The sequence below is a fragment of the Oncorhynchus gorbuscha genome, linkage group LG09 (assembly GCF_021184085.1).
Source record: "Oncorhynchus gorbuscha isolate QuinsamMale2020 ecotype Even-year linkage group LG09, OgorEven_v1.0, whole genome shotgun sequence".
NCBI classification, from domain to species: Eukaryota; Metazoa; Chordata; class Actinopteri; order Salmoniformes; family Salmonidae; genus Oncorhynchus; species Oncorhynchus gorbuscha.
The window spans coordinates 74,907,895-74,974,105 of NC_060181.1; the positions used below are offsets into that span (position 1 = coordinate 74,907,895).

A 66,211-nucleotide genomic window follows, 5' to 3' on the forward strand; every position below is an offset into this window, starting at 1 on the left:
CCTGACAGCATACAGTATAGACTCCACGTTGTCAAACTCCCTGACAGCATACAGTATAGACTCCACGTTGTCAAACTCCCTGACAGCATACAGTATAGACTCCACGTTGTCAAACTCCCTGACAGCATACAGTATAGACTCCACGTTGTCAAACTCCCTGACAGCATACAGTATAGACTCCACGTTGTCAAACTCCCTGACAGCATACAGTATAGACTCCACGTTGTCAAACTCCCTGACAGCATACAGTATAGACTCCACGTTGTCAAACTCCCTGACAGCATACAGTATAGACTCCACGTTGTCAAACTCCCTGACAGCATACAGTATAGACTCCACGTTGTCAAACTCCCTGACAGCATACAGTATAGACTCCACGTTGTCAAACTCCCTGACAGCATACAGTATAGACTCCCGTTGTCAAACTCCCTGACAGCATACAGTATAGACTCCCGTTGTCAAACTCCCTGACAGCATACAGTATAGACTCCACGTTGTCAAACTCCCTGACAGCATACAGTATAGACTCCACGTTGTCAAACTCCCTGACAGCATACAGTATAGACTCCCCGTTGTCAAACTCCCTGACAGCATACAGTATAGACTCCCCGTTGTCAAACTCCCTGACAGCATACAGTATAGACTCCACGTTGTCAACCTCCCTGACAGCATACAGTATAGACTCCAGCAAACTCCCTGACAGCATACAGTATAGACTCCACGTTGTCAAACTCCCTGACAGCATACAGTATAGACTCCCCGTTGTCAAACTCCCTGACAGCATACAGTATAGACTCCCCGTTGTCAAACTCCCTGACAGCATACAGTATAGACTCAAACTCCCTGACAGCATACAGTATAGACTCCCCGTTGTCAAACTCCCTGACAGCATACAGTATAGACTCCCCGTTGTCAAACTCCCTGACAGCATACAGTATAGACTCCACGTTGTCAACCTCCCTGACAGCATACAGTATAGACTCCACGTTGTCAAACTCCCTGACAGCATACAGTATAGACTCCACGTTGTCAAACTCCCTGACAGCATACAGGATAGACTCCACGTTGTCAAACTCCCTGACAGCATACAGTACAATAGAAGGCCACTGCTGATGCCTTGTGTATTAACACTGATTCTCTGAGCTGCCAAATGTTGCTGATCCATGTGAAATTTGAAGGATATGTTTAATTGTTTATAACCATAACGTATCTGAACGTTTAATCAAAAGTACTTTAAAAGTTGTAATAAGAAACACATTCCCAAAATGTAGACGGGAAAAGTAGGTATTAATAGGAGAAAATCTATGTAATCAAAGAGGAATGTATGGGGGAGAGTATATAGAACCTGTAAGAGTTAGACAACTATGCCACATTATAATACAGTTTCCAGAGTCTCTGATGGGGATTGTAAACATATATAGACAGCTCATCTGTCGGACCTTCCTGTATCAATCACTGTATTTATTGTACCTGTACATTCTCATGTTTTCCTTCACAGGCCACCTGTCTGGCCACCTGTCTGGCCACCTGTCGGGCCTTCCTGTATCAATCACTGTATTTATTGTACCTGTACATTCTCATGTTTTCCTTCACAGGCCACCTGTCTGGCCACCTGTCTGGCCACCTGTCGGGCCTTCCTGTATCAATCACTGTATTTATTGTACCTGTACATTCTCATGATTTCCTTCACAGGCCACCTGTCTGGCCACCTGTCTGGCCACCTGTCTGGCCACCTGTCTGCCGCTAGGTGTTATTTAAAGCTGAATGTGTGTCTGCAGAGAAATGACTCCACAGTATCAGATGTACTATCAGGTGTATAGGTCTGTTTTGTTACTGTCATCCTGTGTTGCACAGCAGAAGGCAACCTGTGTTTTACTCCATCCTGTATTTCTCCTGCTTCTTTGTAAAATCTTGTCAAATAAGGTATTTAATGCTAATTGATGTAAGTTATAACAGTGAGTCCACTACTAAACCCCTTCTAGTGACATTGCTAAAAAGCTGACACATTCTAAGCTTGACGTCGAAGCACTATTTGTCATTGTTTAAGCTGTGTGTAACAATAAAGCTTTTTCATGTGCTCTGATATCCTGATTCTGCCTAATTACCTACCTAGTATACAGATTTGTGTGATGTAGTGAATGTTGTCACTTATAGGCTATGCTGGAAACCATTAAAATTGACTTTCTGTAAGACTTGCTTTTGGTCTTGCATACACCTCGTCCAGGTGTTTTGGAATTATTATTATTATTATTATTTTTTATTTTTTTTTTTTTTTTGGGGGGGGGGGCTTTTTCTCAGAACTGCCATTCAAACAAGCAGTCACTTTGCTTGCGTCATTTCAACGGTTGTACCACAAAAACGGATAATTTGTAATTCTAAGAAGAAACAGTGAGATTACTTAACCAATCCAAACTCTTCTGTTCCTGACAAGTGTTTTTCGTACGTGTTTATTCATCCATGCTGCCACACAGACAGACATTGTTGGTACTGTATGTAATTACACATGGTTTCCCTCCCATCCATATGTCTGTAATTAGGCATTAGTGTTACAGCACAATGCTGAGGGCCTGTCAGTGTGCTGTTCTGCCCCAGAGGCCTGAGATGAATGGTAGCTAGTGTCTGTCTGTGTCTTTCTGACAGGAGGGGGAGAAAGATAATTGCAGGCTTATCGCTGTGATACACAAGCTTTGGAATGTGACAGAGAGGCACATCTCTGCCAGTCAGAGAAGCCTGGATTTTCAAGTGGGACAAGGCGCTGCAATGAGGACTTCCATATCTTTATTATAGTCTGTCAGCACCTCATGTTATAGGGTGTGCGCTCTTATTTGATCATGGACATCGGACTCCTCTTCGGGGCCTGAGCGGCGCATGTGCAACCAACTGATTTATTGGAACCACAAAGTTCTGTTGGTCAGCGCCTCACCCTCTCGGCTGGGTATTCTGTTATTTACATTATTGACATCTGACTCTCAGGCTGTGACTGGTGTGGTCTGCCTCTGACGTCAGACAGGCTGGGCTCAGGTCTGGAATTCACCCCTGGGTCGGCTGTGATTCAACAGGCCAGTGACATCACTTCCCTCCCTACACCAACAAACGGCAAGGTTGTGGGGAGAGACCACTGGAGAGGAGGAGGGGGGGGGTTTAAGTCAGGCCTATGGAATCCATTACATACAGGCTCAAGGCTTTGTGTCTGTGAGGGGAACTCCAGCTACATCATCTATCCATCTATTTTTAAATCTATTTTCCTTTATTCTTTTCCAGTAACCCTACTACCCCTCCCCGAATTGGAGTAAACTAATGAACAATAACACTTAGGCTTTTACTTTCAACTTACAACTTACATTTTACGGACACAATGTATTTTACAATAGTTTTGTTTTTACTCCTATCCCTCAACCCCTCCCATCTACAGTGGGGCAAAAAAGTATTTAGTCAGCCACCAATTGTGCAAGTTCTCCCACTTATTTAGATGAGAGGCCTGTAATTTTCATCATAGGTACACTTCAACTATGACAGACAAAATGAGATTTTTTTTGTCATTGTAAATAAGAATTTGTTCTTAACTGACTTACCTAGTTAAATATAGGTTAAAAAATGTTTTAATTAGCCCCACCCTTCAGCTCCACTCAACCTCTCCCATCTCTCTCTTAACACCATCCATATTGGATTTCTATTTGTCATATTTTAACTGAGCTGTGATGTTTTACAAAAGTTCTGAACCTTTCTATTCTCATAGTTTCTACAGATTGTAAATTAAATAACACTTTTAGCAAAAATGTTTGTTATTGATTGATTGATTGACTGACTTTTCAAATCACCCAGTATTGCTATCTGCAGCATTAACTCCAGGTAAATGTTGCAATTCTTAAGCCATTCCTGGAGCTATAACCAAAAACAAACTACATATGGACAGTACCAAAACAAGTTATCTAATGATTGTGTCTTTGCAGCTAAATTTGCAGAGCTGGGATGGTTGTATCCCCAATATAACATATTGGTTGCAAAAGTTTTGTATCAGGAGTCGTTTTTATCAGTTCATAAACCATGTAACATGGAATCGGTACATCGAAAATCTCTTCCCAACTATTTTGCAAAATGTAGCCGTCAATTTTTTTGTTCCTTAAATTTAACTGGTATACTTTTTTATTTGTCATAATTTTCTTTAACCAAGTTTGTTCATTAATGCAGGGCCAACAGACAAGTTCTTTACATTTCCCCCTTCTGCTTGCAATTAGTTGGTTGTAATTTTGGGTAGAGCAGTAATTTCCATATTTTTGGTAGCAGCGTGTGACAACTCCACCAATCCTATTTATGATATCATTTACAAAGATTATACTTTTTATTTATTTGAAAAACTTTTTTTTTAACAGTTCATTTGAGTTTAAACACATTATTTGTTGTATTATTTGTTCTGTCTTTTCTGGTGGATTAAACTGAAATGTATAACTTTATATGGCTATTTTTTTTAAATAGCGATATTTTGGAGATGATTTCATATTCAAATAACCGAGTGAGAGGTTGTAATCTGAATAAAGGGGAAAAGGCCATTCTTGAACATGTGGTGAGACATTCTTACTAATCTGTTAGAGAACCAGTTCGGATTTAAGTACAACTTTTGTATGACTGAAGCTTCTTGTGATAGGTCTAATGCTTTAGTATTTCATTTCTGCCCTCTGAATTCATATTCATTATATAAATAGGCTCATTTAATTTTGTCTGGATTGCCGTTCCAAGAAAAAAATATTTTCAAATGTTTATGTAAAAAACAGATCACTAGGTGTAGACAAGACCATAAGCAAATAGGTTTCCACAAATAGACAGATACAGTGCATTCGGAAAGTATTCAGACCCTTTGACTTTTTCCACATTTTGTTACGTTACAGCCTTATTCTAAAATTGATTAAAAATAAATCTAATCGACACACAATACCCCTGATAACGAAGCAAAAACATATTTTTTTTATATATATATATAAATAAACTGAAACATAAATATTCAGATCCTTTTCAAATTACTTTGTTGAAGCAGCTTTGGCAGCGATTACAGCCTTGAGTCTTCTTGGGTATGACGCTTCAAGCTTGGCACAACTGTATTTGGGGACTTTCTCACATTCTTCCCTGCAGATCCTGTCAAGCTCTGTCAGGTTAGGTGGGGAGCTGCCCAGCCTCTACACAGCTATTTTCAGGTCTCCAGAGATGTTCGGTTGGGTTCAAGTCCGGGCTCTGGTTGGGCCATTTAAGGACATTCAGAGACTTGTCCCGAAGTCACTCCTGCTTTGTCTTGGCTGTGTGCTTAGGGTTATTGTCCTGTTGGAAGGTGAACCTTCGCCCCAGTCTGAGGTCCTGAGTGCTCTGGAGCAAGTTGTATGCTGTAATTGACTTTGTGCCGGGGGGCTATGGTCAGTTTATATCTGGTGCAATTCTCCTGTCTTATCCGGTGTCCTGTGTGAATTTAAGTATCTACCCTCAAATAATTCTCTCCCTCCCCTCCCGGAGGACCTGAGCCCTAGGACCATGCCTCAGGACTACCTGTCCTGATGACTCCTTGCTGTCCACCTGGTCATAATGTTTCTCCAGTTTCAACTGTTCTGCCTGCGGCTATGGAACCCTGACCTGTTCACCGGACGTGCTACCTGTCCCAAACCTGCTGTTTTCAACTTTCTCTACTGCACCTGCTGTTTTGACCTCTGAATGCTTGGCTATGAAAAGCCAAGTGACATTTACTCCTGAGGTGCTGACCAGTTGCACCCTCTACAATGACTGTGATTGTTATTTGACCCTACTGGTCATCTTTGAACGTTTGAACTTTTTGGAGAACAATCTGGCCTTAATTGCCATGTACTGTTATCTCCAACAGGCACGGCCAGAAGAGGGCTAGCCCCCCTCAGAGACGGGTTCCTCTCTAGGTTTCTTCCTAGCCACCCTGCTTCTATATCTGCATTGCTTGCTGTTTGGGGTTTTAGGCTGGGTTTCTGTACAGCACTTTGACATCTGTTAATATAAAAAGGGCTTTATAAATACATTTGATTGATTGATTGTTTTCATCAAGGATCTCCGTACTTTCCTCCATTCATCTTTCCCTCGATCCTGACTAGTCTCTCAGTCCCTGCCTCTGAAAAACATCCCCAAAGCATGATTCTGCCAACACCGTGCTTCACCGTAGGGATGGTGCCAGGTTTCCTCCAGACGTTACGTTTTGATATTCAGGCCAAATAGTTAAATCTTGGTTTCATCAGACCAGAGAATCTTGTTTCTCTTGGTCAGAGTCCTTTTGGCAAACTCCAAGTGGCCTGTCATGTGCCTTTTACTGAGGAGTGGCTTCCGGCTGGTACTCGACCATAAAGGCCTGATTGGTGGAGTGCTGAAGAAATGGTTGTCCTTCTGGACAGTTGTCCCATCTTCACAGATGAACTCTGGAGCTCTGTCATAGTGACCATCGGGTTCTTGGTCACCTCTCTGACCAAGGCCCTTCTCCCCGATTGCTCAGTTTGGCCGGGTGGCCAGCTCCAGGAAGAGTCTTGGTTGTTCCAAACTTGTTCCATTTAAGAATGATGGAGGCCACTGTGTTCTTGAAGACCTTCAGTGTTGCAGAATTCTTTTTGTACCCTTCCCCAGATCTGTGCCTCGACACAATCCTGTTTTGGAGCTCTACGGACAATTCCTTCAACCTCATGGCTTGGTTCTTTCTCTGACATGCACTGTCAACTGTGGGACCTTAATATAGACAGATGTGTGCCTTTCCAAATCATGTCCAATCAACTGAATTTACCACTGGTGGACTCCAGTCAAGTTGTAGAAACATCTCAAAGATGATCAACAGGATGCACCTGAGCTCAATTTCGATTCTCATAGCAAAGGGTCTGAATACTTAAGTAAATAAGGTATGTTTTTTTTAAATTAACTAGCAAACATTTATTAAAACCTGTTTTCGCTTTATCATGATGGGGTATTGTGTGTAGATGACAATTGTTTTTAAAAATCTATTTTAGAATAAGGCTGTAACAAAGTGGAAAAGGTCAAGGAGTCTGAATACTTTCCAAATGCACTGTAGAATAGATCATGGAAGCATAATCTATTCTACACCAGGCCTCTGTTCACCCTCGCTCTGGTCAAGAAAATACCTTCTGTTTTTCTTGTGTGGGTGGAGTTTTTTTGTAATATATGCCATTTAGCGGACGCTTTTATCCAAAGCGACTTACAGTCATGTGTGCATACAATCTACGTATGGGTGGTCCCGGGAATCGAACCCACTACCCTGGCGTTACAAGCGCCATGCTCTACCAACTGAGCTACAGAAGGACCTTGATAAGTCTTGATAAGTCAGTGTGGGTGTTTCGTTAATTAGGGAATTCAGAAAGGCTGGGGAGTTTGTGGGTGACCTGTGTTCTCTACAGAGGGGAAAACATGGCAGATCACATTGGATGCATTTCCTGCAAATCAAATAGATTCATATCCTTTCTGGGTTTAATAAATCTATGAAGGTTTTATGGTTAACAGACCACTTCACTTATGTAACAGCATCATAGCCCTGTTTTGCTGGGGCCACATTTTAAGAACTTATCTTCTTCTTACAGGGTCATCTAAAAGTTTATATGAAAATGATTATTGATGGTGTGATGAATGATGTCGTACATATTTACATGAGTCTCCTTTAATCATGTTGACTTAATGACTGTTGGAGCTGAGATGAAACATCCTAATGAGCGACCCCCGAGTCACCACTCATCTTTCAACACATGAAGTGAACAATGCCCTCAGTGTTAGTAATTGTTTATCAGTAAGAACACTTACCAATTCAAATGTTTTATCTGATTTCAGGAGTGACCACAGAACATTGTTTTAGAGTTGCCTACAGAGTGGATAGTAGTCATGGTAACCAGGAAGTCCTCTGAGTTCAGAGAGTGAGACGGTGAGTGTGTGTGTGTTGTCGCGTTCAAAACAACCTGTAAGACACAAATCCCCGACTTCAGTGCTTTCAAGACAACTAGGAAGTGGGAACAAATGAGCTCCGACTGGGAATAATGGCTTTGAACGGTCATCCAACTCGGAATTCCAAGTTAGGAACTCGGGCATCTTTCTAGAGCTCCGACTTTCCGCCTGAAGATCACTGACTTCATGATTTGAACTTGTTTTTTTACCGAGTTCCCAGTTGTCTTGAAAGCACCATACATGTGTGTTGTTTGTGTTAAGGGCAGTTCCATATGGAAACAAGCAGTGGCTCTCACAGCCCCAACGAAGACCACGACCTGACCCTGGTTACTATGGAAACCACCAACGCCTGGGGAGAGAGATGAAAGAAAACAGAGGGAGATAAGAGGTCTGGTTAGAGGAGCAGCTGACTATGTTAAGAGGAGGGAATGACAGTGTTTATCACCGTATGAACGGATGAGAAAGAAGACCTTTGGCAGAAGGGGAAATATCTCTGTCAAGTGGGCCTGTTAGTGTTTTCCCTTGACCAGTGACTGAAGCGCTTGACCAGTGACTGAAGCCCTTGACCAGTGACTGAAGCCCATGTTTTGACTAGGGTGACTGAAAACAGCAGATGGGGAGGGATAATAATTCAGTTTCACTTAGATCCGCTGAAAAACTAACTGCCTGTTCCTTTCCTCTGATCAACCTACACAGTATGCGCCAATGATGCCAAGCCTGACTCAGCGTCTGTGTGTTTGCGTGTGTGCATCCATGCGTGCTTGGTAAATGTGTGTTTGCGTGTGTGCATCCATGCGTGCTTGGTAAATGTGTGTTTGCGTGTGTGCATCCATGCGTGCTTGGTAAATGTGTGTTTGCGTGTGTGCATCCATGCGTGCTTGGTAAATGTGTGTTTGCGTGTGTGCATCCATGCGTGCTTGGTAAATGTGTGTTTGCGTGTGTGCATCCATGCGTGCTTGGTAAATGTGTGTTTGCGTGTGTGCATCCATGCGTGCTTGGTAAATGTGTGTTTGCGTGTGTGCATCCATGCGTGCTTGGTAAATGTGTGTTTGCGTGTGTGCATCCATGCGTGCTTGGTAAATGTGTGTTTGCGTGTGTGCATCCATGCGTGCTTGGTAAATGTGTGTTTGCGTGTGTGCATCCATGCGTGCTTGGTAAATGTGTGTTTTTGGTTTAAAAAAGGATACCCCTCAACAACTCACCTTTTTTCATGACATCAGGCCACTATCACATTCCCTGCACACACACACACACACACACACACCATATCACATCTCCAGGGTTGTGGTGTTTGAAGTGACCACAGAGAGGAAGGAGAGGTTAGGTGAGGGAGATTGATGTCATTGTTGATCCTGCCCCAGTGTTGTACCTCCCAGATTCTACTGTAGTGGAGCTGGAACTGGCCTGCCAGCAGACATGTCTGAATTAATGTTTCACCAGAGACATGTGGTTTGAAGATGAACGCCACTAAGGAGGTCAACTACAAAAATCCAAAACACACAGAACTGTTATGCCTCCAGTCAGTAACAGCCACTCACATATCTTTCTGTCTCCGTTTTCTCTCTCTTTGTTTCTCTCTCACAGTTCACACAGAGCAGCAGGTGTTCTGTCACTTGCCATAAGCAGTCGTAATATACTATGGCAGGTTATGACAATTGGCCAAACATAGTGACACAGGCAGTAGTTTAGATCGATGTTTGCTGTAGTTACTGTAGCTTATGGGTTCACTATTGTTTGTGTTACAGTCGAAGCACAGTGTGACCAATCCACACAGGCAGGGGAGAGAGGGATGAGGGAGTCGTAAAATGGAGAGATGAAGAGGCAGATGAAAGAAGTGATGTAATGCAGTGGTCCTGGAGAAGCAGAGACCGGCTGTGTTTATGTCATGTTGACCGGCGAATCACAGAAGAGATAATGTTTACCATAAACACACAACTACATCAGTAGAATAATTAGAGGCTGGGCAGCCCTCAGACCCACAGCATTCTTCAGCTGAGATGCATTTCTCTTGGTGTGTGTTCGTGTTTTTTTTGCAGGCAAATGTGTGTGTGTGTTGTAGACATTCAGATTTCTCAACCAGAGGTCAGTAGACTGCTGCCTCCCCTTCACACACACACACATTCACTTTCTCCACACACATACACACCCTGATGGGAGTCATGGTCATGGTGTGATACTGCTCTCTTGAAACGTTTTGTCCCAAGGTAGGAAACCCTACCAGCAGCATTAATACTGAAACATTAGTAATCATAAACAATGTGATTCTGATGCCATGTTTGTATCTCTACCAGGGGACTGTGTTTCAATCCACAACCCACTGTCTGCTCTAATAATGTTTTGCATTCACCACCCCAACTCACCCACTCATAAACCCGCCCACAATCTAAATCTATACTAAACAAAAATGTGAAACAAAACATTTAAATTGTTGGTCCTATGTCTCATGATCTGAAATAAAAAATCCCAGAAATGTTCCATATGCACAAAAAGCTTATTTCTCTCAAATTGTGTGCAGAAATTTGTCTACATCCCTGTTAGTTAGCATTTATCATATTGCTAAATAATCAATCCACCTGACAGATGTGGCATATCAAGAAGCTGATTAAACAGCATGATCATTACAGGTGCACCTTGTGCTGGGGACAATAAAAGAACACTAAAACTTGCAGTTTTGTTACACTACACAATGCCACAGATGTCTCAAGTTGAGGGAGCATTCAATTGGAATGCTGACTACAGGAATGTCCACCAGAGCTGTTGCCAGAGCATTTAATATTAATTTCTCTACGATAAGCCACCTTCAACGTCGTTTGAAGAATTTGGTAGTACGTCCAAGGGGTCTCACAACCGCAGACCATGTGTAACCACGCCAGCCTGGGACCTCCACATCCGACTTCTTCACTTGTGGGATTGTCTGACACCAGCCACCCAGACAGCTGCTGATAACTGTGGGTTTGCACAACCGAAGAATTTACTGCACAAACAGTCACAAACCGTCTCAGGGAAGCTCATCTACATGCTCATCGTCCTCACCATGGTCTTGACCTGACTGCAGTTCGGTGTCGTAACTGACTTCAGTAGCCAAATGCTCAACTTCAGTGGCCACTAGCACGCTGGGAAAGTGTGCTCATCATGGTTAAATCCCGGGTTTCAACTGTACCGGGCAGATGACAGACAGCGTAGCGTGTATGGCGTCGTGTGGGTGAGTGGTTTGCTGATGTCAACACTGAACAGAGTGCCCGGTACATGACATCAATCTCCCTCCCAAAACCTCTGAACCTCTTCTTCCCTCTGTGGTCACTTCAAAACACCACAGCCCTGGAGATATGATACAATGTTAAAAATAAAATACATTTAAATCAATTGTAGCGGTGGGGTTATAGTATGGGCAGGCATAAGCTATGGACAACGAACTGTAACTGACAGTTAGACTTACAGGTTATGTCGTTGTCTTTTGTTTGAATTGTTTATGTGTCCGCTGTGCGGGGGAAATGATAATACAAGCGGAACTACGTAGCTAATACTGTTGTAACGGGGATCCTTATTGTAGCAACACACTTTTGGAGGGAAGGCAATCCTGCGCTGCGTTAGCTAAGTTTTCATGTCATCGGGTGTAGTTCATAAAGGTTGAAGAGTGTATGTTAGGATGAAGTGTGAATTCATGCCAGGAATAATAAGTGTGAAGTTTGATTTCCTCCCTTCTGTAATAAGCAGCCAATGAGGTATTTGTTCCTTTATTCATGTGTTAATCTGAACCTGTTATAACGCCGGTTAAACTGTTATGTATGTAAGCACTTCAGAGTTATACCAAGCTAATAAGTCACTCGTAAGATAAGGTTGTAAGAGTTTGCTTAACTGTATTTTTCATTTACTTTATAGTTCTCACGGAAGGTGATAATTCTGACTAAAACTACAGAATAAAGCCGCCAGTTAAAATCAAGGAACGGTTGTGCTCGTGGTTACTGAAGGGAGCTACAGTGAGAACTCAATGCTCTTCACGAGCAAGAGAGAAAGAAGAATCACATCCAGCTGTAAAACGTCTACAAGATTCCCAAATCCTGGTAGACCCTGTCATCTGCCAGATAAGAGTTTTGCACCTACCTGCAAACTAAGAAGAAAATCTCCACATAAGGAAACATTGTGAGGCAACATAAGGTCAAGACTAACAGGAAAGTCAGACACGCAAGTACAAGTCAAGGTGTTTGAAGGTGGTCCTAGCCTTGTGAACAGCTAATAAGAGACTTTAAGATTACAATTCGTAAGGACTGGAGATAGTTGTCTATTTCATAAAGACTCTGGTATTATGCATTTGCTCTTTCTATCTTAATGTATCACTGGTATGTGTATTACTGAAAAATATTATTTGATACTTACTAAAAATATATATATAGTCACAAACATTAAGGGTCAGCGTACACCTATTAATTATATATTCACCTGTAAGTTAATAGTGTAATTGTTTGGTAAGGTGTTTGTTCAAGCCTTTGTTTGCAAGCATTATACATGTTTATACCACGTACTGAGTTTTAAATTACAGTGAATTAGAGTATAAATTACCTACTCACTTATCCAAACCTTAGCTAGAATTGATTTGACTTGATTTAGAATGTCAGAAAGAGGTAGTTTCACTAAAGGTGTTAGAGATGGGGTGGGTCAAGTTGAGCAGCTGCAGCAACACCTCGCAAACTTCGAGCCTTCATCAGAACAAACAGAACAGCAGGAAGAGGCCCAGACTGGTGTGGAGTCACTTCGGCCAGTGAATGATGATACAAAGGCTGCTAATGAGATAGCACAACAAGAGCCACGAAAAGGTGAGAGGGTCCGCAGGTTAACTGAAAAGGGCAGAGAACTGCGCGACGAAAGGTGGAGACAGCTCGAACATCGTTTCAGGGTCAGCTATGAGAAGTGGAAGGCTCTGGTAAAGGAAGCAAAACTCACTGACAGGCTGTTGCTCTGAAGACCTGCTAGAAGACCTCTTAAACAAGATTAGCCATACCTCTACAGAGCTAAACCTTGTCATGTAAATTTGCGTCAAATCGACATTCCCGACAACGATATACGACGCAGAGTTGATACTTGTGAAGCAGTTACAATGTCTATTATCAAGACTGTAAGGTGTCATTTAAAAGGCAGGGAAGAAGGTCAAAGTAACCAGATAGAGTTGCACTGGAAGGACAGCAATTCCTTGTGCATGTCTGAACTCTCACATAAGTCAAGTCTCAACTATCAGCCCTCAAGTGCTTCCTCCCAGTCTCAAAGCAACTCAAAGGCCAACTCCAGACGCTCAAGCATGTCATCTGTCAAGAGACAAGAGGCTGCGGCGGAAGTTGCTGCTAACCAAGCAGCTTTAGAAGTAATGGTTAAGCAAGAACGCCAACTAGAAGAGCTTCAGCGACTCGAAGATGAAGATAAGAAGAGGACAGCGGAGCAAGAAGCTGAGGCTGTGAAACGCAGCTTAGAAGAAGCTAGGCTGCGAGTCAAGTTAGAGGTAGAAAATGCTGCCAGACGAAGAACACTAGAAGACAAGCGTAGAGATTTAGAGCGCCTAGAAGTGCTCAAGAAACTAAATGCTGCCAAGGTGCGAATGCAAGTGTATGAGCAAGATGAAAACTCAGAGGACGAGAAGAGAGAACTACTCTCTAACTGCAAATCTGTGAAAGAAGTCACGCACAGAAGTGGCTCATTTCACAGTCTCTCACCACAACATGTTGTGACAAGCACACAGCAAGAAGATGGCACCAAGACCATCTTCAGGTTACTAGCGGAATCAATCAGTGAAAGCCGCCTCCCCATACCAGAACCAGTAACATTCAATGGAGAACCACTCTCGTTCACTGACTGGAAGGTCTCTTTTCAGACTCTGATAGACAGGAAGAACATACCAGCAACTGAGAAGATATATTACTTGAGAAAATATATTGGTGGGCCTGCCAAGAAAGCCATCGAAAGTTACTTTATGTTAGGAACAGAGTCAGCCTACTATGCTGCATGGACCATTCTTGAAGAAAGGTACGGAAACTAATTCCTCATCGCCAAGTCCTTCAGAGATAAGCTCAATGCATGGCCTAAGATAGGATCCAAGGACAGTCTTGAACTTAGAGACCTTGTAGACTTTCTTCGCAGCTGTGAGGCTGCTATGTCTCAGAATAAGGGCCTGGAGGTGCTTAATGACTGTAATGAAAACCAAAAGATCCTCGCTAAACTTCCAGATTGGCTAACTTCAAGATGGAATAGAAAGGTCATAGACATCTTAGAAGAAACTGAGATCTTTCCAAGCTTCAGTCAATTTGTGAAGTTTCTCACTAGAGAAGCAAAGATCGCTTGCAATCCTGTGACATCCCTTCATGCTTTGAAACCAAGCGAAGATGGAAAACCTAAGACGCCAAGGATTCAAAGCCCCGGAGCAAGGGTATTAGCAACTAACTCTGATGAGAAAGATACTGTTACTAGTTGTGTCTTCTGTGAGAAGTCAGGTCACAGTCTCCACAAATGCTGGAAGTTCATGGATAAGCCCACCGCAGAGCGACAGAAGTTTGTTCAAGAGAATAAATTGTGCTTTGGCTGTTTAAGGCCTGGGCAGCGCTCAAAAGATTGTGATAACAGGAACACCTGCGACACGTGTCAGAGGAGGCATCCATCCTGCCTGCACGAAGATCGTACTAAAGAAAGGTTATGGGATAGGAAGACCTCACAAGATAAGGGGACAAGAGCGTCAAGTGAGGCCATATCTAACAGAGTCGTAAGGGACATTAACAACACTCACACCTCCACAATCATTCCAGTATGGGTGTCAACCACAAGTGAGCCAGATCGTGAAGTTCTTGTGTATGCACTTCTTGACACCCAGAGCGACACCACTTTTATCCTTGAAGAGACAACAAAGGCTCTCAATACAAGGAAGGAGCCAGTCCAACTGAAACTCTCTACAATGGCTTCAAGGAATACCATTGTGTCCTGCCAGAAGCTGTCTGGTTTGCAGGTTAGAGGGCTTTACTTGGAGAAGAAAATCCCTCTGCCAACGACCTACTCGAGAGAGTTTATTCCTGCAAACAGAGATCATATTCCTACTCCAGAGACTGCAAGAGCATGGTCTCATCTTGAACACATTGCAGAGGAGATTGCTCCTCAACAGAGCTGTGATGTCGGTCTCTGAATTGGCTACAACTGCTCCCAGGCTCTCCTTCCAAGAGAAATTGTGTCTGGTAAGGGAAATCAGCCTTTTGCTCAGAGAACAGATCTTGGCTGGAGCATAGTCGGCTATGGAAATCCATGTATCGACTATGGCGACCCTATTGGAGTGAGTCATCGGGTTATCGTTAGACAGGTCATGCCAAGCCTTCAATCTTCTTCCAACCTCACAAATCAAGTACACTATGTTTGTAGAACACGTGTAAGAGAGGTAATCACAACACTGGACATTATCAAGACGCTTGAATCTGACTTCAACGAGAGAGCTGCAGAAGAGGACCTCATATCTCAAGAGGATATCCGGTTCCTGAAGAAAATGAAAGAGGGCATCAGACTTAAGGACAATGGACATTAACAATGGACATTATGAGATGCCGCTGCCGTTTAAGGAAGAAAGACCCAATCTGCCGAACAATAAAACATGTGCTGTTCACCGACTCAAGTGCCTGGAAAGGAGGCTAAGGAGAGACAAGCAGTACTACAAGGACTACACAGCATTCATGGAAGAGACTATAGCTTGTGGAGATGCTGAGAAGGTCTTGAGCAGATCTTGCAGCGGATGTGTCGTGACAAAATCAACTGGGATGACCCCCTTCCAGATGACCTACGTTCCCAGTGGGAATTCTGGCTCCAAGGTCTACAAAACTTGTCTGAGGTAAGGATCCAACGAAGCTACTTGCCATCAAGTTTCAAGGAGGTGCAGAGTTATGAGCTCCATGACTTCTCTGACGCTAGTACCTCAGGTTATGGAGAGTGCTCATACCTCAGAACAATCAGCACCGCAGGAGAAGTTCATTGCTCCCTAGTTATGGGGAAGTCAAGAGTCGCCCCCTCCAAGGTTACGACCATACCACGACTGGAACTTTCAGCAGCGGTGGTAGCTGTTCGAACAAGTGACATGCTCAAAAAGGAGCTAGATATACAAGGTTTACAGGAATACTTCTGGACAGACTCGAAGGTAGTTCTTGGCTACATCAACAATGAAGCCAGAAGATTCCACGTCTTTGTAGCTAACCGTATTCAACGCATTAAGCAAAGCACAGATCCCGAACAATGGAGATATGTGACCTGCGGATCATGCTTCCAGAGGTCTCACATCAGAACAGCTCATGGCTTCCAACTGGTTCACAGGTCCAGACTTTCTTTGGCATGAAGAACTTCCCAAAGGACAAGTCAAGGGGAAGAGTTCTCAGACAATGATCCAGAGCTGAAATCCCTTGTCCATGATACCCAAGCAAAGGAAGAAAGATCATTACTAGATCACCTTCATAAGTTCTCAGACTGGGCAAGAGTGGTAAAAGCTATTGCCAGGCTCAAACAACATGTCAAGGAAGCCATAGGCTTAAAATTGAGGTCCAGTGAAGCTACAAGCATAGAAGAAAGGAGAGAGGCAGAGCTCACCATTATAAAGATGGTTCAAGAAGCAGCCTTCTCCCATGAGATACACAATCTCAGGCACCAGAAAGACATCAAGACCAAAGATAAAGCAAGCAAGTTGCATAAATTGAGTCCATTTCTGGATGAGCAAGGTATCCTCAGGGTGGGAGGTCGCTTGGCTCATGCAACTCTTCATTCCCATGTGAAGCATCCCGCAATCCTGCTCGTCAAGCACTATCATGAAAGAGTACGACACCAAGGACGTGGAATGACGATCAACGATTCATTGCCATACGTGGTAATGTTCGTCATATCAGATGTGATCAAGGCAGCAACTTCATTGGCGCAAGACGCGAGTTTGTGGACGCCCTGAAAGAAATGGATCAAACACGACTGAAGGAACTTGGATGCGAGTTTATCATGAACACCCCATCTTCAAGTCACATGGGTGGTGTTTGGGAAAGGCAAATCCGCACGATACGAAGTGTCTTAACATCCACTCTTGATCAGTCAGACGGAAGACTCGACACCGCTTCTCTGCGTACCTTTCTCTATGAAGTCATGGCGATTTTAAATAGCAGACCCCTTTCACAGAAATCACCGGTGATTGGTGGGAGTGTAACTGACAGTTAGACTTACAGGTTATGTCGTTGTCTTTTGTTTGAATTGTTTATGTGTCCGCTGTGCGGGGAAATGATAATACAAGCGGAACTACGTAGCTAATACTGTTGTAACGGGGATCCTTATTGTAGCAACACACTTTTGGAGGGAAGGCAATCCTGCGCTGCGTTAGCTAAGTTTTCATGTCATCGGGTGTAGTTCATAAAGGTTGAAGAGTGTATGTTAGGATGAAGTGTGAATTCATGCCAGGAATAATAAGTGTGAAGTTTGATTTCCTCCCTTCTGTAATAAGCAGCCAATGAGGTATTTGTTCCTTTATTCATGTGTTAATCTGAACCTGTTATAACGCCGGTTAAACTGTTATGTATGTAAGCACTTCAGAGTTATACCAAGCTAATAAGTCACTCGTAAGATAAGGTTGTAAGAGTTTGCTTAACTGTATTTTTCATTTACTTTATAGTTCTCACGGAAGGTGATAATTCTGACTAAAACTACAGAATAAAGCCGCCAGTTAAAATCAAGGAACGGTTGTGCTCGTGGTTACTGAAGGGAGCTACACGAACACAATTGCATGTTAAATCGGTGGCAATTTTTTAATGCACAGAGATATCGTAACGAGATCCTGAGGTCCATTGTCGTAAGGATCTGTACACAATTCCTGGAAGCAGAACATGTCCCAGTTCTTCCATGGTCTGAATACTCACTAGACATGTCACCCATTGAGCATGTTTGGGATGCTCTGGATCAACATGTACGACAGCGTATTCCAGTTCCCGCCAACATCCAGCAACTTCGCACAGCCATTGAAGAGGAGTGGGACAACATTCCACAGCCCACAATAAACAGCCTGATCAACTCTATACAAAGAAGATGTGTCGCGCTGCATTTGGCAAGTGGTGCTCACACCAAATACTGACTGGTTCTCTGATCCACGCCCCTACTTTTTTAAAAGGTCTCTTTGGCAAACAGATGCATATCTGTATGCCCAGTTGTGAAATCCATAGATTAGGGCCTAATGCATTTTTTTTTCAATTTTCATATTTCCTCATTTGAACTGTAACTCAGTAAAATCTTTGAAATTGTTGCATGTTGTGTTTATTATTGTTCAGTTTACAAATCGGTCTAATAAGCAGGAATATCCCTACTTAGACTACAATTTCTCAAATGTTCTTTTTAAAATGTATAGTTTTAATAAAACCACTGACCAATGTGATGTGAGATGTGGACGGAGAGTGTGTGTGTTGGAGTGGAGGTTGAACTTCACTGTATATATCCTAGTTGCTAAGCAGGTTACTATGTAATAATCCAGGAGACAGAAGACAGACATTTGGTGGAGTCTGTCTACCTCTTTATGCTCTTTGAAAAGTTGTGTTATTGCACAAGTGTGTGTGTGTGTGTGTGTGTGTGTGATGGCAGATTGGGGATGAAGTTGTTACCACAGGATGTGGGAGGGAGGGGAGAGACCGACAATACAACAAGGCAATTGTAATTCATTCTCATATTCAGACTATGAATAAATTAACTGAGGACACATCTATTACACAACTGTTTACCTGAAAATAACCCTGTTAGCAAAAACCCTCAAATGACACATTTTCTAGACTGCTCAATCAAATCAAAGACAAACTACTAAAATTAGCAATTGAGGGAAATGTTGCACACAAAAACACATGTCACCAATATTATCAAGTCCACCCAGCTGGCTCTCTATGTGTGGTAGCAATTGAGCCTGGGGACGGGGTTACAAATATCACAGACCAAAACTCCCAAACAGTGCATACACATCCACTTTCTTATTATACAGTATTTGGCCATTCTAATTTAAAATCTCTGCCCACTTGTGGGCTTCAAAATAACCCGAATCCAGTGAAATCACGCTGGTTGTTTTGAAACTGAAATAGGCATGAGAGGTCTAGACTACCGGAACCTTCTTGTCTCACTGTGACTTAACAGTCTGACATACTAGGGACGAGGTTCTGACCTTTAACCCCACACCTCTTGCTTCAGACTGTGCTCTATGGGGAGGGCTAGTAATCAGATGGTCACTATATGGCCACGGTAGAAAGGTCAGTGGTGATGTTGTCAGAATTGATGAGCAAATAGAACATCTTTATATATATTCTTTGGGGTTAAAGTTAGGACGAGGCTTACTGGTTGCAGGTGAGTTGTTAAACTCATAAGAATGGTTATTGAGGTCTGTATGTATGTCTACTCCTGCCAATCTCCCTAATAGAACACTAGGGGTCTATTTAACACAGAATTCTCTCTCTCCATCTTCAGGGCTCGGTCCGCCCCACTCCTCTCTGGCAGAGACCAGAACAGCTCACATGGCAAAACACAGAGGAATACCACACACACAAACACAACACCACCCAAACCTTTGCTGTACCGCAGGCCGCTAGTCCAGGTTCCTGGGCTGGGGGAAATAGCTGAGGGTAGAGCAGGAAAGCCACAGCTAAACACAGGTTCTCACGGTGTATTAAGCACCCCTGACCTGGAGAGGAGCTAACAGGATCACAGTTAGAGGCAGGGGTAGAGCCACAGACAGAGCCAGAAGCACAGGGCCAGGGCACAGGCAGCCAAGTTCAAAAGTTCATGGAGGAAGGGAAGGGGGTTTGTATTTATTATGAATCCCCATTAGCTGCTTCCAAAGCAGCATCTACTCTTCCTGGGGTCCAGCAACATTATGGCAGTTTATACAATTTTAAAAACATTACAATACAGTCACAGATTTCACAACACACTGTGTTCCCTCAGGCCCATACTCCCCCCTACCACCTATCTACAGTACTAAATCCATATGTATGTACAGTGTGTATGTTATCGTGTGTGTGTGTATGCATGTGTCTGTGCCAACGTTTGTGTTGCTTCAGAGTCCCCGCTGTTGCATAAAGTGTTTTATCTGTTTTTTAAATCTGATTTTACTGATTACTTCAGTTACTTGATGTGGAACAGAGTTACATATAGTACTGTGAGCCTCCCATAGTCTGTTCTAGACTTGGGGACTGTGAAGAGACCTCTTGTGGCATGGCTTGTGGTGTATGAATAGGTGTCTGAGCTGTGTGCCAGTAGTTTAGACAGACAGCTCGGTGCATTCAACAACCTCTCATAAATAAAAGTAGTGATGAAGTCAATCTCTCCTCCACTTTCAGCCAGGAGAGATTGACATGCATATTATTAATATTAGCTCTCTGTGTACATCCAAGGGCCAGCTGTGCTGCTCTGTTGTGAGCCAATTGCAATTTTCTTAAGTACTTTTTTTGTGGCACCTGACCACACGACTGAACAGTAGTCAAGGTGTGAAAAAACCAGGGCCTATAGGACCTGCCTTGTTGATAGTGTTGTTAAGAAGGCAGAGCATCGCTTTGTTATAGACAGACTTCTCCCCATCTTTACTATTGCATCAATATGTTTTGACCATGACAGTTTACAATCTAGGGTTACTCCAAGCAGTTGTCATCTCAACTTGCTCAATTTCCACATGATTTATTACAAGATTTAGTTGAGGTTTAGGGTTTAGTGAGTGTTTTGTTCCAAATACAATGCTTTTAGTTTTAGAAATATTTAGGGCTACAGAAATATTTATTCCTTGCCACTCACTCAAACTAACTGCAGCTCTTTGTTGAGTGTTGCAGTCATTTCAGTCGCTGTAGTAGCTGATGTGTATACAGTAGTGTTGAGTCATCTGGATACATAGACACTCTGGCTTTACTCAGTCACTGTTTGCCTCTCCTATCAGATGAGTGCAGATGAATGTCTACCAATGGGAGGCAGGTTTGCAAACCATGCCAGGGAGGTCAAACCTAAGGTCAGAAGGTTATTGAAGTAGGATGTATTTTGCTGACTACAATGGTAGTGACCTTGGCATCTGACAGTAGATGGAGGTAGGTTTGTAAAACATGTAGCCTATAAAGAACAGGGAGACGTCCATTGCAAACAAATTAAATATAGTTCTACTACACATCTGAAATCATGTGTGTGTGGTTTTGTCAAAATCAAAAAGCCCATAATGACGGAGTATTACTTGTTTCTAGCGCCAGGAGGTTTGCTGGTTTAGGGCTAAAGATGTAAAATAGCCACATTTCTCCCATGAACTCCACTGGCACCCAGAGATTCACTTGGATTTTGCAAATTCACCAACCTACCCCCTCCCCATCCCCCCTTTCTATTGTCACAGTGTCTGCCTAAAATAACCTGTGTTTCAAAACAGAGTTTTTCTTTCTGCTGGGTTTTCAAATACTATGTTGTTGTTTCATTTTCTGTCATCAGAAAACAAAGTAGAGCAGGGAGGTTATTCCAGTAGAGCAGGGAGGTTATTCCAGTAGAGCAGGGAGGTTATTCCAGTAGAGCAGGGAGGTTATTCCAGTAGAGCAGGGAGGTTATTCCAGTAGAGCAGGGAGGTTATTCCAGTAGAGCAGGGAGGTTATTCCAGTAGAGCATGGAGGTTATTCCAGTAGAGCAGGGAGGTTATTCCAGTAGAGCAGGGAGGTTATTCCAGTATAATTCTAATGGCCAGAGGAGGATCTCTGGGATGTTGATATTATATACAGTTTAGAACCTGTAATACTCACAGTGAAGAAGCTGAGGCAGGAACCAATTGCTGTAAGGGGACAGAACATTTTATTGAATTGTATTGGACTAGATTGTAAAGTTTTTGGGGTTTGGTACTGACTTCAATAGCCCTGTAGCATGCATTCTGCTATACACATTCATACTCATTGAATTCAAATCACTCAAATTAACCCAAAGGTTGCGTGTTCGAATTAGCATTTTAGCTCATTAACAACTGCTTACTACTTTGTAGCTACTTTGCATCTACCAGCATGTTATCTAGCCCTAACCCTAATCCTTTAATAACCTAACTCCTAACCTTAACCTAATTGTTGTGTGTATGGACTGACATGTAGCCTATGCATAACTGATAGATACACGCACACTGCATGTTGTTTTTAAATGTACTGTACCAGTCAAAAGTTGACACACCTAATCATTCCAGAGTTTCTTTATTTTTACTATTTTCTATATTGTAGAATAATAGTGGAGACATCAAAATTATGAAATAACACATGGAATCATATTGTAACCAAAAAAGTGCTAAATCTAAATATATTTTAGATTCTTCAAAGTAGCCACCCTTTGCCTTGACAGCTTTACACATTCTTGGCATTCTCTCAACCAGCAGTCTTGAAGGAGTTCCCACATATGCTGAGCACTTGTTGGCTGCTTTTCATTCACTTTTCAAACCATCTCAATTGGGTTGAGGTCCAGTGATTGTGGAGGCCAGGTCATCTAATGCAGCACTCTGTCACTCTCCTTCTTGGTCAAATAGTACTTACACAGCTTGGACGTGTGTTGGGTCATTGTCCTGTTGAAAAACAAAATGACAGTCCCACTAAGCGCAAAGCATATGGGATGGCGTATCACAGACAGTGTCACCAGCAAAGCACCCTCACACCTCTTCCTCCATGCTTCATGGTGGGAACCACGGTTCACCTACTCATCTTATTGGTGTCCTTTAGTAGTGGTTTCCTTGCAGAAATTCAACCATAAAGGCCTGATTCACAGTCTCCTCTGAACAGTTGATGTTGAGACGTGTCTGTTACTTGAACTCTCTGAAGCATTTATTTGGGCTGCAATTTCAGAGGCTGGTAACTCCAATGAACTCATCCTCTTCATCAGAGGGAGGTAACTCTGGGTCTTCCTTTCCTGTGACTGTCCTCATGAGAGCCTGTTTCATCATAGCGCTTGATGTTTTTTGCGACTGCACTTGAAGAAACATTCAAAGTTCTTGACATTTTCCGTATTGACTGACCTTCATGTGTTAAAGTAATGATGACCTGTCGTTTCTCTTTGCTTATTGGAGCTGTTCTTGCCATAATATGGACTAGGTATTTTACCAAATAGGGCTATCTTCTGTATACCACCGCTACAACTGATTGGCTCAAATGCATCAAGGAAAAAAACTCCACAAATTAACAAGGCGCACCTGTCAATTAAAATGCATTCCAGGTGACTACCTCATAAAGCTGGTTGAGAGAATGCCAAGAGTGTGCAAAGCTGTCATCAAAGCAAAAGGGTGGCTACATTGAAGAATCTCACATATAAAACGTATTTGTTAAACACTTAGTTGGTTACTACATGATTCAAATCAAATCAAATGTATTTATATAGCCCTTCATACATCAGCAGATACCAGCCTCTCATGATTCCATGTGTTATTTCATAGTTTTGATGTCTTCACTATTCTACAATGTAGAAAATAGTACAAATAAAAACCATGGATAAGTAGGTGTGTCCAAACTGTTGACTGGTACTGTATGTACATTTCAAAGTCTTTGGCCTTAATGTCTTTTTCGTTATGTGTCGAACACCAGTAAGACTAGCTGTTGCCATTAACGCTAATGGGGATCCTAATAAATCAAACCTGTTAACTACTTAGCTAGCATGTTACCTAACCCCGAAACCTACCCTTAACCACTAAACTTCACCCCTAACCTAGCTAACGTTAGCCACCTAATTAGCCTGTAATGTACAATGGGTTATGAAGAATGTTTTTGTTGTGAAAAGCAAAAGGTGTTGCGATGAATATCGTGCAATGCACACAAATGTCTGTCACGAATTTCGAATCAGTAACTTGTCTATTTCAAAATAAGCTGTGATAGTTTGTTGATCTGTCTGATCAGAGTGGTAATAATGTCTATCGTTGTGTACAGGCTATGATTGGCTATGACACAGTGACAGCTCCAATCTGTGGTTATTATTGGGTAACTGTTCACATTCGATGCGTGGAAGACAGTATGTGGTTGAGGTGTTGCATGCACAGTGGTACACACACATCCGGTGTCATATCCGGTGTCAGACAGTGAATCCCTCAGGGATATTTGGGTTGGGAATGACTTCTCTAATGAGACAATTCATCAACTAGGGAACATTTACTCTGCAAAGAAAACCTTTAGAGTAAAAGTAACTGCCAGACTCCTATGATCATAAATCAAATCAAATGGTATTTGTCTCATACACATGGTTAGCAGATGTTAATGTAGTGTAGCGAAATGCTTGTGCTACTAGTTCCGACACACAAAAAGCGCTTGTAACTGGCATCTCTTTTTATCCAGCAAATGTCCCCATACCAATCATTCCATCAGCGCGGCAGGAGTGGTCTTGGGCAACAGCCACAGCCGTGTGTTATAAAGAGCCCGGTCTCGTTTAACCTGTCCTGTCCTACGGTTATGGTTATATGTGTGTGCGCGGGTCTTGACAGGCAACACACACACACACACGATACTAGAGATCACTTTCGTCTGATTGGCTGTCTCTCTACAAAGGGAGCCGCTAGTCTTCTGCCCACCCACTGTTTATAGCTCTACTCGGTCAGAATTTCCTTCCTTCCACTGAAAGTAGGCTATTCATCCAGAGCACCAGGTCTCACCATGGCAGCTAATGATTACCGAGGCTACCTGAGGAATCACTCCGACACCGAGAGCGCTCAGCCCCGCTACCACCCGTCCCATGGCTCGGAACCCACCTATAGACCGCTTATATTCGGAACTCTTGCTATTATGGGATTTCTGCAGATTGCATCGAGTGTGGCGATCTTGTTACACTTGACAGGTTATCTTCAAGAGGTAAGACACTTTAAGGTGCACAACGGTTGATAATAGAACTAGGCCTATGCGACACACATGCGAGTTGCGACACTAGTGCCCGTCATTTTAACGTGGAGCTGCGGGTTGCTTGCTTGCAGTTCGATTTTAAACAAGCAACCTAACAATAGCCTAAACAATATGAATATGCAACATTGTCGTTTATTAAATAGTTCTCAGTTCCGCATTGCTTTCCTGGAATAGGCTACAAAGACATTTTGCAGTTTGAAGAGCACAGGTTTGAACCTAGCAGGTTTGCGCATACAGTTCCGGCTCGCCACTTGTTGAGAAACTTGCGGCTGATGAGCGTGAACACTTTCTTAGAACAATCTGTGCCCTGGGCTGCAAGTGACCGTAGTTCTGTGAACTTGTCTCCGACAGTAAAACAAGCTGTCAGCGCTCTGTGTTTTACATAGCCTATCTATCATCTCTCTCTACTGATGAGATTTCCCGCCCAGATTATAGGGAGTTTAAAGTTATTTCGGCAATACAGTATTTTCCATTTGTTATAGACCTTATCAAATCAATCTCCCGTTTTCACAACAATACATCTCAACAGCGAATGTCAGGCAGATGGGGGTAAACATACTGTAAAGCTGTCATTCAAGCAATCTTATTTGTAAATTACAGCTGTTTTTACTTATTGCAGGCCGTTTTGGGGGTGTTTACTCTGTTATTTAGAGATTTTCAGAGGTATCCGTTGAATACTGAGAATAAACAGATGTTTCTTAAAGTTTATTATGTAGTTTGGGGAGGTGGGCTGCAACAGTTTATAGCCAGGAGGTTTCAGAAACCCACCAATCATCTCTCCTAAAGATTTTTAGCTGTTCTGAAATTCAAAACAAAATTCAAAAATCCTTTATTGGCTAAATAAAATAGTAAATTTGTATTGCCAAAGCAACAATATACAAAATAAACATGTATCAGTTCTCTTATCTCCAGGTCTTCGCCAGGCAAGCTATTAGCCCTCAGCATACAGACAGACAGAATAACTCCAGTGATATTGAGTGCCAGTCAGGTGGCTAACCTGTCAGCTACCCCTATCACCCTGCACAATCAGCGTAGTATAAGACAGCATTAACATTCTTTCTGGGTTGTTATTATTTCTGTATGGTGGTTTGTGGAGTTGAATAGTTTCATGTTTCAACAAGCCAAACAAGAAAACATTTTAGTTCCATCACGATACTCCATCAGTCTTCACACACAGACCTAACTAAGTCCATCCAGCATCCGGTGTGTGTTTGGAGAGAGAAAGAGAGAGCGAGCGTGCTGCAGAATAATGTCAATGTTTGTTTGACCCATCTTTTGCCATAAACAAAAGTGTTGTGGTGTGTGCTGGTAGCTTGTTAACTCCTGGAGACAAGTCAGAGTAGGAAGAGGGAGAGTATCTTAGAGCTGTATTTGGCACGAGGACCAGGTTGTGTTAGGAAATGGATGCAGAGAGAATCTCTGCTGTGAGCCATCAATCTTCCTATTTAAAGTCTCCCATTCAGACTGTCCTGGTCCTGCAGTGAGAAAGCGTCTGATTGGGCTGAATTAGCTTTCCACTCAGCGAAGAGAAAGAAAAAAGAGAGACACTGAGCCGTTCTCTGAATAAACGGTCCTCCTGATGACAGGGTAGCACTTTAAGGTGACTCATGACGTAGGAGAGCCGAGCTGTTGGTACTACACCAGTCTCCCTGTCTGAACACCTGTAGGAGTTACTGTATCTGATGAGGGAGCAGGAGGCAGCACAGCACCGTACCCCAGGAGGAATGTGCTGCTGTAGGCTGTTTCTAAACACCCAGGGTCTGAGAGACCAGGATGTACAGGACATCTGGTTCTAGATAGGGTTATAGGGATGGGAATCAGTATTGTAGGTAATGGTTGAAGAGGTCTGGTGATGACCAGTACATAGAAATGGCACCTGAAACCCAGGGATACAGTGCCTCACCAGACTATATGTCTATGCTAGAAAGCTCAATAAATTGCAGGGATGGAAGTTGTGGTTATAAAGTTCAGTTCTTACAATATGTCCTCTTTAACTATTTGATCAATTAATGTCATTAATGGTTGGCCAGGGAGTCAATTCACATGGTCTTCCAAGTTTCAGTCAATGAATTGTGACACCTTTGGGGCTACCTGTCAACAATGTGTGTCTGTTTTACTCTGATAGATTAGGGGGATTGTTAAGTAATATTCATCTTCTTAACGCCAGTGTTTGTTTCTGTTTCCAGGTAGACATCTCCTCTGCCCCACAGCAGCCAATAGAGGTGAGTTTACTCCTGTCTGATCATAATAACCAGCCCTCTCATTGGTCCAAAGAGGGGTTTTACTGTATGTTGTTCTGTACTTCCTGGTAAGGTAAAATTAATACGCATATGTTTGTCATTAAAGCTCAGGAGATTGTCAGATGACACTTTATATTATAATCTTATCAGATGGTATTTATCTGGTAATGTAATTAAAAAGGTAATCCCAGATAAATAGGCTAATTACTGTGAAAGAGGATATATATATATATGGGGGGGCAAGTTATATATACACTATATATGAAAGAGTATGTGGACACCCCTTCAAATTAGTGGATTCGGCTATTTCAGCCACACCCGTTGCTGACAGGTGCACATCCATGCAATCTCCATAGACAATCATTGGCACTAAAATGGCCTTAATGAAGAGCTATGTGACCTTCAACGTGGCCCCGTCATAGGATGCCACCTTTCCAACAAGTCTGTTCGTCAGATTTCTGCCCCTCTTGAGCTGACCCGGTCAACTGTAAGTGCTGTTACTGTGAAGTGGAAACATCTTGGAGCCACAACGGCCACACAAGCTCACAGAACGGAACCACTGATCGTCTGTCCACGAGCCTAAAATCACCAGGCGCAAAGCCAAGCGTCTGCTGGAGTGGTGTAAAGCTCGCCGCCAATGGACTCTGGAGCAGTTCTCTGGAGTGATGAATCATGCTTCACCATCTGGCAGTCTGACGGATGAATATGGGTTTATGGCCCCAATGCATAGTGCCAACTGTAAAGTTTGGTGGAGGAGGAATAATGGTCTGGGGCTGTTTTTCATGGTTTGTCCTAGGTCCCTTAGTTCCAGTGAAGGGAAATCTTAATGCTACAGCATACAATGACATTCTATACGATTCTATGCTTTCAACTTTCTGGCAACACTTTGGGGAAGGCCCTTTCCTGTTTCAGCATGACAATGCCCCCATGCACAAAGTGAGGTCCATACAGAAATGGTTTGTCCAGATCGGTGTGGAAGCACTTGACTGGCCTGCATAGAGCCCTGACCTCAACTCCATCGAACACCTTTGGAATGAATTGGAACGCAGACTGCGAGCCAGGCCAACATCAGTGCCTGACCTCACTAAAGCTCTTGTCCCTCAGCAATGTTCCGACATCTAGTGGAAAGCCTTCCAAGAAGAGTGGAGGCTGTTGTAGTAGCGAAGGGGGGGTGTTCAACGAGCAGATGTCCACATACTTCTGGTCATGTAGTGTATATTATTTTTTTGGGTGGACATAAAACTGTCAAAGCACCAGCAAAATCAGCTCCAAGGGATTTTAATTTTGGAAATTTGCTACAAAGTATTCTCACGCATAATAAAATAGATATACGGTATGTGATTGTATACACATGTAAGCAAGGTTTGAAATGATTATGTTTTAATCATGAATGAAGTTTGGAGTTCTTGCGGTCAATTTGCAGTCTACAAATTATTTGTATATTATGTTCCGGGCCCCTGACCATCCACCCAAGAAAATAAAAAAATAAAAACAAATGTGTCTTGCTGTTGAATCTAGTTGATGATCCCTGATCTACAGGATATACATTCCAAAGCTCTGTTTCCTTTTTGGCCTCATTCATTGATTCTCTGACACGAAACAGCCTGGTCCTGTGTGTGAGTTAGCCTATGGCAGTCCTGTTTGGTCAAAGCAGAATATCAGTAGAAGCGAGGGGAAGCTACTGGGTAACCACCTTGGTGTGTATGTTCAGCCATTGGATTTCACCAAGGGGGGAAGTGTTCCAACACATTACACCTTGTAGGTTGAGTAAAGGCATTCCAACAATGTTTTGATGCAAGGCATTTCTTCCTCCTATAAATTGCAACCAGGAAGTAGCAGTATTATCAGCATGGGGTGGTGTACAATTTAGTATTTAAAACTTTAAAAACAAACTTCTATATTAAAACAAAGACAAGGTAACCCGTTCTCAAATTTGTGCTTAGTCGTGCTGTTCCCATGCTTTTGTTTTTAAAGTGAGGAGCAGAAAGCTTGTTGTGCATACCCAGCAGCTTTACACCCTAAGCCAAATCCAGCTTCAAACCCTAACCCCAATGTGGTCTGGAGTCTGTAGAGAGGTCAAGCCAGTCATCACCCTAATAAGATGAGGATTGGGGGGGGGGGGGGGGGGGGTCTAGAGTTAGGTTGGCCTGTAATTTACTGTACTGTAGTGGGGCACCAATCAGATGATATCATGGTTTGGCAGAGGCAGTTGCCTAGTCTATTTGTCTCGAGTGAACCTTTGCTCATCAGTAACAGTGGTATATAGCGCTGGAATGCACCATTGTTGAGGTCAGACAGGAGTTTCTGTAATTCCTTCTTGGAATGTTCTGCCATCTCTTGCACAGGTTTCCACCAGGAACAGCCAAATCTTTCCAGGAAGTAAAACAAAGTTAGCAGCTCTACTATGTTTTGCTTTGCTCTTATTGCCCCAAAAGAGTGCTTAGACAAACCACCCACTCTGCTCTGTCCTGCCTTGGACTAAGGAGGCCTTTGTGTTGTCAGAGTGACATCTCGGACAGGGATGGTTCCCGTGCTGTAGTCTCAACCCTGGTCCCGCCTCCAGAGTGAACCCTGCTCTAGGCTTTATGAGGTGTGAGGCTGACAGGTCCATTTGGCTCCTACTGTGTTATCATACAGTCTCTGTGTGTGTATGTGTTCCTGTGTGTGTGTGTGGTGACAGTCTTCCCTGGGACCAGTGTTAATTTGCTGATAAATTAATGGGGGTTTTAAAGAACAGGCCTTACTAAGAGCTGTCAAGTCTCATGTTTGCTTTTGTTAAGTGCCCTTTGATTTGAGCCAGGATCCAGCCAGGCTGGGCCTACAGTGGGAGCTGTGGTCAGCCTGATGGCCGGAGGGTCAGAGAGCACAGGATACTCAGAGCACAATGGGTTGGAATGGATGACTCATGGCTGTTGTCTATTGTACAGTGTTGCACACTATTGTGCAGTGCTGGGCTGTAGTCTTCTATTGCACTGTGGACTGAACTGTGTGAAAGGTGATACAATAGAGTAAAACTGTATAGTACAACACAGGAGTAGATAACTATAGTCCTGGATGGCCACACACAGTGTACTGGTTTTGACCCGTCGCCTCTAAATCGGGGACTGATTCAGACCTGGGACACCAGGTGAAGGGAATCTTTGTTTCATTTATTGGCCAGAAACAGCCGTAGGCCTGGGTCTGAATACACTGCAGTAGTAAGTTTTATATAGTAGACCAGTAACCATCCCAGCTCTGTGTCTATCCAGCTAACGTAATCCTCTATTCCTGGGAAGGAGGTATTGTGGTTGAGTGTCTCACCACAAATCAAGGCCAAATGCCACCGTGTTGGGCCAGGGGCAGTTAGACTGTTATTTCTCCGGAGCCTTGGCCAGACTTGTTTACCCTGTCTAATTCTAAACCACCTTTCTGTAAACATGTTTAAACGCAAAATGGTTTTTAGAAGAGCGACAGTACTAATCTTGGACTCAATGTCTACAGGTCTGTCTGCTCCTGTTGTTTTCTGAGTAAATATGCAAGATTTAATATTAGTATCATGCAGGTGCAATAATGGTGCTGCAAACCACAGTGATGATAATTTCAGGGCAAGTGTCTGTTTTATATGTAATGTTCCGTGCCATCTCTATTCAGAGGTATTGTGTGTGGTTTTCAGGTAACTTAAGAACAATCTTCCATTTCAACATTGGCTGGGGGTGGAGGGGAGATGACATACCAGGGCTGATCAAAATGTAGGAAATGACTAAACAAGTTGAAACATCTACAGGATTGTCTCTGTTCTGGAAGTAAAGTGTCTCTAGCAGACGGTAGGTCTTCACACGGAACCCAGCCTGGGGAACTGTCGGATTGTTTACCTGCATAGAGACTGTTCTGTTTGTCTATGTGCTGCGTCTTGTCTCCAGTCTGTGTACTATAGCTCAGACTGGTGGTACGCATGTCATCGCACCACTCCAGGGTTGAATCTAATCAAGTTAGAAGTGGTGCCAGAACTGTGAAAGGAACATCCATCTGAAAGGTGACATTAACCAGCTCCCCTAGGGTTACAGAACCACACCACAATTACTGGTGCTGCTCACAACTCAGCGCTCCAAGCTTAGAGGTTCACTTGGCAGAACTACTGGGAGAAGTGTGTGGGAAACACAGGCAAGCACACACAAATTAAAATAGACAATGAAATAAGCATTGGTTGAAACATGTGGCAACTGTTTAGAAAGCATTATGATTGGGCTAAAGATAAATCACTTCTAGATAGTGAGTTGCAGCTGGACGGTCACTCACTCTGTCTGATTTGAAGGGAAGAATTTGTCAAACTACTGTACAAGCTACACTACAAAATTACCCTGTGGTATCCATCCCTCCTCTCAGTAACTACTTTTTTTAAACTGTTGATGCTGGAGTTCCCAGGCCTTTACAGTTCCACCCTGCTTGGACATGTAACGTTCTGTTGAGGACCATTTCCTTTCCATTTCCACAGGAAGTGCAGACAGAACCGATCATTGCTGATGCCCTGAGGGACCCGAGAAAAGGCAGACAACGCTGCAAAAACCAGGGGAGGGAGGGGCTTCCATCAGCTCATCTACCAATCAAAGTGACCATCGACTACGTGAAGAGTAAGCTCATAGAAGTAGCCAACAGTAAGCCACAGTTTATAGATTAGAACTAGTCTACTGCAACCAATATTCATATACAATACAATGGTAAAACTATGTGACAAATGGATTTATTTGCTGATTAGTTGATCAACTGATTGACTTGCTGATGTATTATTGTCCCAGAGGGGGAGCTGAGAGCAGCTATGATCCATTGGGACGAGGCGCAGGGCCACCTGAAGAAGATGCGTTACCATGACGGCCGTCTCCTGGTGGACGAGTCAGGCCTCTACTACGTCTACGCCAAGACCTGTTTCCGCTACTACGACCTGGAACCTGAGCTGGAGCCAGCGACGCCCCTGGACACGCCCTCGCCACACCCCAGACCGTGGACGTAAACAACGCCCAGCTCATCCAGTACATCTCCCAGGAGAAACACACGTCCTCGCCCAGCAAGTCTGTGGTGCTGATGAAGACAGGCAGCACCATGCGCTGGAATAACTCTCAGTATAACATGTACTGTGCCCAGCAGGGCAGGGGGGTGATGCTACAGCAAGGGGACGGACTGTTTGTTAACGTGTCCAACGCCTGGATGCTGGACCCTGAACCGGAGGGGACGTACTTTGGGGCGATCAAGATGGGGGACTGAACCCACATACAGAGAAGGAGGATGTGCTACTGGACGTTCTGCAGGCGTAACTGCCAAACAACCACAGAGAGACAGAGCACTTACTGCATGTGAGATTACTGAATTTGTAATTGATTTGTTTTTGTATTGAAAAGGTATGGGCTATGTTGCTCTTCACCAGATAGCCTTCTTACCCGATAGAGAATAATGATAGGCAGTTATTTAGATGAGGTGTTATGGATACCTCTGGTCACTCACTAGGCCTCAACAAACCACAATACGCCGTGCACACATACTTTAGACAAGACAACCATTTTCCTTGTGGTCCAAAACGACACTGGATGCTTTTTAGAACGGTAACATTTTATACAGCTGATAGTTATCAACCACTTAACATGGTTGATATTTGTAATTCCAGGGAGCGCTTTTGAAAATGTTTGTACAATGTTTTTTTTTCAAGCATAGTGGTATGAATCCTATTGAAAATGTTTGTTTATCAGCTAACGACACAGTCATTCCTCATCCCTAGCCTGGCCCCTCATAGTTTACTAAACATTGTCATCGTCTTGAACAGAAGCACAGCTGGGGTACTTTGTTTCTAACGGAGTAGAGTTTTCACCAATCATGCTCCTCTGTCTCTCTTGGGAAAGGATGAAGTAGAGGTTAGAGGGTGAATAGGATGTGATTCAGTAGTGAACACGGTACCACTGTCCGTTCAGGCAACATTTAACATTACATAATGTGCTGTGGAAGAACAGTGATATAAAACTGTTAATTTTTGTTTTCCAAGAAAATAGTGAAAATGGAGTACAGAAGTGGTAGCTAATGGCTCCATCACTACATTGACTTCGTTTATCCAGGAGAGACTTGGTGTCATCCCTCATCCCAGTAACTGAACATAGTTGTGGTTTGGATCAAATGTTTGTTTTCTTATTTTGATTTGTTTTTTCCCCAAACTATAGTATTGAACTCTCCTTGCCCTGTCTTTGGTAGTTTATACGAGTAATGATAATCACAAACAACTGATGTAATGACGCAAACTGAAGATAGCTGGCCTGTCTTTACCGTAGGGGACGAGAGCAAAGATTCTTGTCTTTATGAAACTAGCGGATCCAGATTGACTTTGGTCCACCTTTAATTTATAGTTTCTTTTTTCATTTTACTCTTCGAGAAGGTAAATGGGAATATGCACTAAATGTATTTATTTGACATGAAAATGCAGATGTACCATTGGTTAAATGATCTGTCTGCTGTAAAAGCATGTATATTTGATGTCTGTATTACAGTAGGCAGTACTTAGTTTATCAGTAGATGCGCTTTTTTTGTTCAAACACAGGGGCTCAATGTTGAAATCTGTATTTATGTCTTTTTTATTTAGACAATTCTGTGTGCACTTGCCTAGCCGAAGCAGAATATACTGTCCATCATAAGGTTGTAGCAAACTTTTAAATCTTCATCTTGTTAAAAAAATATAAAAAAATGTTTATTTATGTCAGTTTAACTAATAAAATCATTACTTTTCTATATAGGTTTGATGTTTGTTCAATTATTTTATCATCAAATCAAAATCTATTTGTCACATTCGCCAAACGCAAAAGGCATAGACCTTACCGTGAAATGCTTACTTACAACAATGCAGAGTTTAAAAAAGAAAAATGTGCTAAATAAACTAAAAGGAGAAACAGTAACACAAAATGACAATTACAAGACTATATACAAGGGGTACCAGTACCGAGTCAACGTGCTGGGGCACAGGGCAGTCGAGGTAATATGTACATGTAGGTAGGGGTAAAGTGACTGCATAGATAAGAGTAGCAGCAGCGTATGGGAAGAGTGAAGGAATGTGAATGTGTGGCATCAATATTTAATTTATTTAACGAGGCAAGTCATTTAAGAACAAATTCTTATTTACAATGACGGCATCCTCCTCCAAATCCGGATGACGCTGGACCAATTGTGCGCCACCCTATGGGACTCTCAATCACGGCCGGTTGTGATACAGCCTGAAATCAAACCAGGGTCTGTAGTGACACCCCTAGCACTGAGATGCAGTGCATTAGACCGCTGCGCCACTCAGGAGCCCACGTGTGCACGACCGTGTGTGTGTGTTTTGCAGTATCAGTGTAGTATGTGTGTGGTTAGAGTCCGGTCAGTGTACAATGAGCCTGTGCAAAAGAGTGTATGCAAAAAAATATATTAAATAAGAATAAAATAAGGGGGTCAATGTAAATAGTTTGGGTAGCCATTTGATTAACTGTTCAGCAGTCTAATGGCTTGGGGGCGTAGAAGCTGTTAAGGATCCTTTTTGTCCCGGACTTGGCGCTCAGCTCCGCTTGCTGTGCGGTAGCAGAGAAAACAATTGACAATTTTTAGGTCCTTCCTCTGACACCACCTGATAGAGGTCCTGGATGGCAGGAAGCTTGGCCCCAGTGATGTACCGGGCCGTCCACACTACCCTCTGTAGCGCCTTGCGGTCAGATGCAGAGCAGTTGCCATACCAGACAGTGATGTACTGGGCCGTCCACACTACCCTCTGTAGCGCCTAGCGGTCAGATACAGAGCAGTTGCCATACCAGACAGTGATGTACTGGGCCGTCCACACTACCCTCTGTAGCGCCTTGCGGTCAGATGCAGAGTAGTTGCCATACCAGACAGTGATGCAGCCAGTCAAGATGCTCTCAATGGTGAAGCTGTATAACTTTGAGGATCTGAGGACCCATGCCAAATCTTTTCAGCCTCCTGAGGGGGAACAGGCATTGTCGTGCCCTCTTCACAGCTGTTTTGCTGTATTTGAACCATGATACACTAAGTCCTTAGTGATATGGACACCAAGGAACTTGAAGCTCTAGACCCACTCCACTACAGCCCTGTTGTTGTAAATTAGAGGCGTTGTCTGCCCTCCTTTTCCTGTAGTCCACGATCAGCTCCTTTGTCTTGCTCACGTTGAGGAAAAGGTTGTGGTCCTTGCACTACACTTCTAGGTCTCTAACCTCCCTATAAGCTGTCTCATCATCGTCAGCGATCAGGTCTACCACCGTCGTGTTGTCGGCAAACTTCATGAGGGTGTTGGAACCGTGCTTGGCCAGACAGTCGTGGGTGAACAGCCCCCGTGTTGAGGGTCAGTGAGGCGGATGTGTTGTTGTCTACCCTCAACACCTGAGGGCAGCCCATCAGGAAGTCCAGGATCCATTTGCATTGGGAGGTGTTCAGTCCCATTGACCTTAGCTTAGTAATGAGCTTGGAGGGCACTAAGGTGTTGAACGTTTAGCTGTAGTCAATGAATAGTATTCTCACATAGGTCCTCCTTTTGTCCAGGTGGGAAAGAACAGTGTGGAGTGCAATAGAGATTGCGTCATCTGTGGATCTGTTGGGGCAGTATGCAAATTGGAGTGGGTCCAGGGTTTCTGGGATGATGGTGTTGATGTGAGCCATGACCAGCCTGTCAAAGCATTTCATGGCTACAGATATGAGTGCTACAGGGCAGTAGTCATTTAAGCAGGTTACCTTGGCGTTCTTGGGCACAGGGACTATGGTGATCTGCTTGAAACATGTAGGTATTACGGTTAATGCCCCGTTGGTAGGATCTGGCTCATTGACCTCTGTAGCGGCATCTCCCATTCTTACAAATGACGTGGATTTGGGCCTGGTCTGGGAAGAGCAGTATATCCTTCACATCGGATTCATTAAAGAAAAACTCCTCGTCCAAGGTGAGTAATCACTGTTCTGATGTCCAGAAGGAAACAATGGCAGAAACATTATCTACAAAAAAAGTTCAAACACAGCACAACAACAAACAAAAAAATAGGTCGTGACCCATGAAATGGCAGCCATCCCCTCACGCCATTTTAACATAAATGCATAACGCTATGAATAGTGGATGTGTCACATCATCCTTTACAGACTTAAACAGAAAGTTTAAAATGACGTGACCAAACCAAAGGTCTACCCTGGTCATACCCAGCTCCGGTCATTATACCATATGGTGTAACCCTCGTCTTTACCCTACAGCTACTGTCATATGATGTAACCCTCGTCTGTTGTCATATGGTGAAACCCTCGTCTGTTGTCATATGGTGAAACCCTTGTCTATTGTCATATGGTGAAACCCACTCTCCCAATAACTCAGTGTAGATATCTGAACCACAGGGGACCTGGGGAGTAAACAGAACCAGATTGGAGACAATGAAAATGACTCACATTCATTATGTGTATTACATGGGTGTGTTTGGGATATGTGTATGGAATATACTGTACGTGTAGTGTGTGTATGGGAAATGTGGGTGGTTGTAGTGTGTTCCTGGGGTATGTGACCAGAACAGTGGTTCTCTGGGTCTGTTCTGAGAGATGTTTAACAAGCATATCGTCTGGAGATGGCCCTCTTTTCTTTACACTTCCATACAGAGGGACATCAAAGGCTTGCAGCACATTGCTAAACAATGCCCTCCCTGTGTTGAAGATGGAGTGATTTGTAATGGAAAATGTGGGTACGGTGTAAATGGAGTTGTTTTAGGTTGAATTACAACATTGCTCTCAGAGAGATCTGATTTCTAGGATTATATATTCTGCTCCAAAACAGTCCCACTCTTCTCATATTTAATCTGTCGGATAACAATTGCACATTTTTAGGGAGGTTGGTTCCTGTATATGAGAGGTCGTGCAGTCAGAAAAGGGGAGACTGTTGTTCAGAAATTGTCAATCCCTTTTAGACAAACCATGCACTTCATGAACAATGCTTACAAAGTTTCACAATGTTTGGCAGCTATAGTACCTTCAGGTCTCTGCACACTTTAAATGTGCGTTTCACAAGGGTATTGCATTTGAATTTTAAATAGACTGAGTATACAGGACACACTTCCGCAATGATTCATTATATTTTGAAGTCACTTGATTTCCCAATGTCTGGAACTGACAAGAAACCATTCAAATGTGTTGTCAGTAAAATGTGTGCGTGGCTTGCCCAAAATGTGTGTGCGGGCACACACAAAAACATAGATAAATATTCACATTTGGCAAAGCTGAAGAATTTAGCATCTCACTTTATTGGGCTCCCAAGTGGCGCAGCGGTCTAAGCACTGCATCTTAGTGTAAGAGGCATCACTACAGTCCCTGGTTCGAATCCAGGCTGTATCACATCTGGCTGTGATTGGGAGAACCATAGGGTGGCGCACAATTGACCCAGCGTCATCTGGGTTTGGCAGTCATTGTAAATAAAAATTTGTTCTTAACTGAGTTGCCTAGTTAAATACAAATAAAATTGTTCACATACTGTATGTAAAAGCACAAAGCTCTACAGCAATGAAGGGCCATTTGCCAAGGCATGTCAATATGGAATTTAACCTACAGTCCTTTGAGACGCATTACTGCTGACTGGCAGTTTCTCTACATCTCCAGTGTGAGGGAGTTGACTGTTCCGTGACTATAGGCTAAATACAGACCAAAGACATATTCAACTTGACTCATGACTATTCCAAATCACTGTTAGTTCTTTCAGGTCACAGACATCATTTTAATGTCTCCTCTATTGAAGAGAATAATCTCTTAGCTGGGAGGTGGAGTAGGTTTGAAACACAGTGGTGTTTTGTAACTACAGGGGTGTTTTCAGCTTGATACAGCTTCTCCTCATGCCATAAGCGAACTATGGGTGCTTGACTTAATGAGGTTCTGTGGTATGGGGGAAATAGCTGATTTACGAAGCAGCTGGATGCTTTGTTATGTACTGTCAGGTTCTTTAGCATGGTTACACACACACTCCTCTGGCGCTGAGTCAGCGTGGCCAGCTATTTTCACAAACTATGCTCTCTGGTTTGTCTTTGCCCCAGTAGAGCACAGACATAGTTGGCTGTTTGAAGCTGACGTTTTAACAACTGTGATAATACTAACATTAGTACAATTTAAACAATAACAGTGGGAGATTTACAGGACGTTGTGTAGACGTTTGGGCGTGTGAATATAAGAGGACTGTTAAGGGCCCTTGTCAGAGCCTGGGTGAGTTGATGAAGTCTACTTGTGATATATATATATATATATCTCTCTCTCTCTCTCTCTCTCTCTCTCTCTCTCTCTCTCTCTCTCTCTCTCTCTCTCTCTCTCTCTCTCTCTCTCAGAACAATGGAGCTCCAGTTGGACAACTACTTACTGGCCGACACCTTAGATGCCCCTCTGGGATTAATAAAGTTGTATTGAATTAAAATGACTCATTAGATGGCCGGACTGCAACAGATAAACCCCTCTTTCATATCATGTACGGATGTATGATATGTGTCCTCTCCTCACCTCTCCTTAGCAGGAGCCTATGTGGTCGTCAGTCAGCATGGTGAGATCATTTCTACATCTGTCCTCATCTCCGTTCCTGTAAATCTTACAGACATGTCAGTAGCATTAGTTATGGCACCACACTGCAGAGCATCAGGCCAATATGACATGTCTCCATCACAATCTGTTTAGCTTGGATCGAGGTTTACATTTATCACACAAAAATGGTTTGGGTTTGATACACCCTCAACATTTGTTTCAATTACATTTTAATTGAACAAATTCCACAAACAAGTCCCTGAAAACCCCTTGTGCTTCTTTGTGATCAATTGCTAGCCCACAGACAGACATACATCTGGAAATTATACCCAGAGGTCTTTTTGGGTTGTAATAATGTCAAAACAGGAAAGCGTGGGGTTCACACAGAGAAAGAGAGCGGGAATCCCCAGTTGAGTCACACACAAACATGTAGCATTAATTTCACTGTAATCCCTGGATCAGGTGAGCTCCGCTCCAATTAAATAACCGGTGACTAAAAGTCAATTAGTCAGTCAGACACTTCATGTGCTCATCTGCATTTCAACCTACTGGTAATTTACAAAATAATGGAAATACTTAAGTAAATGAGGGCTACAAAGTATATTGAAAGCAGGTGCTGTTCCTGAGTTAATTGGTTAATTAACATCTCATCATACTCAAAGTCATTGTTTTGACTACCATAGGATGACAATGCCCCCATCCACAGGGCACGAGCGATCACTGAATGGTTTGATGAGCATGAAAACAATGTAAACCAAATGCCATGGCTGCCTCAGTCGCTAGATCTCAGCCCAACTGATTCTGACAGCATTTTCCACCACCATCAACAAAACATCAAATGGAATTCCTAATGGAAGAATGGTGTCACATTCCTCAAATAGAATTGCACACTTGTAGAATCTATCCATTGAAGAGCTTCTGGCTCCTGGTGGACCAACACCTTTAAGATGCTGTTGGTGATTCCTTTATTTTGGCAGTTATTTGTAGGTCTGTGATTTTAGCCTTGTGTGAATGAAAGGCCGGGGCTGTAAAAGGTTGAGTGTGTGTGATGGTGGGTCCGGATTGAATGGTGATGTACTTCCTTTTACTATCAAACAGCTAAATTATTGTACAAATGATGAGGAACTCTTATAGTAGATAGTGTGTTGGTGTAAACACCCTAGGGTGTGATGCTGATATGCTCTCCAGGAAGCAGTTAGGGGAGAGTGGGGTAATTTGAGCCAAAGGCCTAGTGGAGCCACCCCTTGTTTCAACACAAAATGAATCATGTGACCAAACATTTTGGAACATCTCATAATTTCAAGAGGTCTGAAAGAAGAAACCAAATGGAAAAAGCGGTAAGCAAGTGATAATCCCACAAGTTGACGCTTTCACTCAATGCAGGCGGTGGAGGGACGGGACAGTGGGGGAACGGAAGGGGATGAAGTGGATTCTGAATACAATGGGGGTAGAATCAAGGACAATTGGAGTATTGTCCAAATGAATGGAAAAGTAGTGTACAGTGATGAGAATGACCCTTCGTATCTACTAGGAGTACAGTTTGTTACTGAGGAGCAGCTGAGCAGAGTACCAATCTTGAAGAAGCCATTTGAGTTATCCAAACTGGTGGAGAGAGTGCTGGGTAAAGTGAAGGCTGTGAGGATAACGAGAGGTGGGCTTGTTTAGTTTGTTTGTGCTTCTGTGGATCAGAAGGAACATGCGTTGTGTCTTAACCGATTTGATAAGTTTGAAGTGTCGTGTGTGTCTCTTCTGAACAGGGCACCCCTCAAGGGGGTTATATCTGGCGTCTCGTGGGAATTCCATTTTGAAGATATGAGAAATATTCCTGGGTTGATTGAAGCGCGTCGGATGAATCGTGTGGTGAAAAAGTGAAGAGCTTTGTTTTTGTAAATATTGAGTCTCTCCCTACTCACATGCAGTTAGTTAACTACAGAATCAGAGCATTTATTACAATACCAATGCAGTGGGATCATTGTAAAGCTTTTGGTCATGTATCAAGTGTTGGCAGAAGGAGAAGCCGAGATGTCCAAGTTGTGGAAAAGATCGTATTATGTGTTGTAATAGTGATGAATGTGACATGCTGCAATTGTGGTGGGAACCACGAAGCCACGTCTTTCAAATTTCAAGGGTGAAAGAGAATGAGGTGGCCAAAGTCAGGGTTGTACAGAGCATTTCATACGCAGCAGCTGTGAAAAGGGTTGAGGATTTGAATGATGCACCAGAAGAGTCCATGGTAGTGGATAGGCCTTCACTGCAGACTACAGGATCCTGACATTTTAAAGGTTAAGAAGGTGGACTTTGTGGCCTTTATAGCTATGCTAATTAATGTCACCGCTAAGGTGGAGGGAAGGTCCAGGAAGATAGAAATCATAGTGGATGTGGCGGAGCGATTCCTGGGGCGGAAAGATTTCTCAGCGAAGGAGTTACATGGAATATTGGCACAAGCCGTACCACCCTCAGGTCCGAGAGCCGTACCACCCTCACGTCCTAGAGCCGTACTAGAGCCGTATCACCCTCAGGTCCTAGAGCCGTACCACCCTCAGGTCCTAGAGCCGTACCACCCTCAGGTCCTAGAGCCGCACCACCCTCAGGTCCTAGAGCCGTACCACCCTCAGGTCCTAGAGCCGTACCACGCTCAGGTCCTAGAGCCGTACCACCCTCAGGTCCTAGAGACGTACCACCCTCAGGTCCTAGAGCCGTACCACCCTCAGGTCCTAGAGCCGTACCACCCTCAGGTCCTAGAGCCGTACCACGCTCAGGTCCTAGAGCCGTACCACCCTCAGGTCCTAGAGCCGTACCACCCTCAGGTCCTAGAGCCGTACCACCCTCAGGTCCTAGAGCCGTACCACCCTCAGGTCCTAGAGCCCAAGAAGGGAGATATGGAGAATTAAGAGGAGGAAGTAGTGTCAGATTTGTTTGTTTTGGCAATGTACTATTTTTATTGGGGTATGTCTACATCATCCCTATTACGTATGGATTTTAATTTGGGGGGGTTCAACCCATCCAGTTGGTGGCGGTTCTCTATAAAACCCGCAGAAGCAAGCTAGTTATGTCTAAAAAAAACTGAATCCACATTTGCATTATAGGTTTCATAACGCTTGTATCTAAACCAAGGTAGATTGTTTAATACATCAGTGGGGTCTAAGCTATGAGGTCCTAAAACTAGCATGAAAGTGAACCCTTGTAGCTGTGTGGGCTAATAGTCCAAATGTTTGCCTTGGAAAGGCAAGTTGAGCCAATGGCCACTGTACCCCATACAAATGATTACATTTGGTCATTTTTTTTGCATAATATGTTTGCGATGTGTCATGTATATGAACTCGATGCAGACAGATTAGAAAGGTAGAAAAATGGTGGGATTTATGGCTATAGGCTAACTATGAGCACCAAGTCAAACTAACACAGCAGTTGATTTACTCACAGAGCGGTGGCCAATGCTCATTTGGCTCTACCCAAGCAGGGTTCGACTTTTGCTCCAGATCGACTTTTGCTCCAGAGCAGAGGTCGTTAGTCAATGGTTGGTCCGGAAGTCGATGGGTGAGTCTGTTGTCAGTAGCAAGTTGCCAGCTGTTCCTCGCTACACACTGGCCCAGTTGAGTGGTAACGTTTGGTGTAGCCTCTCAGAGCTGTGTCGGGCGTCACAAAACATACAATTACATTAGGTACTGGCCAGCAATTGGAGTCACACTGACACCTTGGAAATAAGCACTTTCCTTTAGCAGTTCTATTGAGAGCGTTGTAGGAGTTGAACTCTTGGTAGCCTGGCTCGGTTGTTGGTGGCTGTTTGCTGGGCTGTTTCTCACACGTTTGAAACAAGCACTTTCTTTTAGTAGTGCTATAGAGAGCGTTGTGATTTGTGTATTTTTCCCACAGCAGGTGGAGAGGAGCAGCAACAATGTTGACATCCGTTATTCGAGAGGTGGTTCGAAGGGCCCCCTGAAAGTAAGTTCCAGTTCCTTTTAACTCGAATAATAACTCAAATAATAAGGCATGGTGACACGCAATATAAAGAGAATGACAGTCTCTAGTTCTGGTGCTTGTTTAGCCATTTGTTTGTGGAGCGAGGAGGTTATAGGGAATTGGCAACAGCTGTTTCAATGTCACTTTAGTCCATTCTCCATGCAATGCATTTCGATTTCACACGTAAGAATATAAGGAATTAAGGGAAAAGGCAATCGTTGTAAACACAGCACACATGATTAAAAAACACTCAGAAATAGGCATGACATCAAATAATAAGGTATGGTGATACGCAATATAAAGAGAATGACAGTCTCTAGTTTTGTAAGAATCAGTGTCACTTGTGATATTTACATGGATTCTAATTATTTCCAGGGAAACACAACATCCGGCAATATATGTATCTTTGTTAGAAAGAATACTATATTTCCCTTTCCATAGTGATGCTGCTGGATGTTAACCATGGTTCAACTTACCCCTCTCTCCCCTACTGTAGTAACCCATAAATCCCTGCCGTGTGTCTAAAACTCTAACTTATCTCAGGGGAGGCCTGGCATTTCAAACAGCAACATGCTCACATTTCAGGAAACACATCAGCACTTGGTTCTGGGAAGTAACAAAGATACTTTATACTCAGCTTCTTCATTCACTCACTGAGGTAAACCATGCAGAGGTCACTAAAAGTTCAGCCATAAACACCTGTTTGATTTACTACACAAACTGTTGGAAATTGATATCTCCACGCACAGTGCAGTGATCGTTTTAAATAGTGACAACCGTGATGTGTAGGTGATGATGATGATGATGGTAGTATTAATGATGGTGTGATGGTGATGATAATGATGGTGGTATTAATGACGGTGATGATGATGATGATGGTGGTATTAATGATGGTGGTGATGATGATGATGAGGATGGTGGTATTAATGAGGATGGTGATGGTGATGATGATGATGATGGTGGTGGATTAATGATGGTGGTGGGGATGATGATGATGGTGGTGGTGGTGGGGATGATGATGATGATGGTGGTGGTATTAATGACGGTGGTGATGATGATGATGATGGTGGTATTAAGGACGGTGGTGATGATGATGATGATGGTGGTATTAATGATTGTGGTGGTGATGATGATGATGATGATGGTGGTATTAATGATGATGGTGGTGATGATGATGATGAGGATGGTGGTATTAATGAGGATGGTGATGGTGATGATGATGATGATGGTGGTGGATTAATGATGGTGGTGGGGGTGATGATGATGATGGTGGTGGTGGTGGGGATGATGATGATGATGGTGGTGGTATTAATGATGGTGGTGATGATGATGATGTTGGTATTAATGATGGTGGTGGTGATGATGATGATGATGATGATGATGATGATGGTGGTGGTGGTATTAATGATGGTGGTGATGATGATGATGATGATGATGGTGGTATTAATGATGGTGGTGATGATGATGGTGATGGTATTAATGATGGTGGTGATGATGGTGGTATTAATGATGGTGGTGGTGGTGGTGGTGATGATGGTGGTGATGATGGTGGTATTAATGATGGTGGTGATGATGATGGTGATGTTATTAATGATGGTGGTGATGATGGTGGTATTAATGATGGTGGTGGTGGTGGTGGTGATGATGGTGGTGATGATGGTGGTATTAATGATGGTGGTGGTGGTGGTGGTGGTGGTGGTGGTGGTGGTGGTGGTGGTGGTGGTGGTGGTGGTGGTGGTGGTGGTGGTGGTGGTGGTGGTGGTGGTGGTGGTGGTGGTGAGTACATATGCTGAGGAACATTGGTGAATGTACATGCAGGATGGAGTCAGTGTTCAACAGACATCTTTCTACTGATGGATACTCTGGTGGGTTTATTTAGGCTTGGCACTGTGTGCAGTCCTTCGACAAGCATAATGTCACCATAAGAACAATACTAAATAGAGCCAAGAAGAAGACTATCAGATAAGCATGTCAAAAAAGTCACTACAGTATTTACTAGTTGTCAGTGTGTGTTAGTTTGTATGTGTGTGTCTCTGTGTCAGTAAGCACACTCAGACTGCATCAGTTTGTGAGTGCGCACATATGGGCGTGTGCATGTGTGTGGGTGTATACAGTGTGACCTGTGTGACGTACTGCAGCAATGGTAGTGACTCAGTGAAGGGTTCTGCCAGGACAATGTCAACGTCTGAGACCCAAACCAGCGGCTCCCAGACTTCCCAAACCACCAACAACAAGCTACATGCCCAGCCAGAGGACCAGGAATGTCATTCATATGGTCCTGATTTCCCCCTCTCCCTCCACCCTTCTATCCCTCCATCCCCTCTTTCCATCCTATGCGGAGGGAGGAGAGAGACTGTTGGATCCAGAGTAGGGATGGCTCATCTCCAGCTTGGTATCTGCTTGCACAGACAGCTACCCTCCACCGCATGCAAACACTGGCTTTATAAATCCCCTTAATAACTATGGAGACTTTAAGACTGCCAGATACAATTTGTAGCCCTTAGTAGCTATGTGTTATATATACAGATGTTTTTAATTGCTCCAAGCCTAATACACAAAATGAGAGCAGTGTTGTTGCCAAGCATGTTTCTCTGTAGCCAAAGCACAACACAGCATTTCTTCTCAACAGAAGGAAGATGAACGTGAAAAGCCCAGTGGAGCTGGAAAGGCAACAGGCAGGTTTCCATTGTGTTCTACCATAACTCATAATGAGACGTTTTTGCTGTAACTCTGAAGGGGAATTCAAATCACCCCTGTGGATCTCTCTGTACAGTATGTCTGTGTCAAACCAGGCCGATGTCAGCCAACTGCACTGTTTATTGCTTGAGGTTTGATGCATGTTTCCTGCTCGTCATCTGGAACACAGTCTAGCAGTTCAAAAGTCGATTCCTCTCAGCTCAGACCATGCAGCACGGCCTTGATATTCACCACAGCCACTGGGAAGCGATCAGTCTCCTGATCACTTCTCTCAGTTCAACTGCGTTTCTGATCTTCGTGGTATAATCTGTGGAATCTCCCGTCTCTGAGCGGCCTAGCCCGTGTTCTCTGATCATGCCAACGAGCTCTCAGCACACTCATTTTAGAACTAGTTTAAGAGCTGTCACCTTTGGCATAGAATGTCACTTTTCGACAGAGCATAAAACAGGTTCATCAGGTTGAGAAGAAAGTTGTGGTTTTGTGAATGGATTTGGACCTTGATCAGGAATGATGAACACTCAAAAACAGAAGCCTTCAGTAGTCTTGAACAAGCTGAAGTGAAACAAGTCAAGATCTTCTGCAATTAGGCCTCCCTAGTTAAACTATGTTTGCATTGGAAAACTCTGCAAACTTACAGTTAAAACAAGTCTAAATTACTAAACAGGCAGGATCTTCTCTGAACATCACACACATTTCCACACATTTCCCCTCCCTGCTCACAACCTGAACACTGAACCATAGAGAAATAACATGCTGCCTTTTGGGGTCATATGGAGCAGGGGTCCCTAGTCTTTTTCAGCCCCAAAACCCCTTAAAGGCCTCTGTAATTCTCCTGAGCTGAGACCCATTGGATAAACCAAACCAATGGTTCTTGTTTGAACCCATTCTGTGGCTACTGCCTTGAGGGAGTCTGAGGAGATCCAGCAGTAGGCCCCGGCCCATCTGGGAGATAGTGAGGTAATGGTGGAGGGTTGCTAAACGTCCCTGGTGAGGTAGCCATTTAACGATGCGGTGCTACAGATGACCTCTCTCACGTCCTGTGAGGTAAGGTCAACAGAGACCAGACTTCCAATCACCTACTGGCTGTCATCCTTTTGCCAAAAAAACAGCTCTTCTAAACCACATACGTCTCTCTCTCTCTCCACATGGCAGATTATTCCAGTATGTCATAAAAAATAGAATTGTCCACTGTTTTCGCTGGTGAAATCTATTATTTTCCTTTTCAATAAAAATAGTCAGTAATTTTCATTACTGTACATTAATTTTTTTTCTCAAACTGTTCTATCCAATGACCTTTCTTATCCTTAAATAACATTTCAACTTTTATGTACAGGTGGTTAGGTGCAGACAGTAGGAGTCTTTAGTTTGTGTGTCTCTGTGTGAGTAAGTACAGTGGTTAAAGGGTTACAGACGCATCAGTTTGTGCGTCTGTACGTATGCACATTGCAGTCATTTGTGGTTTTCCACATTGATCTAAGCGGGGTATGACTACATTACAATAGCTCTGAGTTGATTGAAGTTCTATTGAAACAGAATGAATAATCAATCTTAAAATAAAACCTCCTACTCCTTCCCATGTGCTGCACCTAACATAGTAAATGTAAATCCGAGATTCTGAAATGAGTCAAATGGATGGGTGGACGTATAATGCGAACTTCTAGCAAAACAAAGTTTTGTAAGTTTGAATCTCATCACAGATAACTTTAGCATTTGAGCTAATTAGGTACTTTTCAACAACTTACTACTGTTTAGCTACTTTGCAACTACTAGCATGTTAGCTAACCCTAATGCGAACGTCTAGCAACACAAAGGCTGTGAGTTTGAATCTCATCGTGGACAACTTTTCAACTACTTACATATTTGTTGCTTCTTTGCAACTACTTAACACATTAGCTAATCCTTCCCCTAACCCTCAACTTTAACCCTTTTAGCTAACCCTTCCCCTAACCCTATCCTTAACCCTTTAACCTAACTCCTAAACTGAACCCTAACCTTAACCTAACCCCTAGACTAGCTAATGTTAGCCAGCTAACTAATGTTAGCCACCTAGCTAGAATTCTTAACATATCATATGTTTTGCAAATCTGTAACATATAATACGAATTGAAATTCATAACATAACATACTAAATGGGTGATGGACATCCACAAATTAATACATACCATGCAAATGTAACATGTCATACTAAATGGAGTGTCACAGATTTATATACATAATAATACGAAATGCTCTGAGACCAGGTTGGCTCCCACTGCCATGCAGCATGTCTGTTTTCACCAAAACCATGGTTCCCAACCTTTCTGTTATGACATGCTCCACCTAAAGTTTTTCAGATGTTCCATTGACCCAATATTTCCAGCCACAGCACTGTCCAAAGCCCTGACCCAGTAGGATTTGGCACTGATAGATAAGTAGGTCCTGACCCACGGTTTGGGAAACTAAATCTCCAAATCGTGACACACAGATGAAATAACATGCAAGCCTCGCACACGCACACGCACACGCACACGCACACGCACGCACACACACACGCACACGCACAAACATCCTTTTACCAGTCTCTAAACACTGGGCTGGGCTCAACTCTGACTCCAATACTAATAGTTGGATTAGAGAAGAGTCAGATGATATTTATGAGGGAGATTATGTGTATGTCAGAGGAGACAGATCACCTGGCAGAGATTAGACTCTATACAGGACAAACGGCTAATCTCAGTTAATCCACCCATTGATTAAAATTAAACATGTCATCTACAGATGTTTCTGTAGTTAATCCACGTCTGTCTAGAATTAAAAATTGAATCTAGAGATGTTTCCTCACTCTATCCATCCACTTGTCTGTCTGGGATACAGGCAACACTAGCAGAAGCACTGCAGAACCGGCAGAGAAGTCAAGCATTAGATGCATGCACGCAAAAATACACACACAGCATCTCATCATCACACCACTAAAGTGGGAGAATTTGAGGGACCTGTTCTCTATTCTCTCCTCTTTCTGTTGGACGGACTGACATCCTTCTGTCTGTCTAAGGGGAGACTGATGGAGAAACCTCACACACACAGCCGGGTCCACAGTTACAGGTCTTGCACTGAGAGTTCCATTAGCTGCCGGTCCAAGGCAGCACTGTATGTGTGAAGGGTTCCAACACTAGAGCCATCCAGAAAGTGTGTTTACATTAGGAGGATTAGCTAGCAGGGTTGGATGAGACCAGCAGGGACGGGTGACTCACACAGACAGAACATAACACTGGGAAATATTGGGAGACAGAAGCTACATTACCGTTCAAAAGTTTGGGGCCACTTAGAAATGGCCTTGTTTTTTTTGTCCATAAAAATAACATCAAATTGATCAGAAATACAGTGTAGAATTTGTTAATGTTGTAGATGACTATTGTAGCTGGAAATGGCAGATGTTTTATGGAATCTGCCATTTCCAGCTAATATCTAGTTGTACAGAGGTCCATTATCAGCAACCATCACTCCTGTGTTACAATGGCACGTTGTGTTAGCTAATCCAGGTTTATCATTTTAAAAGGTTAATTGATCATTAGAAAACCCTTTTGCAATTATGTTAGCACAGCTGAAAACTGTTCTGTTCTGATTAAAGAAGCAATAATAATGGCCTCTTTAGACTAGTTGAATATCTGGAGCATCAGCATTTGTGGGTTTGATTACAGGCTCAAAATGGCCAGAAGCAAATAACTGTCTTCTGAAACTTGTCAGTCTATTCTTGTTCTGAGAAATGAAGGATATTCCATGTGAGAAATTGCCCAGAAACTGAGCTCTAACCTGAATAGAAAAAGGAATGGGAGGCCCCGGTGCACAACTGAGAAAGAGGACAAGTACATTAGAGTGTCTAGTTTGAGAAACAGACGCCTCACAAGTCCTCAACTGGCAGCTTCATTAAATAGCACCCGTAAAACACCAGTCTCAACGTCAACAGTGAAGATGCGACTCCGGGATGCTGGCCTTCTAGGCAGAGTTGCAAAGAAAAAAACATATCTCAGACTGGCCTATAAAAATAAAAGATTAAGGTGGGCAAAAGTACACAGACACTGGACAGAGGAACTCTGCCTACAAGGCCAGCATCCCAGAGTCACCTCTTCACTGTTGGCGTTGAGACTGATGTTTTACGGGTACTATTTAATGAAGCTGCCAGTTGAGGACTTGTGAGGCGTCAGTTTAAAAAATAACAGGCTGTCGTGATCATGCACTGAAAAGCACTGACTGAATCTCGTACGCATAAATGCACCTCATGTGTTTGGTAATTCTTTGTTCTAAAGAGAGACAGATGTAGGCAGTAAATTTACTGTAAAACCAATTACGTTAACCACTCCAAGACTCAGAGACCACATGCACACACACACATATACACACACACACATATACACACACACACATATACACACACACACACACACACACACACACACACACACACACACACACACACACACACACACACACACACACACACACACACACACACACACACACACACACACACACACACACACACACACACACACACACACACACACAAACAAACAAACAATTTACTTTGAGGTACAGCTGATTATAGAGAGTAGCCTGTAGAGTTGAAAGGCATTCCTAGCCCCCTCACTGTACCTACATGACACATACAGTTTCCTAGCCCTTCTGCAGGACACACATAGTTAGAACCACAACACAAGAGCTGGCTAAACTGAGCCCTCAGCAGGAGACCTAGTGACTGGGCCATTATAAACCCTACCTGTCATTATAAAACATACCTGGCAGAGCCCTCAGCACCCACTCACACATCTACTGCATGCACATGAAGCAGATGTGAGGCTCTGATATGAACTAGCAACTGAGCACTACCATTGTCCAGCGTATAAAGGTCCAATGCAGCTGTTTTTATCTCAATATCAAATCCTTTCTGGTTAACTATTAAGTACCTTACTGTGAAAGTTTTCAATTAAAATGGTAAAAAATAAATAACAATTTCTCAAGCAAGATTTTGCTACAACTGTCTGGGAGTGGTCTGACTGGGTGGGGGAAGCTGTTATTGGCAGAAAGGTTGGGAACTAATTTACTGCCTGGTGATGTCACCAGGCAAGACAAAACTCCATCCCACCAAAACATGCAAAAATGTCTGCAGTTTTTTTAAACAGATCACACAGTAAAATGACATTATCTTAATTTTCACAATTTCACAGTATTATTCCAACTTCATAGTGTGGAAATATACAGTCAGTATATTTAGGACCGTTTATTAGGGACACACATCTATTACCGGGTTGTACGTCACTTTGCCTCCAGAACAGCCTGAATTCTTTGGGACTCATTCTACAAGTCGGAAACATTCCACAGAGATGTTGGTCCATGCTGTCTAGATGGCTTCAAGCGGTTGCTATGTACAGATTGGACGGTGGTACACCACCACCACCAATCTGTACTGTTGACACCAGGCAGGAGGGGTCCATGTACTCTTACACCAAATCCTGACTCTGCCATCAGCATGACGTAACAGGAACCAGGATTCGTCGGACCAGGTGATGTTTTTCCACTCCTCAATTGTCCAGTGTTGGTGATTGCATGCCCACCGGAGATGCATCTTCTTGTTTTTTATTGGAGTGAAACCCGGTGTGGTAGTTTGTGATAATAGCCCATCCGTGACAAGAACTGACGAGTTGTGCGTTCCGAGATGCCGTTCTGCACACTAATGTTGTTCTGCGCTATTATTTGTCTGTTTGTAGTCGCCTGTTGGCTTGCACGATTCGTGCCATTCTCCTTCGACCTCTCTCATCTACAAACTGTTTTCACCAAGAGGACTGCCGCTGACTGGATTTTTTTTTTCTTCAGTCGTACCATTCTCTGTAACTCCTAGACACTGTATATGATAAGTTGTGTGTGAAAAGCCCGGGAGGGCAGCCATTTCTGAGATACTGGATTCGGCGTGCCTTTGCACTGGGCCTGCTTCGGTTTCACAGTCACTGTATCCTGTCCAGCTAACACACACACACACACACACACACACACACACACACACACACACACACACACACACACACACACACACACACACACACACACACACACACACACACACACACACACACACACACACACACACACACACAGATAAACACACACACACACACACACACACACAGATAAACACACACACACACATACACACTCACACAGATAAACACACACACACACATACACACACACACAGATAAACACACACACACACACACACATACACACACACACAGATAAACACACACACACACACACACATACACACACACACAGATAAACACACACACACACATACACACACACACAGATAAACACACACACACACACACACATACACACACACACAGATAAACACACACACACACACACACAGATAAACACACACACACACATACACACACACACAGATAAACACACACACACACATACACACACACACAGATAAACACACACACACACATACACACACACACAGATAAACACACACACACACATACACACACACAGATAAACACACACACACACACACACACACATACACACACACACAGATAAACACACACACACACACACACATACACACACACACAGATAAACACACACACACACATACACACACACACAGATAAACACACACACACACACACACACATACACACACACACAGATAAACACACACACACACATACACAGATAAACACACACACACACATACACACACACACAGATAAACACACACACACACATACACAGATAAACACACACACACACATACACACACACACAGATAAACACACACACACACATACACACACACACAGATAAACACACACACACACACACATACACACACACACAGATAAACACACACACACACACACACAGATAAACACACACACACACATACACACACACACAGATAAACACACACACACACATACACACACACACAGATAAACACACACACACACATACACACACACACAGATAAACACACACACACACATACACACACACACAGATAAACACACACACACACACACACATACACACACACACAGATAAACACACACACACACATACACAGATAAACACACACACACACACATACACACACACACAGATAAACACACACACACACACACACATACACACACACACAGATAAACACACACACACACATACACACACACACAGATAAACACACACACACACATACACACACACACAGATAAACACACACACACACACACATACACACACACACAGATAAACACACACACACACATACACACACACACAGATAAACACACACACACACATACACACACACACAGATAAACACACACACACACATACACACACACACAGATAAACACACACATACACACACACACAGATAAACACACACACACACATACACACACACACAGATAAACACACACACACACATACACACACACACAGATAAACACACACACACACATACACACACACACAGATAAACACACACACACACACACACATACACACACACACAGATAAACACACACACACACATACACAGATAAACACACACACACACATACACACACACACAGATAAACACACACACACACACACACATACACACACACACAGATAAACACACACACACATACACACACACACAGATAAACACACACACACACATACACACACACACAGATAAACACACACACACACACACATACACACACACACAGATAAACACACACACACACATACACACACACACAGATAAACACACACACACACATACACACACACACAGATAAACACACACACACACACACACATACACACACACACAGATAAACACACACACACACATACACACACACACAGATAAACACACACATACACACACACACAGATAAACACATACACACACACACAGATAAACACACACACACACTTCTTGGATTACTTTTAAATTCAACTACTTACTACTGTTTGTTTTCTCAATGACATTCAATTCAACATTGAAAAAAGGTGCAAGTTTAACTTTGTTCCACCTGACCAAGTCAGACCACAAGTCCGAGACACCGTTGATGACACACCAAATGATGGGTCGTTTTTGTCTTCTTCTAATACCTCTTCAGGGGAAAGTAATCCAAAACTAATCAGATTACGTTACTGAGTTTGGGTATTCCAAAAGTTACGTGACTGATAACAATTTTGTGTGTGTGTGTGTGTTCTGTTGATGCTGACCAGCCGTTATTCCAGTTTGACGGATGTTTGTTGAACATTGGTTTAGAGTTAGCTGGAGCTTGACATTTTCCCACCGAGTTGTGCACATTATTTATTTTATTCACCACAAAGTCAAGTAAAAGGCTGTGCCAAACCGCCACATGGATTACCCTCTGGTCCTATATACAGTACCATACACCACTGCAGATACAGAACCCTCTGGTCCTATATACAGTACCATACACCACTGCAGATACAGAACCCTCTGGTCCTATATACAGTACCATACACCACTGCAGATACATAACCAACTCTGGTCCTATATACAGTACCATACACCACTGCAGATACAGAACCCTCTGGTCCTATATACAGTACCATACACCACTGCAGATACAGAACCCTCTGGTCCTATATACAGTACCATACACCACTGCAGATACAGAACCAACTCTGGTCCTATATACAGTACCATACACCACTGCAGATACAGAACCAACTCTGGTCCTATATACAGTACCATACACCACTGCAGATACATAACCAACTCTGGTCCTATATACAGTACCATACACCACTGCAGATACAGAACCCTCTGGTCCTATATACAGTACCATACACCACTGCAGATACATAACCAACTCTGGTCCTATATACAGTACCATACACCACTGCAGATACAGAACCCTCTGGTCCTATATACAGTACCATACACCACTGCAGATACAGAACCCTCTGGTCCTATATACAGTACCATACACCACTGCAGATACAGAACCAACTCTGGTCCTATATACAGTACCATACACCACTGCAGATACAGAACCCTCTGGTCCTATATACAGTACCATACACCACTGCAGATACAGAACCAACTCTGGTCCTATATACAGTACCATACACCACTGCAGATACAGAACCCTCTGGTCCTATATACAGTCCTATATACAGTACCATACACCACTGCAGATACAGAACCAACTCTGGTCCTATATACAGTACCATACACCACTGCAGATACAGAACAAATCTAGCTCTACATAAATGGTCACCAACTCTGGTCCTATATACAGTACAAAAATATTTATGTTTTGAGTACCTGTTGTCAACTCCGTCACTGATGGCTAATCCCCCCCCCCCCAAACGGGGGCCCCACAAAACTACACTACACTGATGGGGACTTCCCATTATCATATTCTGTCCCATTTCCTATGTGAAAAAAATAAGAGAAGGAGAGTTGATGGTGTGAGATTTAGAAGAGGCAGGTGAGCAGAGAGCTACTGCTATGGTAGCATGGTCCACCCTTTTCCAGTCAATGATAATCTCTGATACATTTACATTTACATTTAAGTCATTTAGCAGACGCTCTTATCCAGAGCGACTTACAAATTGGTGCATTCACCTTATGACATCCAGTGGAACAGTCACTTTACAATAGTGCATCTAAAACTTAAGGGGGGTGAGAGGGATTACTTATCCTATCCTAGGTATTCCTTAAAGAGGTGGGGTTTCAGGTGTCTCCGGAAGGTGGTGATTGACTCCGCTGTCCTGGCGTCGTGAGGGAGTTTGTTCCACCATTGGGGGCCAGGGCAGCGAACAGTTTTGACTGGGCTGAGCGGGAGCTGTACTTCCTCAGTGGTAGGGAGGCGAGCAGGCCAGAGGTGGATGAACGCAGTGCCCTTGTTTGGGTGTAGGGCCTGATCAGAGCCTGGAGGTACTGAGGTGCCGTTCCCCTCACAGCTCCGTAGGCAAGCACCATGGTCTTGTAGCGGATGCGAGCTTCAACTGGAAGCCAGTGGAGAGAACGGAGGAGCGGGGTGACGTGAGAGAACTTGGGAAGGTTGAACACCAGACGGGCTGCGGCGTTCTGGATGAGTTGAAGGGGTTTAATGGCACAGGCAGGGAGCCCAGCCAACAGCGAGTTGCAGTAATCCAGACGGGAGATGACAAGTGCCTGGATTAGGACCTGCGCCGCTTCCTGTGTGAGGCAGGGTCGTACTCTGCGGATGTTGTAGAGCATGAACCTACAGGAACGGGCCACCGCCTTGATGTTGGTTGAGAACGACAGGGTGTTGTCCAGGATCACGCCAAGGTTCTTGGCGCTCTGGGAGGAGGACACAATGGAGTTGTCAACCGTGATGGCGAGATCATGGAACGGGCAGTCCTTCCCCGGGAGGAAGAGCAGCTCCGTCTTGCCGAGGTTCAGCTTGAGGTGGTGATCCGTCATCCACACTGATATGTCTGCCAGACATGCAGAGATGCGATTCGCCACCTGGTCATCAGAAGGGGGAAAGGAGAAGATTAATTGTGTGTCGTCTGCATAGCAATGATAAGAGAGACCATGTGAGGTTATGACAGAGCCAAGTGACTTGGTGTATAGCGAGAATAGGAGAGGGCCAAGAACAGAGCCCTGGGGGACACCAGTGGTGAGAGCGCGTGGTGAGGAGACAGATTCTCGCCACGCCACCTGGTAGGAGCGACCTGTCAGGTAGGACGCAATCCAAGCGTGGGCCGCGCCGGAGATGCCCAACTCGGAGAGGGTGGAGAGGAGGATCTGATGGTTCACAGTATCGAAGGCAGCCGATAGATCTAGAAGGATGAGAGCAGAGGAGAGAGAGTTAGCTTTAGCAGTGCGGAGCGCCTCCGTGATACAGAGGATGGCGCCATACTAGACAGAAAAGGTGGTAAGAAGGACCTGGTCTTGAAATAGATCATTACATTACTGTACCTCCAACCTCAGAAATACTTGGTAGATGGCTGGTATCCCCTGGACAGACTTCTGGTAAACCTAACCCTCAGATGAGCAACAGGCCCTGAAAATGTATGTCTGTGGGTGAGGGGGTCATCCCTGTTCCCACAACATCATTAGCTATTAATCTCCACTGCGGGCATTGCATTAACATCTGCGTCTGTAGACTGTACACACATGACTGAATTCCCTGTCTCGGTCTGCGTTCAGAGACGCTTCTTTTCCTAGGTGTGTCTGAGTGGTTGTTCTCAGACCGAGTGTGTCAGATTGAGACATCCAATCAGCTGCTGCAGTCATAACAACAACTCCCATCACTAGGATTAAGAAAGATTGATATTGCCTTAGAAACCTGTGTTATCCTACTACAGTAGATGTGTTTAGAAAGTAAATACAGGGGTGATGAACGTGTTCAACTCCGTTACTGGAGGGCTGCAGTGCCTGCTGGTTTTTTATTATTTCTTTCTCCTGTTCTTTAATGTCTGATTGAGTCACACCGTTTACGATCTCATAGATCTCTTGGTGTTGGAAGATCTGTCTACACCCCCCAGCCACAGCCAGTATACAGTAAGCCTGTTGGGTTAGATCACACACAGAATACAGATACCGTAAGCCTGCTGGGTTAGATCACACACAGAATACAGATACAGTAAGCCTGTTGGGTTAGATCACACACAGAATACAGATACAGTAAGCCTGCTGGGTTAGATCACACACAGAATACAGATACAGTAAGCCTGCTGGGTTAGATCACACACAGAATACAGATACAGTAAGCCTGCTGGCTTAGATCACATACAGAATACAGATACAGTAAGCCTGCTGGGTTAGATCACACACAGAATACAGATACCGTAAGCCTGATGGGTTAGATCACACACAGAATACAGATACCGTAAGCCTGAAGGGTTAGATCACACACAGAATACAGATACAGTAAGCCTGCTGGGTTAGATCACACACAGAATACAGATACAGTAAGCCTGCTGGGTTAGATCACACACAGAATACAGATACCGTAAGCCTGCTGGGTTAGATCACACACAGAATACAGATACAGTAAGCCTGCTGGGTTAGATCACACACAGAATACAGATACAGTAAGCCTGCTGGGTTAGATCACACACAGAATACAGATACAGTAAGCCTGCTGGGTTAGATCACACACAGAATACAGATACAGTAAGCCTGCTGGGTTAGATCACACACAGAATACACATACAGTAAGCCTGCTGGGTTAGATCACACACAGAATACAGATACAGTAAGCCTGCTGGGTTAGATCACACACAGAATACAGATACAGTAAGCCTGCTGGGTTAGATCACACACAGAATACAGATACAGTAAGCCTGCTGGGTTAGATCACACACAGAATACAGATACCGTAAGCCTGCTGGGTTAGATCACATACAGAATACAGATACAGTAAGCCTGATGGGTTAGATCACACACAGAATACAGATACCGTAAGCCTGCTGGGTTAGATCACACACAGAATACAGATACCGTAAGCCTGCTGGGTTAGATCACACACAGAATACAGATACCATAAGCCTGATGGGTTAGATCACACACAGAATACAGATACCGTAAGCCTGATGGGTTAGATCACACACAGAATACAGATACAGTAAGCCTGTTGGGTTAGATCACACACAGAATACAGATACAGTAAGCCTGCTGGGTTAGATCACACACAGAATACAGATACAGTAAGCCTGCTGGGTTAGATCACACACAGAATACAGATACAGTAAGCCTGCTGGGTTAGATCACACACAGAATACAGATACAGTAAGCCTGCTGGGTTAGATCACACACAGAATACAGATACATTAAGCCTGCTGGGTTAGATCACACACAGAATACACATACAGTAAGCCTGCTGGGTTAGATCACACACAGAATACACATACAGTAAGCCTGCTGGGTTAGATCACACACAGAATACAGATACAGTAAGCCTGCTGGGTTAGATCACACACAGAATACAGATACCGTAAGCCTGCTGGGTTAGATCACACACAGAATACAGATATAGTAAGCCTGCTGGGTTAGATCACACACAGAATACAGATACAGTAAGCCTGGTTACTGTTTAGGCAGATCAGAGAGGCTCAAACCAACATGACCTCAGTTAGGAGCAGAAAGCATTCTCTCTGAAATAAAATGCTTGAGTAGAACACTTGATCCCTGCGGTGTTGTCTATCTGAGGAGCCTGTGTGTGTGTGTGTGTGTGTGTGTGTGTGTGTGTGTGTGTGTGTGTGTGTGTGTGTGTGTGTGTGTGTGTGTGTGTGTGTGTGTGCGTGCGTGCGTGCGTGCGTGCGAGTGTGTGTGTGTGTGTGTGTGTGTGTGTGTGTGTGTGTGTGTGTGTGTGTGTGTGTGTGTGTGTGTGTGTGTGTGTGTGTGTGTGTGTGTGTGTGTGTGTGTGTGTGTGTGTGTGTGTGTGTGTGTGTGTGTGTGTGTGTGTGTGTGTGTGTGTGTGTGTGTGTGTGTGTGTGTGTGTGTGTGTGTGTGTGTGTGTGTGTGTGTGTGTGTGTGTGTGTGTGTGTGTGTGTGTGATTAAGGTCGCTGTTCTGTGTCCAACACACAGACGACTCAAGCAGCTGAATTACAGAGACACACGGACATGCACATTCACTGCAATTACCTAAAGCAGAGAGAAGACAACCACACTGTAAACAGACAGGAGGGGATGGAAATCAGATCACTGACCGTGTGAAAAACAGAGGTATTTCTATATCCTACCCAGTCCACCATTATTACACCACTGGAACATATACATCACAATTATCCTACAATATTCCATGATTTATGCGATAATTATGGGATGGATCAAGTGGAAGAGAACACTTTGTTGTCTTTGTGTGGTGTGTGTGGTTGTGTGTGTGTGTGTTCGTTCGTTCGTGTTTGTACGCTGTGTGTGTGTGAGTAGCGGACATAGAAAGATGGTCTACAGAGACCTGTAAGTGGAGAAAGACCGCAATTACATTTTTGCCTGAATTGGCCTTTTACGCAACAGCAGCAGCTTTGATGGGATCATTGTGTAGTATGTACAGTGCATTCAGAAAGTAATCAGACCCCTTGACGTTACAGCCTTATTTTAAAATGTATTCAATTGTTTTTTTCCCTCATAAATCTACAAACAATTCCCCATAATGACAAAGCAAAACAGTTTTTTAGACATTTTTGGTAACTTAAAAAAAATGATACCACATATACATAACTAGTCATATCCTTTACTCAGTACTTTGTTGAAGCACCTTTGGCAATAATTGCAGCCTTGAGTCTTCTTGGGTATGATGCTACAAACTTGGCACAACTGTATTTGGGGAGTTTCTCCCATTTTTCTCTGCAGATCTTCTCAAGCTCCGTCAGGTTGGATGGGGAGCATTGCTGCACAGCTATTTTCAGGTCTCTCTGGAAATGTTTGATCGGGTTCAAGTCTGGGCTCTGGCTGGGCCACTTAAGGACATTCAGAGACGTGTTCCGAAGCCACTCCTGCATTGTCTTGGCTGTGTGCTTAGGTTGTTGTCCTGTTGGAAGGTGAACCTTTGCCCCAGTCTGAGGTCCTGAGCGCTCTGGAGCAGGTTTTTATCAAGGATCTCTGTGAACTTTGCTCCGTTCATCTTTTCCTCGATCCTAACCAGTCTCCCAGTCCCTGACACTGAAAAACATCCCCACAGCATGATGCTGCTACCAACATGCTTCACCGTTGGGATGGTGCCAGGTTTCCTCCAGGCGTGACGATTGGCATTCAAGCCAAAGAGTTCAATCTTGGTTTCATCAGACCAGAGAATCTTGTTTCTTATAGTCTGAGAGTATTTAGGAGCCTTTTGGCAAACTCCAAGCCGGCTGTCATGTGCCTTTTACTAAGGAGTGGCATCCGTCTGGCCACTCTACCATAAAGGCCTGAATGGTGGAGTGCTGCAGAGATGGTTGTCCTTCTGGAAGGTTCTCCCATCTCAACAGAGGAACTCTGGAGCTCTGTCAGAGTGACCATTGGGTTCTTGGTCACCTCCCAGACCAAGGCACTTCTCCCCCAATTGTTCAGTTCTAAGGAAGAGTCTTGGTGGTTCCAAACTTCTTCCTTTTAAGATTGATGGAGGCCACTGTATTCTTGTTGACCTTCAATACTGCAGTAATGTTTTGGTACCCTTCCCCAGATTGGTGCCTCAACACAATCCTGTCTCAGAGCTCTGTGGACAATTCCTTTGACCTCATGCCTTGGTTTTTGCTCTGACATGTACTGTCAACTGTGGGACCTTATATAGACATGTGTGCCTTTCCAAATCATGTCCAATTGTAGTTGTAGAAACATCTCAAGGATGATCAATGGAAACGGGATGCACCTGAGCTCAATTCAGAGTGTCATCGCAAAGGGTCTGAATACTTATGTAAATAAGGTATTTCTGTCATTTTATTTTGATTTTTTTTCTAAATTTGCAGAAAAATTGTTTTTGTTTTGTCATTCTGGGGTATTGTGTATAGATTGCTAAGGATTGTTTTATTCAATCCATTTTAGAATAAGGCTGTAACGTAACAAAATTTGAAAAAAGTCAAGAGGTCTGAATACTTTCCGAAGGCCCTGTATGAGTGTGTACAAGTGTGTTTGTGCATTAAGCGTGTGCATGTGTGTGTTTTGCAGGCTCCTAGGCTGATTAAGTCGGTATAAACCAAATCTTTGATGGGAGTTCAGACTCATCAGTGAGGATACTACAGAGACACAGAATAACCACAGGCTTGATCAAGACATGATCAAGTCACAGTCAGGTCACGGTCCTGTGGAGTGGATAAATTAAGTCAGGGATTTGACCCGTGGTCGTGGGTTCATTGTAAAGTAAGTGGTTTATGTTATTCTTGTCTTTACGCCTGAGATGCTGTCGAGTACAGGAGAGAATTCAAGATACACAATCAAATTATCAGACCTGGTTTCAAATAGTATTTGTTTCCTTTCAAAGTTCTGCAGGGAAGAGCAGAAGATAACTTATGTTAACCCTGGGTTAGAGAGACAGAGACACCCCTCTCTCTCTCTCTCTCTCTCTCTCTCTGTCTTTCCCTCTCCCTCCACCTCTCTCTCTCTCTCTCTTCCTCCACCTCTCTCTCTCTCTCTCTCTCTCTCTCTGTCTCTCTCCCTCCACCTCTCTCTCTGTCTCTGTCTCTCCACCTCTCTCTCTCTCTCTCTCTCTCTCTCTCTCTCTCTCTCTCTCTCTCTCTCTCTCTCTGTCTCTGTCTCTCCACCCCTCCTCCCTCTCTCTCTCTCTCTCTCTCTCTCTCTCTCTCTCTCTCTCTCTCTCTCTCTCTCTCTCTCTCTCTCTCTCACTCACTCACTCTCTCTCACTCTCTCTCTCGTGCCCCCTTTTTTTCTCTGTCTCTCTCTCTTCCCCTCTCTCTCCATAAATCAGTCAAGACACCCACACTCCCCCCAGTACAGGATGCCACAAGTAGCAGTGAACTATTAACCTCAATAACCTGAGTTGTTTGTGACAAGCTAAAAATTAGTGTGCAGTTAGACAGAATCGTTCTGAAGACCTGCAACACACACAGATAATGGAAACAATCAGAACCGACAACAGCAGATGGAACATGATGCAGTTTGATAATAGTGCATTTATGCTATTTTGTTCCGTGTTGAATTGCATTCAATGATTCACAATAATGCAGTAAGAGATAGAACAGTATACATTTTCAGTTTTTGCTTCAGAGCCAAAGACCCTAGATCAGAGAGTTTAAGAACACACACACACACACACACACACACACACACACACACACACACACACACACACACACACACACACACACACACACACACACACACACACACACACACACACACACACACACACACACACACACACACACACACACACACACTGAAAGAGGAAACATGCGAGAGTTTTACATTTCTCTATTACTCTATTTCTTCAATTGTCTGTGATAGAATAATAGAACTCACTCATAAATTAAAGTTACAGTACTGTATACTGAATGAGGATTTTTCTTTGAAATGGATGCTGTATGAAAAAGTGTCAAGTTTGTGCATGCATACATGTGTGCTTGTGTGCATGTAATGTATGTGTGTGTTTAATTAAGGTAACCCTATCATAGAGTTGGACCACACAAGAATCAGTACAGGACTAGTGGCTAATGCCTCTGCCTCACACACTGACTGTATCCCTTTAAACACCACCTGTGTGAGTGTGTGTATTTCAGCAGGCATGACTATGATTTGTGCAAGCAGTGTGTGTGTGTGTGTGTGTGTGTGTGTGTGTGTGTGTGTGTGTGTGTGTGTGTGTGTGTGTGTGTGTGTGTGTGTGTGTGTGTGTGTGTGTGTGTGTGTGTGTGTGTGTGTGTGTGTGTGTGTGTGTGTGTGTGTGTGTGTGTGTTTTGTCTTTCTGAAACTGATAGTGAATATTATCCAGATCTGTATGTGTGTATTGCTTGTGGTCAGTGGCGACCCATAATTCAGTGGCTTGCCTGTTTTGCATGTTATTTTGTCACATATCAGTTTGCAAACAATGTAAAGAAAAATATATATCATTGAGTTAACAAAGCAGCATACAAACATGGTCTCATTTTTGTTTTCTGGAGTAAGGCAGCTTCAAGATGCAGGTGTTTCAGCCTACCTCAGTGCTTTCTGTTGGAATGGGGCAAGCCAGATTGGCTCAGTGTTTGATGAGAACATTTTCCAACGCAGGACCACCACGCCATCTTCCCGTTCAAGAGAGCACAGCACAATAAGGTGAGTCCAAAAATGTCTTGTATGCTGCTTTATAAATGGTGTAATATGCCAGGGAGATATGTAAACTGTAGCTAAGAAAGTAATACTAAAGTAATAAGTGTATGTTGTGTAGTAAGCTGTTAATAGCCCATGTGCCTCACCATGATAATTGGGTCTATTTTCACCTCTTAATTTCACCTACTGTTCTGACTTGGTGGTGCACATGTAGCCTATAACCTGTTATAGAGAAATGTAATCATTGAATATTGTCAGAGCTTTCATTGTCTGCTTATATGCTCCCTTTATTTATAGTATCCTACGGTTCTGACTTGGTGTACAGGGAGGACACTGTAAGAACGGCAGATGTTCTGAATTCTGTCGCTATACATTTCAAAAGTGCTGAACAAGTAGTTATATTGACTATGTCCGTCCTAGCTCGCTCATTAATATCTTAATCAAAATTACAGATTGCCTCTTATCCGCTTGTCGTCCGTCCCCTTATGCCATAGTTTGTACATCTCAATTGTCAGTAGAAACCACATTTGTTTAAGCAAGTCAGCCATATCAGCTATGTTTTTTAAAAGTCAGTAAATGAGGCTGAATGAACGGTTTCGCTGCCAGACAAGGCTCTGCTGATAGCCAGGTGTAGCAGTGGTATAGCTCAAATAATGCATTGTTTAGTGTTGTGCTAAAATCTCCACTGTGTGTGGTTGATAGATTTGATTTTGTTTTTCTGCCAGAACTCAGTGTCTGTGTAATGCCGTGACCTCATTCAGGGCGGGAACCACCCACGGGTAATCCCCCGACTCACACTTTGTTTTGTGTGTGTGACTGTGTGTGTGTGTGTGTGTTCCAGCAAATATTGAGATGATTAAATAATGATTTGATCTGGATAGTTATGACCACTATGCAGCACCTTCACTCTTAAACATTTCTGTTTTGCGAAGGGCTATGATTGACCTGCTCTTTCTGATAGTTTCAGAAAGAACAGAGAGAGAGATGCTCCATTTTGTTATTGAACAGAAATGAATCAGGCCAGAGTACAGGAAGCGCTGGCGTCACACTTTATGATGCTAATACCTTCCAGGGTAGACCTCCCGTTTCCTCATACAAACCTCCTGTTATTACAACACTGGATGAGCAGTAGTGTGTGTCATGTGAAATGGTGTAAAGTACTTAAGTAAAAATACATTAAAGTTCTACTTAAGTAGTGTTTTTGAGTATCTGTACTTTACCATTTATATTTTTGACAACTTTTACTTTTACTTCATTACATTCCTAAAGAAAATAATGTACTTTTTACTCCATACATTCTCACTGACACCCAAAAAGTACTCATTATGTTTTCGATTCTTAGCAGGACAGAAAATGGTCCAATTCACACACATACAGTGTCTTGCGAAAGTATTCGGCCCCCTTGAACTTTGCGACCTTTTGCCACATTTCAGGCTTCAAACATAAAGATATAAAACTGTATTTCTTTGTGAAGAATCAACAACAAGTGGGACACAATCATGAAGTGGAACGACATTTATTGGATATTTCAAACTTTTTTAACAAATCAAAAACTGAAGAATAGGGCGTGCAAAATTATTCAGCCCCTTTACTTTCAGTGCAGCAAACTCTCTCCAGAAGTTCAGTGAGGATCTCTGAATGATCCAATGTTGACCTAAATGACTAATGATGATAAATACAATCCACCTGTGTGTAATCAAGTCTCCGTATAAATGCACCTGCACTGTGATAGTCTCAGAGGTCCGTTAAAAGCGCAGAGAGCATCATGAAGAACAAGGAACACACCAGGCAGGTCCGAGATACTGTTGTGAAGAAGTTTAAAGCCGGATTTGGATACAAAAAGATTTCCCAAGCTTTAAACATCCCAAGGAGCACTGTGCAAGCAATAATATTGAAATGGAAGGAGTATCAGACCACTGCAAATCTACCAAGACCTGGCCGTCCCTCTAAACTTTCAGCTCATACAAGGAGAAGACTGATCAGAGATGCAGCCAAGAGGCCCATGATCACTCTGGATGAACTGCAGAGATCTACAGCTGAGGTGGGAGACTCTGTCCATAGGACAACAATCAGTCGTATATGGCACAAATCTGGCCTTTATGGAAGAGTGGCAAGAAGAAAGCCATTTCTTAAAGATATCCATAAAAAGTGTAGTTTAAAGTTTGCCACAAGCCACCTGGGAGACACACCAAACATGTGGAAGAAGGTGCTCTGGTCAGATGAAACCATAATTGAACTTTTTGGCAACAATGCAAAACGTTATGTTTGGCGTAAAAGCAACACAGCTCATCACCCTGAACACACCTGTCATGTTTTGTCTTAGATTGTCTTGTCATTATGCTTTCCCTTCTGTTCGTTTCCCCCTGCTGGTCTTATTAGGTTCGTTCCCTTTTTCTATCCCTCTCTCTCCCCCTCCCTCTCTCTCCTCTCTCTATCGTTCCGTTCCTGCTCCCAGCTGTTCCTATTCCCCTAATCATCATTTAGTCTTCCCACACCTGTTCCTTATCTTTTCCCCTGATTAGAGTCCCTATTTCTTCCCTTGTTTTCCGTTCCTGTCCTGTCGGATCCTTGTCTATTGTTCACCGTGCTGTGTCTATGTATTGCCCTGTCGTGTCGTGTTTCCCTCAGATGCTGCGTGGTGAGCAGGTGTCTGAGTCTGCTACGTTCAAGTGCCTTCCCGAGGCAACCTGCAGTTCTTGATCAAGTCTCCAGTCTGTTCTCGTCATTACGAGTAGTATTATGCCTTTTGTTTGTAAAGTAACTTTACTGGATTAAAAACTCTGTTTTCGCCAAGTCGCTTTTCGGTCCTCATTCACCTGCATAACAGAAGGATCCGACCGAGGAATGGACCCAGCGACTACAGATGCTCGTAACACTGCCGTCGAGATCCAAGGAGCCATGCTCGGCAGACACGAGCAGGAATTGTCTGCTGCTCGCCATGCCGTGGAGAACCTGGCCGCTCAGGTTTCCGACCTCTCTGGACAGTTCCAGAGTCTTCGTCTCGTGCCACCTGTTACTTCCTGGCCTGCCGAGCCTCCGGAACCTAGGGTTAATAACCCACCTTGCTACTCCGGGCAGCCCACGGAGTGCCGCTCCTTTCTCACCCAGTGTGATATTGTGTTCTCTCTCCAACCCAACACATACTCTAGCGAGAGAGCTCGGGTTGCTTACGTCATTTCACTCCTTACTGGCCGGGCTCGAGAGTGGGGCACAGCTATCTGGGAGGCAAGGGCTGATTGTTCTAACAATTACCAGAACTTTAAAGAGG

The 66,211-nt window shown here is 43.5% G+C and overlaps 1 protein-coding gene across 1 annotated transcript; it reads left to right on the forward strand.

Moving 5' to 3' along the window:
• The first annotated feature begins 24,439 nt into the window (after window positions 1-24,439).
• tnfsf11 (TNF superfamily member 11) lies at window positions 24,440-33,766 on the forward strand. Its single transcript, XM_046363439.1, is given in 5 exon segments — window positions 24,440-24,740; window positions 26,975-27,010; window positions 31,500-31,659; window positions 31,801-31,953; window positions 31,956-33,766. Coding segments are annotated over 5 exon segments (852 nt in total). The 5' UTR covers window positions 24,440-24,545; the 3' UTR covers window positions 32,264-33,766.
• The last annotated feature ends 32,445 nt before the right edge of the window (window positions 33,767-66,211 follow it).